This window comes from Silurus meridionalis, chromosome 5 (genome assembly GCF_014805685.1).
Source record: "Silurus meridionalis isolate SWU-2019-XX chromosome 5, ASM1480568v1, whole genome shotgun sequence".
In the NCBI taxonomy this organism is placed as follows: Eukaryota; Metazoa; Chordata; class Actinopteri; order Siluriformes; family Siluridae; genus Silurus; species Silurus meridionalis.
Window position 1 is genome coordinate 19,883,642 of NC_060888.1, and position 72,089 is coordinate 19,955,730.

General features: G+C 36.8%; 3 protein-coding genes across 3 annotated transcripts; 2 read left to right on the plus strand and 1 right to left on the minus strand.

Moving 5' to 3' along the window:
- Positions 1-790: 790 nt before the first annotated feature.
- Positions 791-3,635, minus strand: gm2a (GM2 ganglioside activator). The gene is made up of 4 exons (XM_046848794.1): positions 3,399-3,635; positions 3,138-3,290; positions 2,003-2,185; positions 791-1,506 (listed from the first exon to the last, which is right to left on the minus strand). Exons 1-4 carry the CDS (start codon positions 3,501-3,503, stop codon positions 1,351-1,353), a joined length of 597 nt encoding a protein of 198 aa, XP_046704750.1. The 5' UTR covers positions 3,504-3,635; the 3' UTR covers positions 791-1,350.
- A 19,286-nt stretch (positions 3,636-22,921) lies between these two features.
- Positions 22,922-60,544, plus strand: fat2 (FAT atypical cadherin 2). The gene is made up of 24 exons (XM_046849354.1): positions 22,922-23,125; positions 25,667-28,960; positions 29,824-30,135; positions 31,845-31,903; positions 33,703-34,014; positions 34,170-34,380; positions 36,724-36,863; positions 37,615-37,890; positions 38,624-38,834; positions 39,333-43,379; positions 44,104-44,300; positions 44,393-44,546; positions 44,992-45,225; positions 45,799-46,188; positions 48,795-49,006; positions 49,893-50,030; positions 50,234-50,377; positions 51,654-51,851; positions 51,931-52,720; positions 53,463-53,617; positions 56,002-56,419; positions 56,943-57,093; positions 57,288-57,805; positions 57,964-60,544. The coding sequence occupies exons 2-24, from the start codon at positions 25,696-25,698 to the stop codon at positions 58,437-58,439; spliced, it is 13,008 nt and encodes a 4,335-aa protein (XP_046705310.1). The 5' UTR covers positions 22,922-23,125; positions 25,667-25,695; the 3' UTR covers positions 58,440-60,544.
- Positions 60,545-63,425: 2,881 nt separating this feature from the next.
- mtnr1al (melatonin receptor type 1A like) lies at positions 63,426-68,592 on the plus strand. The gene is made up of 2 exons (XM_046849765.1): positions 63,426-64,043; positions 67,566-68,592. The coding sequence occupies exons 1-2, from the start codon at positions 63,791-63,793 to the stop codon at positions 68,333-68,335; spliced, it is 1,023 nt and encodes a 340-aa protein (XP_046705721.1). The 5' UTR covers positions 63,426-63,790; the 3' UTR covers positions 68,336-68,592.
- The last annotated feature ends 3,497 nt before the right edge of the window (positions 68,593-72,089 follow it).

Here is a 72,089-nt window from a genome sequence, read left to right on the forward strand (position 1 = left end):
GGAGTGCATTTGTATAGATCCTGTTCATTTTTTTGACCAATTTGTTATTACGTTTTATCATTTTGCTATTTTTTCTACCCAGGAATTTACATTATTGTGGTTTTGGATGTAGAAATATTATAATGAATTCTATAGTCAGCTAAAAGAAACGACATTCCCTTCATTCAAATCAAACTGCCAACTGACACAGGTGTCTCAGTAGCTCTGGTATACAGTAACTACTAGACTGTGTGTTGAGGCTGAGAGACAGTGAATGCATATATAATAAGTGTTTTTGTCACCACCAAGTGTTCAAAGTGTGGAATTAGCACCTCAGTGTAACAGCTGCTCATTTTTCCAAATCCTAAATTTCCTAAAGGTGATAATTCGCCAGAACTCGTGGGAACAACTACAATCTTATTTATATTATTTGTATATTATAATAAAACATTTAACAGTTGCCTAATACCATCATATTGCTACAGTGGTACAGGTTACTTTCAGCAACCATTAAGGTAATTCTATTAATTATTGAGTTCTTTTAGTGCATTTATAACTTGTTTTACTGGATGCTTAAATTTTTTGGGTCCCATCCAATCCCCAGTAACTAAAAACAGCCAGATCTACAGTATAAATAAATTCAGCTTGAAACTAATTGCAATTTTAACAAAAAGTGTTCTGTAAGCAAAAATGATTAAACATGTTTAAATAATATGTGAATAGCTTTTTAAAATAAATCTTCCATTCAATCTAATTTACAGCTAAACAATGTGGAAATGGATGAAAATATTTAAAAGAAAACTCTTAGAGATTTAACTAACATAATTTTAATGAAACTGGCAAATGACAAAGGGTTATAAATGAAATGTTTCATCTATATTCATATTTTAAAAAGTATTTTTAGGCAAAAGCCCAGACTTGAGCAACACTGATATTATCAGAATGTTCCTCGTCACAAGATTTACATCATGCAATTAAAAAAAACCCTTTTTTCTCCCACGGTGACAGTAAATAGGAAATATAAACCATACAAACAAGTAGTCTTCACAAAACAAATTCAAAACATATGAGATGACATTTTGCCCTGAAAGACACAATAGCAAATGCTAAAAATGATTGTTTCATTCATTCAATTAAAATTAAATCTCAATTAATGTTAACTACCAAATCATTTTTAAAGTGCACAACCTTTTCACTGTTCCAATATTTATGTATTAAAAACATTTTAGATCAAAAACAGGCTCAGAACTGCACCAATTAAAACCGGGCTACTTGTGTTATTTCTACTGATCACAATGAAAAAGCATGTATTCCTATTAGTAAATCCACAATTCAGCATGATTCCAAATTGCCACCTCTCGGCTTGGTTAGTTAATCTGAGTGTAGAGTGAGGGTAACTTTAAGGCATCCAAGCTCTTTGTCCAAGTTTCCCAGCACTCCCTGGACACGGTACTGGCCATTGGTCAGCCAGAAAGGCAGCTCCACTTTTGGCAGAGAGAAAACAGACTGAGGTAGAGAGTAGTCACCCTTGAGAAAAAAAAGCACATGTTTGCAGTTTAAAATATGGCTAAAATGTAAAACTCAACAGTGAAAAAAAAAAGATACATTAACCAACTAAAGCTTTTATAACCTATTTTATAAGCCATTTTAATGATCCTTGTTCCTGTATAGATCATGATCATTGCTGGCTACTTGTGATTTCCACACTTTGTTCCAATGATACATGATGTGTTGACTTAACACTATGTAGGACTCTGTTTGTAATACTGATCTATGTCACAATGTCTGCCTGTGTCACAGTTGGAAAGGAACTTTGTGCAATTCTACCGCTTTTTGTGTAACTTTACTTCCTATATACTTAATTTTATATACAAAAGTAAGACAAAAGCATGTCGTTTTTAGAACTTAGTTTAATAAAAAGTCTACATGATAGGTTTCAATCTAACCTAAAGAAATGTCTGTGTGAGAATCTCTCCAGTTGACTGCACGTTTGCTTAATGTGTGTGGAAGTGTCGACACTCACTGCTTTAAAGGGGCAGTGGCAGGGAAGGCCGTACGTGTGTAAAGGCTCAGGACAGTCCTGACCCGGAGGAATGAGCTGGTCCAATATATCACAGGCATCCGGATAGTGGCAGCTCCCAAGCTCCTCCAAACATGGAACCTTGACCCAGAAACCAGCCACCTCTTTCTCCAGAGTAACATTTAGCTGCGATAACAGACAATCAATGTGTTGATAACATTTTTTTATAAACTCAGATGAATCCGCAATTTGTCCTCACAAAGCCTTAACGAGATGTTGACATAAAATCTGCTTGTTCCATCAGTTCTATGGAGGCATGTGATAGTCACAAGTGAGAATAAATAAACACAAGGCAATACAACCAAGGAGGGGAAAAACAATCTAGTCCCATATTGGCTTACTTAGAAATAAACAAGGTCAGGCATATCAATTTACAGCTGAGTCAAGATAAAGTGTGTAACGCTGCCTGTGTCATGAAATATAATATAATATAAATACATGGCATTATAATTTATGCTCTTTTGCATTTTTGACTAATCCTGTGGTTAAATATTCAGACCCAACAGTAATAAATTATGCAAAAAAATCATTTTTGTATTGCCAACTGGTCTGAACAATATATAACTAATGAAATAGATATAGTACACCATTTGAAATACTAGCGATACTTTCTATTTACTGTAGTTAACAGTTAAAAACAGGCAGAAACTAATAAAGACACCTGAAGTAAGGGGCTAGATTGTATCATTAGACTTGATGCTTGTAACAGAAACATGAAACTTAATTTAAACTAAACTAAACTAAACTAACAACTAATATGTGGCAAGATTAATACACACCCAAAAAAGCAGAAGCATGCAGTCTATTTCTTTGTTCCCACTTCCTGCATTTGTTGTGATCTAAGACCCATGTGATTAACACCAAACAGGGTGTGAAAGAACAAAGACATATGTAGAATAACTGAACTTCACAAGTGCACTGAAGTGAGGGGTGCCCAAGTTTTGGCTACATTTTGCACAGGATCTCTACCGCAAACATAAAAATATCCCAATCATTATCCTCATTAAAGAAGCACATCCTGCAGAAACACCTCAGCATGTTCACCTGGGTTCAGTGTGAAAGGGTGTAGAGGGCTTACAGAGACAGGAGACACCAGGGCCACTGAGGTCGTCCCAGCTGCACTTGCTGTCAAATCTCCGGGAATGTTAATGGGATCTGGAGACAAACTGAGACTCTTCATAACAGCTGGATCATCCGCCTTCCCACAGTTCTCCCAGGAGAAGCCTACAACCTGACACGCATACATCTTGCTGCATTAACACTTCCGATCTCAGCTTCCCATGTCATTCCTGCAATCATGTTCATTAACTGATGTCTAATACACACGCTTCATTCTCACCTTGGCTATTCTCAGCGGTCTTCTGATCTGCACAGCACATGTTCCTTGCTCAAAAAAGCCACCAGCCATCCATAAAGCAATAAACAGTGGAATAGAGGAGAGCATTGTATTACCGAGATTTATATGCAGTCTTTATATATCAAATGTGTCATGTAAAAACAAACAGTGTACAGCAGAGACGTGATGAACGCTTCGCACCCAGTGCTGCACATTCACACAATGGAAATCCCACAATATTTACTCCACTTAATTCTCGGCTTCTTCCGCGTTCTGCTATAATTTAGCGCCCCCTGCAGGCCGGTAGAGACCTTCACTTATAAAATTGCAGTGCAGCGCTTTATCAACACGAAGCAGCCGAAGCTAGAGGTTGTGTTTATTCTGCGTTACCACTAGATGACGCCCTTGTACAGATTCTAGGTGGGGAGAATAACCCGGTTATCAAGAATTTAAATTATTCATATACAGCAATACGTTTTTTAACCTGGGAAGGGTAAAACTTTTTCTTTTATAAAACTCTTCTAATTGTTTTCCAGTAAAATATCTTACAAAAATAAAGCAACAATTGAGTTATCCGTTCTTCAAATAATGGGAACTTTGTTTCTGAGTAAATCAGAATATATAGATATAGATATATATTCGAGGGATAGTAAGATTTAATCTGTGTATTGGCATAAAAGTTAACATTGATGCATCAGTGATGTACAAGATGGCATTGGTATCATGATGTATCATTTTAACATATTTGCATTGGCAAAAAACAATGTATTTATATATAATTATTAGTAAATGTGCTATACTTATAATTATTAAAAAAGTGACTAAAATTTTTAACCAATAAAGTATTTTATATGTAGATTGATTTCTCCTCGCTAAACTTTTAGCCGGTTCTCTCAGCCCCACTGCTGCTACGTGAATATGATATATCACAACACTACAGAGACCGAGGCACGTCCTGAGAGTCAAATAAAATATAGATTACCATGACAGAGGTAGAGTTGCATTTTTTTTTTTGCACTACAAAGGCCTGTTACAAATCAGGAGACACTTAAGTAAATTTATGATTTGCTGTCTGTCTGAACCAAAAAAATAAAACAAACTAACTGTACCATATTGAATTGCATTGAATCAAATTTTATCATTGCATTATATTGCATTAAATCGCATTGTGTTGCATCAAACCAAAACCGGAACGCACTGCATTGTAATGGGGTGAATCTTATGGCATTGGTAGCTGCTTTGTGTATCGCATTGTTCGCTATGCAAGATGTGAATCGCATAGGCCTCAGTTACCTGTTTCGTTGAGGCTGTACCTCTGGGATTAATTGGAATGCTGATTGCACACCGGGCCTCCTCACCCCACATCAGTACCTGACACCTTTGTGTCTGAATGAGCACAAATCTTAACAATGATACATGATATGGCATGTGACAGGTGGGTGGAGCTTTCAAATTAAATTTTATTTGTGGCAAAGTAGTTTTTATTATTGTGATTTATATGGAGGGTTAAGAAAAACCTGAAAAAAAACCTGACACAACCAAAAGTACCTACCGCTATTCCAGACCTGGGCATTTTATGGCCCTCGGGCCATATACAGCCCTTTGGGCATCCCTGTCCGGCCCGCTGTATGTCAGTCATAAACACAAATGAACAAGTATTTATGCTGTGCATGCAATACAACTGTGTTGCTTTTATTTTATTTACAGACTCATCAAATGCTTCTTACAAAACTTTGCAAATGATGATCACCTCTCAGCTGTACTTCGCATAGCTACCTCAGACCTCCAGACAGATTTCAGTGCACTTGTTCAAGCCCAAGACAGACTGGATTTTTTTACTGAACAAGTAAACTAAAATGAGAACATCAAAAGCACTTATTGCTTTTTGTCTAAAGTTGTTTAGTTGCTTATCTTTAACATACAGCAAAACACCTTTTTAGTATTTGTGAAGATTAATAAGTTAAAAATAAAATGAAACAGTGGTTTGTTTTAAATTGTTTATTACTTGCTTTAATAGCTTTAATACTTTACTTACTAGCAGCTTATCAAATATATATAATTTACTGCTTTTTACAATGGGAGAAAACTAATATTGTGCAGAATAAATTTTAAGTTATCATTGGTTCGGCCCTCCAACACAGCTCAGATTTTTCATGTGGCCTCCTATAGAAATTAATTGCCCAGCCCTGCCCTATTCTATAATGGTATTTGTTAACCAACCCTGTACAGCAAGTCTTTTCTTGTTCTAAGGCGGTATAACGGCCATATGATTGCACTGCATGTGCGCATGAGTCACGTTTAATCTCGCAGTGTGAGATCGCACAGGTAAATGCCAGGCCATATGTGCACAACAATCACCTCACATCTATTTCAAAGAGGAGCTGGTTACAATCCACAGAAGAAGACTGCCGGATACTTTCAAAGTGTAGAATTTCAGTTTTGTGATGTTAACAAAACTGGGGCATCAGGATATGATAAGATGTAGCTTCCTTTATGTGGTTTATGAGGAAGTAAATGTGAAAGAATGTAACTGAGGTTCTTCATTTGAATATCTACATTTGATAAGTCACAATCATAGTAATGGTTACTTTTGCAGAAGGAATTAGAAGGGCAATAAACTCTGCAAGTTTATGGTGTGTGTCTTTAATGTATTTCACCAAAATATTAATTTACAACCTCTTATTGCACAATAATTCTCATGTCTATTTGGCAAGTTAAGTATAATCTTATTTCAGGTGGAGCAGGAATGACAAGGAAAGGTTTTCCACTGACGGGGTTACACGGTGTTACGGATTGGGAAATGATGTTAAGCACAAACAAAACAGTGACGTTCATGACAACATGCAGGATCTTGGACAGTTGAAACAAAGCAAAATGTTCTAGACTGCAAGAGAGATGTAGTGAAGACTTTAATCTTAATAAGTTGGTAATAATAATAGTAGAAGTCATATAGTGGTTTCATTTAAGGTGAAACAAAACACAAGTGAGAGTTAATTAAACATATGACATGCTGGGAATGATGGGTAGTGTAGTTCTGTGCCTCTTTGGCACTGTACGGTGGCCGAGAAGTGCAAAACACATTAACAAATCGGAAAACAAAATAACAAATCGGAAAACACAATGACAAGCCAGACAAACCTGAAAAGGTAGGTATAGTTTTGAATGGAAACTTACCGATCATTGGACGAGACACCTGTCATTCAACTGTATATCTTGAATGACAGGTAGATCGTCCAATGATCTGTAAGTTTCTATTCACAATCTATACCTTCCTTTTCTGTTTTTGAATTTGTTCATTTGTTTTTGGATTTGTTATTTTGTTTTTGAATTTGTTAATTTGTTTTCAGATTTGTTATTTTGTTTTTGCATTTGTTATTTTGTTTTCGGATTTGTTAATGTGTTTTGCACTTCTCGGCCACCGTAGAAGAATAATTAATGAACATCTCAATTGATCAGCTTTAAATTTTAAAAGGATTTATTGCATTTTATTGTACAGATTACGCAGGGCCATTGTTTATTGATTTCAGAATGCGTACAAATTAAAAAACATTTTTTATAAAACCTGGCATTAGATATAAATGCTTTCAAAGAAATATTCAATATAGAAAATAAACACATGAGAACAAATCCATTTTAAGATAAAAAATGTTAAATTAAATAGAAACAGTAATGATATTACTGAAAGAATTTGAGCATGCTGCCGAGGGACAAGATGAAGGAAGGAAGAAAGAAGGAAGAAAGGAAAAGAAGGGTGGAGGCTGCTTTATAGGTCAGTTATGTTTACTACAGCATCTTCATTTATTTCAATGTTTTCTCAGTTTAGGTCTCTGGTATTGGTTTACTACACCATTATTGAACAACAGTTGAGAGCTTTGTAGTGTGTTTGAGATCACTACGGCTTCTGTGCTCATAAAGACTTCTTTGGAAGAAAAAAATGCATAGACACACTAAATATGAAAAGAACGACATCTGCACAGCAGTGTGGAATTTGTATTGTGGACATGTATTGTGCTTTTGATATGTCATATTAAAATATAAAAATTCGCTGGTGTTTCTTAAACCAGACTGACTTTCATAGAGAGCAGATGCTATGGCTTTATATGGTTTCTTTTTGTCCAATCTAAATGACAACTTTTTCACTGTCACTACTGCAACCTTAAGTGTGATAAAGAAGCTTTATAAATAGTATAACTTCTTGTTCCTTCATGTTATTGTAAATATAGTACTACTACTACTACTATTATAAGTAATACCACTACTACTTTTACTATACTACTTCTACCACTCCTATAACTATTAGTATTATAACTAACACTATATTGTTATTGTTATTATTATTATTATTATTATTATTATCATTAGTAGTAGTAGTTGTTGTTGTTGTTGTTGTATTACTGCAAAAGTAAAAAAAGGAAAAAAGTGTAGGTGTTTAGTATGGAAGTACCATAATTTTCGGACCATTAAGCGCACCCAAATATAAGCCGCACCCACTGAATTTGACAAAGATTTTTATTTTGAACATAAATACGCCGCACCTGTCTATAAGCCGCAGGTGTCTACACTGAAACTAATGAACTTTACACAGGCTTTAATGAAAGACAGTGTCTGTTACACGGCTTGTATCTAAACAGTAGCCTACCAAGAAAGTCATTGTTCACTGTCTTTCTCCTTCCTTTCACAACAATTTCTTTTGGCATCGTCGTGTGTTTAAAAATCACCATCGGTGAAGCTTTTCTCCCGATGCCGTGCAGCTCAGAACACAGGTGAAGTGCGTTTTTTCATGCCCGGTTGTTTTCAGCGTGATGAATGATTCGCATTTCCTGTAGACAGTCCGAGTGAGATGCAGGTCAAACGTCAGAGGAACCTCATCCATATTTATGATGTGGTGCGGCCCGATTTAGTGGGAGCGCATCAGATTTAATATAAAGAGTTTCATTGGTTCACCTGAACCCGTTCGGCAACTTCATTGGTCTGGAGAAAATTTAAATTCTGGAAAATGGAAACCCTGGAAAAATCCATAAATTAGCCGCTTCATTGTATAAGTCGCGGGGTTCAAAGCATGGAAAAAAAGTAGCGGCTTATAGTCCGAAAAATACGGTATAAAATTCCTCAGTGCCACCTAATGCGTTTGTAGCTGAGTAAATGACACTAAGACCACATACATAGTATGCTACCGCTTCCAGGAATGCTCTGGGATGTTCAAATAATGCAGAAGTTATTACCAAGTGCAACTCATTGAATATAAATTCATTGATGTATACATATTTAAGTAAACACAGACCTTTTTTTCTAATGTAATTTTCATTTACAACTGCTTGTTTAATGGATTAATCCATACATATAAATTCAGCAATTATTTTTGGACTAGCCATTATAAGGTCCCTATAGTCTGCCCCTAATTGCTTGCGCACCTGGTTATGGGTTAAAATGTGAAAAACATGCTACAGCCTCAGCTTAAAGTGATAAGTGATAAATCTTTCCATTATGTTGTGATTGAGCAAGAGCAAAAAATGTATGTGCCCACATAAGGATCCTGCAAATGGCTGGGGCCTTCATAGGGAGCTGAGAATGCATGTGAAAAATGAGAGGGGGTGAAGGAAGCCCTCACTTTGAGACACTGATCTATGCTTACATTCCATACTACCCTAAATCAGGGCGCTCATATATCAGATCTTATGTCAAGCTGTTGTGTTTACATTTACTGTGATTTTATCACACTGAGCGCAGAGTGAACACAATGAATGAATGTGTTGTACTGTGGTGACACTGACATCTTTGTAATTTGATGTGCATATAATCAGTAAAAAAGTGCACAGTAGGTGCCTTGAAAACTGAGTAAAAGTAAGGAAGCTTAACAGAATTCTCACATTTACAATGCTTTGTCAGGAAAACTTATTTAGAGTCGCACAATTTTCTAATGCTGATGTTACTGAGCAGATAAGGGTTGAGGGCCTTGGTCAAGAGCCCAACAGTGACAGCTTGTTGGTGCTGGGATTTGAACATACAACCTTTAGGTCCAAAGTCCAACATCTTAACCCCTGTTACAATTTCTGTTCTTGTATGTGCTGACATAAAATAGAATAGAATAGAATAGAATAGAATAGAATAGAATAGAATAGAATAGAATAGAATAGAATATTGCCAGCTGCACTTTGTACAGTATGAGCACAAAGGAATACAAGAGATGACTTTTACACATTTTTGTGTGCAACTTTGTAGAAATGTATTGATAGCAATCAGCATGCCACTGCTGTATCTCTCCTACAAAAGATACTTCTGTTTCCTCCCTAAAGGGCATTGAGTATTTTCGTTCAGACCTTTAACTCTAGATATGTGTGTGTAAGCAGATTATGTATGAATGTTGATTCCAGGCGTATTTTTCACGGCCACGGGCATTTCCAAAGACATCTGCCCTGCCGTGTGCATTCTTCCTTATCTAGCTGGTTGACCCCAATTCATTTTTTTTTGCCACTATCAGGAAACTTCTACACAGAGCTTCTTTATTTTAAATGTTAACACTAGCACTTAATCTTATCTAAACCTTACACAAGTCACACTCTGGACACCTGCCTCTGCTACAATTCCACTACCAGGCGAAAGCAATGTCTAGGACCAAGGTTGTTCATGATTTTTCCTGTTCAGATGTCCTTTTCAATATGACACAAATCAAGTGCTTACATATTGCTAACACTGAGAAACGTTTGGAAGAAGTACTTTATTCTGAACACAAACAAAAGACGAGAGAGTACATAAGTAACGTTATGTGATTCATTTTTTTGAGTAACATGATATTGTTAGTGGTTTAATGAACAGTAAAATACTGTATAACATAAAAAATAGGACTAATTTATTAAGCTGGATATGGATCGATTAATGCATAGTTGGTTTGTATGAGTGTTCGCAAAGGAGATTTGGTTATCAGAAATATTTGTTGTACTCCTGCTAGTGACTGTGGAAATGTACCGATAAGACAAACTGATGTAAATCTCTGTAGATCAGCATTCAGCAGGATAAGTGCATTGATGTTTCTGTTAAACACACATCCTCATGTCAGACAGCTAGAATAGTGATATCAAAACCAAGTGAAAACAAGCAGTTTTTATTATTGGTATCAGTTAAAATATATAAACACAAATACGAACTGAAAAAAAAAAAAAGTTCAGTTATACCAAAACCAATGCTGGTTTGTCTGTACAATACTACAATGACTGAGCTGACAGAAGAGTTACTGCTCACTTCTTATTGGTCATCAATTTTCTTTTCTTTTCTTTGTATAGTAGACAATCAAAATCATTTGCACTTCTGCTTTTTAGGCCTTTATTTTGATTATTTGATTAAAAAAATAAATAAATAAAAAAAGGTTTTGTGGAGTTTTGCGTTTATCACTACATGTAAATGATCCGTGTCTGAACATCCTTTGAGCTGTGTTGGGAACACCCTCTGAACATTGCGACATACGCAAGTGAATACAAAGAAAATCAGCCTTTCTGAAACTGTCATAAAGCTGGTGGTAGACAGTTCGTGTAGACTTACACAAACAACACAACAGTGTTTATTTAGATACAACTTTAATATAAATGAGGCCTATTGTTAATCCAAAGTATAAAAAGTCACCTTGGGTTAAAAGGCAGTCAAAGGGCAAAACAGATTGTAATCTGTTTTGCCTTTATACAGTAAAGTACAATACAGGAAATCATTCTTGAAAATAGGAATCAATTATCAACAATGAAATACGTTGGCTTATCAACGTGTAATGCAAATCCAGAAAGTAGAAGTTCCTGCCTAAACCAGTTTTCAGCACTCACAACAAACATTAGGGCCTAAACGAAATGGCTGCATGCAGCCATAAAACACACCTGTGCACTAGCACATATTCTGATTATAATCCATTATTAAAAGACTGCACCTGATAAAGGTACTTGCTGTACTCAGACACATGCTCTTTTACTTTGTATAACATAATATTCAAACAGATGATGGAAATCACAGTCACAAGAGCGCAATTCAATGAGCACCTACAGTAGATGTCGATGTCAAAGGCAGTGAACTCCGTTAAAACACCTGACCAACTGATAGAATATGGTGTTTGTGCCTCTAGGACAGCTGCAGAGACCATTCCAGAGTAATGCTAAACAATGCCTCTGTGGCTCTGTGGCAGCTTTCTTAGACACTTTGTGTTATTTATTTTTTTCTTTAATTTGTATTTTTTTATTTTTATTTATTCATTTGGTCCACAAATTAAATATATGACTTCAAAGTGCTGAGAGCTTCCCTGGTGATCAACAACATGTTCATCGAGAAACATGTGGCAATTTTCCATATGCTAACATAGCAATCCCAATGATCTGTAAGCAATTCATATAGGGAAAGAAGGAAAAGAAATGTGTGTGTGTGTGTGTGTGTGTGTGTGAGAGAGAGAGAGAGAGAGAGAGAGAGAGAGAGAGAGAAAGAGGAGAACGAGAGAGAGCAGGCTGTAGTGTGTGTAAGGACCAGCAGGTCTGCTGGGAGTTTGATTGTGTTTCCTGTGCATGCGGTGTTGGGCCGATTCCCGTCCCCTCTCCCCCTACCTTTCTCCATCTGCCTTTCCTTCACTCCCTTTTCCTCCTGTTCCCTCTTTCACCCTCATGCTGGCCTACACCCAGCACAGAGGAGCCTCCCACTCATTTTGGCTTGCCCAAGCCAGGAGCAGGTGATAGTATTGTCACGTCAGGCTTGGTGCTGTGTTCTGCCCTTCCCCCTTCCCCAGTGTGTTTCTCTGGCCGTTGGAGTGTTGAATGATGGAAAAAATGAAAAGCTGGATGGGGTTCACATGTCAAGCAAACGAACATAAAACAAACTGCATGCTCACTGATTACCACTAAGACATGCGGATATAGTAAAAAAACAACAACATATAACACAAAACAGTGCTTCCAGCTATTTGATAGAAGCAGTTATGTCTCATTATATTGCCTGTAAATGAATCATTGAATCACTATTTAAAAATACATTAACACATTTTCAGACATCTTTTATTTAGAAGTAGCAAATACAAAAAACCTACTTAATTATTATTAATGATTTTATTATATCATATTAATCATATTATCATGTTGTTCACATTATTAATCATTATAATTATATCATTATTTACATTACTTTATGTGTGCATACATTTGAAAAGATCCTACAAGGCAAAACTATAACAGTATCTTTGAAAAGACGGAAATATGAAGAAAGAATGAGAAAATGTTTCCTCATCATTTTCAACAAAATTCAGAAGATCTTTGCTTCGATGTTTTGAGACGTAACTGAAACGTATAGTTTTTCATAACTTATAATGGATAACTCACTGAAAAGAAAGTTTCAAGCTGCATCTTTTACTTTATATTTAGATACATATTTGTAAATTTACCAGCAGTAGAAGTATTGGCAAATATCAGCTGAAGTAAAAAAAAAAAAAGAACTCTCTTAATCACTATCGTAAGCTTGAACATTAAGCTTACATAGTCTTTCTCCTCCACCTTGCTGGAACACATTTGTAATTATGGGCTTTAGTGCTGCATGAATAAGCAGTGCTCCTGAAGACCTGGTTGGTGGAAAGCAAGACAGGATCATAGAAAGCAAGCAAGGATAAAATGGGGATTAGGGAATTCAGTCTTGATGCTCTTTGGTTTTATCCTAATGGGAGTTTTGGTGAATGAGATTCAGACTCACATCCAGTAATTATATCTTATTCAATTTGCTGCACAGTGCACGTGCGGAAAGGTCTATGTATTTTGTTGAGGCAGAGATTTTGCCTTCCCATACACTAATCTGATGAAACATGAAATGAATTTCTCTGTCAACAAAGAGTAAATATTGTGTATTACAGTTTGCAAAGGCAAACTTTGCTGATTGGGCATTTTGTTAAAAACAAGATTGTTCTAAACCGCATGGTTAGTCTTTCTCATGTCATTTCCATGTCTAGTAATATAAATAATTTGGCAAGGATTTTAGAGAATAATCTTTTGAATGTTTAATTGTGTAAAAGTCAGAAAATTACACTGCAGCTCTTTTATAAATGAAAGTACAGAAATTTAAAGTGTGTTTTGTAAAGGCTTGGCTGACAATTGTTCTCTGAAGTTTTATCAACAGGCTTAACTCTGGTGAAGTTTCATATTTCGACTTTAGCAGTTCAGCTCAATCAGCCAACCACAATCAAAACAACAATATATGCCTTGAGGAGTGTTGAAAAATATGTTCCCATTTTGCTGAATTTCTTTCTGCCCCACTATTTTATGTGTTGGCAAACACATGTCACAGTGTTTAACAATAAAAGAGCTCAATCTATTCCTGGCACTGTGACAGACAAAAGTCCTTTTCATAGAAAATTGCTCTCAGCTTAGATAGAAAAGATTGTCTCGCAGCATTCTGGGGAATGGGAATTGCTTCAGGTGTTCTGTTTCACAGGTTAATCTTCAGTCCCTACACTTTCCCACTTCTTTGAAACTAAATGTTCAAGAAAACTGTTTCCTCCCCTTAAAGTCTTAAAGTTTGCAGCAGTGCTGATGCATTCTTGATTCTTCACAATCTATAACAAGAGGTCAGTTGTTCTAAATCATTATTGTTTGTATGGTAAGAAGGTGCATTAGGACTTGTATGGTGGAGGCTCAACATAAATGAATTCAAGATGTGCAATTGTAAATATGCTGGAATCTTCTATGAAAAGACTTCAGTGTCAGGGTTAGTGTCAGAGTTTTGCAAAAGTCTAAGGTTTAGCTTTATTGTAGCTAAACCTTAGACATAAAGCTTTATGTATTCCAAAACAGAAGATGTTGTGAATGGAGCTCCTAATCAACATTTAGCATCTTTAATCTTTTCTCAGTACACTTATCTGCAAGGTATGTAGTAAGCAAAAGAAATACATGATGACCTTATGTTGCATTTTATTCTTATTTTTACATTATACTGTAACCATACAAAATTAATTGTGACAGTGGATCAATTAGTGACAATCTGACAGTGGATCATTCGGCACAGTGGGACATTAAGACAGTTACCATGTTCTTAGTATTATTCAACATTGACACACACTAAAGTCAAACTGGAAGCAATGTTGTCAATCAATCAAGTTGTTCAAGAAATGTTATAAAATCCTTAACATATTAATCATATTAGCAATAGGACCTTAAGGACACCTAGTATTTGGATTCTAATTTGGAGTCTCCCTCAAACACAGAGAAAACTTTACATTAATTAATTAATTTTGCAAGGTGGAAGGAAATCCAAAGGAGAACTCTAAGGAATCCCACTTTTATACGGGGAGATCATGACACTGCATAAACTTCAAATAGACAGTAACCTGATCTCAGGCTTGAACCAGGAACCCCTGGAGCTGTATAGGCCTATTCAGATGTACAATAACTACCAGAATAAAGTCATTTTTCATAACTCCCATATATAATTTATCACACATTCTGCCTCTGAATTTCATTTAAAAATTCACAATTTTAATAAATGGAACAAACACCACTTCATTTCTAACAAACATAAATATTATATGAGTCATATTTAGCTTGTTCTTCTACAGTCAGCTCAAACATCAATCTCAAATATTGTCTAGCTATGCATTTCTTACTTTTCACCATTATTCTTTTTCCTGCTTTAAACAATTTCTTACCATCTATTATGTCAAAATTACTTGAATACATAGCCCACAGATGCATTGAGACAGGGGCATTTTAAGGTAACAATTAAAGGCGATATTCATGAAGCCACAAAAAGCTGAAAGAAACTTATATACACTTCAAACACATAAACACTAAAATGTAGTATAAATAACAATTCATTTATAACTAATGTCATAATGCCTATTAGGTATAAGATGCAGTGTATGTTATTTTAGTTGTTCATGAATTTGTATTTTTACGTTAAATTTAAGAAATAAATAAGTAATAAATAGTCTTGTATAATTTGCTTATAATGACTAGTTTGATATTTATTGTTTAATGTCATCAGTGATTACAGATATTAAAATATGTGTAAAGTTTTCATTACTGTTAATACATTTTGTACCTTCATTATAATGATGATTATAAGTTTTGCAGGTATTCCACACTTTAGAAAATGATTTCAGTTATAGTAATCAAAGAAATTTAGGACATTATTACAGCTTCATGAAAGTGCTTACAAGGAATTATTTCCAACTTACAAAGAATTGTAAGCACATTTATTAAGTGCCATTTATGTCTGTCTTTTCTTGTTTAAATCAGTTTTGAATCAATCAGAGTTTTTTAATCAATCACCATAAGTATTCAGAAGTCAAATTGGAGGTTCTTGTTTGACTAACACTAGAATGACTGTGGCTCAGTACACCTATTTTATATCACTTTTTTATAATGGGATCATTGGGTAAAAAACACAGAATGAACACCTTAAAGGGTCTTCTAACTTAAACTCGCCTTATCAACATATAACGTTACATAATCATAATAGACATGGAGTTTCACTGCAATTCCTTAAGCGTAAATCTTGAGCTTGGGTTACTCTTATGGCGAAATTTCACATGTTCTCCTTGTGCCCACGGGTGTTTCCCCTCTAAAGTTTCCTCCCACTATCCAAAAACATGCCGTTCGGTCAACTGGACACTCCAAATTACCCCTAGATGTGAATGAATGTGTGTTTGCTCTGATCTGGTGTCTGATTCAGGGTGTGTCCCTGCCTTCAAGCCTAGTGTTTCCAGGTTAAGCACTGGATCCACTGTGACCCTGAAAAGTGATTACTGAAAAGAATTAATGAAAAGCATTTGACTGAAATATCCATAAAAATATGCTGAGAAGGTTAAACCTTAATGGCCCACGCTTTCTGTCCATTGTTTACATTCCTTTCCTATCTGGTTTTCTTTATTGCCTGAATGGTTTTACTATCTCTGACCCCTGTCCATAGGTGGAAAAAGAACTCAGGATTCATGGGTTTAAACCAAATGCTGCTATTTGAGCATATTTTTTTAGATACACGTTTTTGTTGTGGCATATACTCCTTGTTCCCTGTCCAAAGTGTGTGAAACTTAACACACACACACACACACACACACACACACGAAATATTTACCCATACACATGCATTCATACAGAAATTAATAGGAAATGAGTAGGAAGGAAGATTTTGATTCAGGTTTATTGTCAAGTCAAGTATTTATCCCTGATGATCAGCCATGGTGACTGTGGCAAGGAAAAACTCCCTTAGATATTATGAGCAAGAAACCTTGAGAGGAACCAGACTCAAAAGGGGAACCCATCCTCATTTGGGTGATATCAAGAGTGTGATTATAAATCCTTAAACAATACAAAACACTGGAGAGTGAGAACTAACATGAGCACCGGAATGTAGGATCATGAATAATGTCCTTTCTACAGTCTTATACAGTCATTTGAGGTTATGGAACCAGGAGCTACTGAGCAACTCATAAAATATCTTAACATTTGAGATCATCACAGATCCAACACCAGCTTCTCGATGCCAGAGCCTTTAAACACTCAAAGAGGTCCAAAGTCCAAACTCTACATGAAGTGGGATCCAAATGGCGCTGGTACGTCTCTAGATGGTTCGGGATGTTTGCTGGCTCGGCATCTACTGCTTTAAAGGTCCATAATCTCCATGAGGTGGGACGCGACTGGAGCTGGCGCAACCTCAGGATGCCTCGGGATGGGAAGAGAAAGAGAAGCAGTGGAGAGGAATTAGCGTAGCTGCTGTTTATAATATTAACTATTTATTATTAATTTACAATTTTAGTTTTTTGTCACATCAGTGTTTACACAGTTACAAAATCACAATTTATTTATTTAAGGATGCTGATGATTTAAGGTAGTGTCCAAACTTTCAACATGTGTTAGTTCCCAACAGCAGGTTTACATGTTTTTATTATCACCAGGTGCCTACTTTTGTAAAATCTTCTGAAACAGCTCAACAACTTCTTTCATTTTTCGTAAAAATGTCATTCAACAAGGCATGTCACACCGTCACCATAATGTGATTCTGACATGACAGAGGTGTGCTAAAATAAAAAGTCATAATCTGTTTTAATGCTTTGTGTTGTAGCAAATACTTGACTCAGGGTATGTCAATTTGACATACACAGCAAGTCTTTATGACACGTGGTGAAATGATCCTTCTTAAAACATTTTTTGAGGAGATTATTTAATTTAACGGATGAGTACAATACCAAATACTGTAGGTGTAATTATTTTACTCTTAAACGATATTTTATTTATATATAGTTTACAGTATTTTTAAGCAAAAAAAATTCTTCTTAGATAATATAAAAAAAAATGTAACCTTAAAATTGCATATTTTGATTAAATAATGCAAACAACAGCTGTACATATGAGAGATAATAAGATTTACTGATTTGCGTCGGTTAATAAAAATTAATGATGTGATGCATCAGACACAATTTGGCATTTGTACCATGATGCATCCTTTATAACATATGTGCATTGGTAAAAACGATTCATTCATATATAATTATTAGTAGATGCGCTATACTTTCATATATTTATGACCAATATTTAATATGTACATTAATTTCTCCTCGCTACATTGTTTCTTAAGAGCGGTCTTTTAGCACCACTGCTGAGATATAGATATATACCATATATATTATATATATATATATATATATATATATATATATATATATATATATATATATATATATATATATATATATACTTGCAGTAAGATTGTTGTTTCTCATCTGTTGATCCTACTCCCCCCATGTTGACACACACACACTCTACCCAGTTTGCGATTTGAATATTACAAGGGAGGAAGTGAAAAAAACAACTTCCAGGAGAGACACACTCCAGTAGGCAAATAATTACTTTTTAGATGCTGACTTTTCATTTTAAAATGTTATTAACATTTACAGTGTTTAAATGTTAATTCCGATTAAATTTTTCCAATTTAACAGTGATACATTTTTTTTTAACACTATCAAGTATTAATGGAATGTAAACAAACATAACATAAAAGCAAAATGAATACGATTCTGAATGCTTGTTTTATGTCTTATGTAGAGCTTTATTTAAGGAAGAAGGATCATATGAGATTTAAGGATAAATTGTTACAGTGAATAGCATTTAAAAAGGTGCACTACAACTGTAAACACTACACTACTAGTCAAAATCTCTCTACATAAAATCAATTTACTCATTTATATCATCTCTTCTGTAGTTATCTCTGTCTTCAAATGTAATTTCTTTGGAAAAAAAAAAAAACATTCTTATTTACAAGTCACTTTGCATTCAAATGAGTGAGCAAGAAGGTGTTTATGCCTCTAGTAGTTTATTTCTTATGGGTGTGAATCTGACTAGACAGTTGGTGGTCTAGTGGCAAAATATCCCACACTCACCTCTGTAGCCTGAATTTGATTTCTGGGCAAGGAACCAGTCACCACTAAGCCTGTGCACTTTCAGTGCTAGTTTCAGTGCTACTTTCAGATTAAATGAAATAGTTGTGTCAGGAAGAGCATGGAATCTATGTCAGATCAAAAGATCAGTTCATAATATAAGCCACTGAAGAACAACAACCTTAATGAGTCAAAATCAATAGTTTTATTTAAATATTTTTGTTTTGGGTATAATACAAGCTTTTCTGGCAGAACAAGAAAGCAAACATCTAACTGTACTAGTTATGTACACTCACCAGTTAATGTCTAATGAGTGCTGGTGTCTGTTTTAAGTGTAAATAGAGACAGCAAAACAAGAAAAGCAAAAGAAGGTCAACACATTTCACTATCTTTGATCCAAAGTACAGTATATATTTTTTTCCAGGTTTGATGCATAATGAAAAAAATGTGCCATAAATTGATTAAATAATGCTTATTTTAAAACAAGCAAAGTAATGCCAAATCTTGTCGAATTGCATAGATTTGCCCTTCAGAGTGTACTGAAATTGTTCAAAATTCAATTCCTTGAGTCACAGTTTAACAGTGGGAATCTCACTTTTCTTCCAAAACAACAGTTTTATTGGCAGTAATGAAACCACATGCAAGAAGCTTGTGTTGTGCTGTGCTTAGTGTATGTAAGGAATCTGACACTGCTGCTATAATAAAAGTGGGGATCTGGCAACATTTGGAACAAATATTTACAAACTCATTTTAAAATATTTAATATGAATAACACTGTATTTGGAGAAATTAGGAAAAGGTTATGAAACAGATCAGCATCATGCAGCAAAGAGGAGAATAATCTGATAAAAGCTTGTGTATGTTTGTCTTTGAGTAGTGTACTTTGTGGATCATTTTAAAACTGAACAAATTATTGTGCAGTCTATTCTCTGAATAGCAATTGTCTTTTATTTTGACTTTCTCTTTCTTTTCCTGTTATCATTTCCTCTCCTACAATACAATCAGTCTGCCAGTGCAAGACCATGATTTTGATCAGTGCTAGGCATTTAAAATGTCTTGCAGTTTTATGGGTTTTGCAGAAGAAAAAACATCAGCTAAGGGAGAACTGAATGTTATTTGAGATTGTCTTGACACTTCAAAAACACTAGTAAGTGTTTAACTGTCAGGGGAGTGGGAATGACTTGCCTATAGCAGCCATGTGGTCACTGATTGCTGGACACTGTTTATTTTGGTGCAGACAGCTGTGACCATCAGTTACATCATCACTCTGACACCTGAATGCCTTCAACATGTATAACTAAAATGTATTGTTTATTTATATTATTGACTAAAAAATAAAGAGATTATTCTACAGAATGATCTCCCTGCATAATATGCAGCATGCACTTATCATGGTGTTTTCTTTTTTTTTTTTTTAATCTGATGGGCTTCGTTGTTTCTCAAATTGATGGCCATGAAGCATTGCAAGTGGGTCTGTAAAGTTTTTGTTACCTTAATGGAAATCGCAACCCATTATTTTAAAAATATGTCATACTCTTTTCATAGTTAATTAGCTACGTCTGACTACTTCTGATTACTTGAATTGAATAGGTTTTATTCATTCCTGAATAGGACTATAAATAATGTAGATTTGAATGTGGTGTGTGTGTCAGGTTCTTCCAGGTTTGCATGTTCCCCATCTTGAAGGTTTTCTCGCACCACCCGGTATTTCAGGACACAAAAGTTTTTGTTTGTGCTAATACCCTGTATTGCCCCGTATTGCCCTGTTCGCCAGCCTCTGTTTAATGAATTATATTTTTAGACTTGGTTTACCCTGCCCATTTCGCTCCTGCGCCAGTGTCTGTAAGTTTTCGGACAGGCGACATTTATTCCCTTTGTTTTTTAACATTCTCATTATACACTGTTTACTTCTGCCTGCGTCCTGCATTTTGGGTCCTTCCAGTCGCTCCCAGACAGAGTGAGTAAAAAGTTGATTTGCATAAAAAACTTGGCTTCAATGAATAGCCAGAATAATATTATTCATATTTAAATAATAAGCCTTGCTTTAGATATTTAATGCCTGTTTGTGTCAAAAAGTTATTATACCCACTATTCTCAATCAAAGCGGTTCTTCTTTTGTATGCAACTGTTGTGTTTTTTTATATGCTCATTAATCATGATAATCTAGGAGATGATCCTTTATGAACAAAAAGAACAAATACAGTATTATATTCACCTGATGATAAATGAATAGCATTAACCTACTTATTTGACAAATCTAATTCATGAGATACTTCTTAGAAGTGAAAAGGCATTATTTGTGGGAAGACATGTCAAGACATCAGGCAGAGAACGAATCATTCAAACAGTCAAAATTTTCTTTTTAATCCAGAGAATGGCTTCTTTTGATAGCTAACAATAGGCCTCTCAGTTATAAGGTTTATTAAAAATGACTTCTTGTCTAAATAGTGGGTTTATGATTCATGGCTTCAATCAACATTGGAGGCTTTGAACAAACAAGGTGATGCTTTAGGAGATCAAAACAATATGAGGCAGAGCTAAGATACTGCAGCACTGGTTTTGTACTGCACATGCACCAAAAAAACCAAAAGGCACTGATCCACTCCAAATATTTATTTCATTCAAAAGCATTGCATAAACTATGCAAGTGTCTTTCTCTCTCATTCTCAAAATTTTGCTAGCATGCCCTAAGGGATGCACATTTTTCACTCTGTCTTCAAAGTGCACTTTTGCTACGTCCACCTGCTGCCAGTGGCCTGATGCCCACCTTCTGTTGAGTCTTATTTGTGGGCCATGCGTGGTTGCTTGCTGGGTCCATGTGCTCAACCATTTTCACTTCCACCCCAAGGATCCACTCTGTTTTGTGCTTTAAATATCCATATCTATATCTGTATTCAGACTGAAACTCAAAAGAGAGCATAGCCCAAAGCAAAGGTGTTATTTTTATTTCTTTATTTATATTTGATTGCATTAGAACCTATTACTCGCAAGGCTTAGGTATCTGTGTTCATAATTATTTATATCTTGCTTTGCATGTATTATATTTTTTATTATAAACAATATTTTATAATAAAGTTAAATATTTTTCCAGTCCAGGGATGAATGAATTCACGGTAATGAACATGCCAGAATTTTCAAATCTGACTAAGAATGAATAGTAAAAAACTCTGGTTTACATCCAGTGAGATCCTAATCCTCTCTCAACCAAATGCGTATCATTATTACTTCATCTGAACATATTTGTTCATTCCAAATAATGCATTCATATTTGGTTTCATTTCTACTGAATTTATCATTGTACCTGGCTCATAATTATATCATCTGAGTTTAAATAGACAAATGGTTCTTAAAACCTAGACCACCCGATAGCAAGGCTCTGGCGTTGACTTGATTTTCCAGATTAAAATGTCTGGGAATGAAGGTAAAGGTAAAACAGATCCCATCAACAGATCATTCTCCATGGACCATTGTGACTTGAGATTTGGTAAACCTGCAGGTTTGCTTTATCTCTTAGAACCTTCCCAGGTCTCATACACCTCAATCGGCAACTAATCAAACCAGGAGTAGACGACTTTGTTTACATAACAATTAAATGAAGATATTTAGCTGTAGGGTGTAAGTGGTAGCAAACGACCCCAAAACCAGTCCACTTTCTAGTACCAGTTAAAAAATTTGTCTTTTTTAAAAATGCATTTTTAGACAATTCTGTATTGATATTCGATGCAAATAAAAAGACTTATCAGTTTAAAAAGATGTAAACATTCATTCAAAACCCTGAAGCTTCTGTTGGATCTAATTACACAGTCTCTTGCGTTTATGGAAATTTAAGGTCTCTGATTATAATCTTGAAGACAAGGAGTAAACTTTTTAAAGGTTTGCTTTAAAGCAATAAAAACCCCAAGAGCTTAATCCTTACTACCCGCACGGTTCTGTCCTAAAAAAGGTTTTGCGTCACACACACACATCCACCCATGGCCCAAAGCCCAAATGTAGGGAGGTACAGAGAGATAGAAAGAAACAGTGAAAAAGACAGACATGTGCCTGGGTGTCTGCCTGGGTGTTGAAGAGTGGAGGAGGGTGTGGGGTAAAGGGAGGGACAGATTGGGGAGGGATGAACGTCCTGAGGGAAGAAGGTGTCTCAGTAGAACGACGCTCTATACCACTTTTGCTTTGTGCAAAAACAGACCAGCCGGAGAGAGGAACCCAACTGTTGGAATAGTTGGGATTCTTTCTACTTTGTTTTAAACTACATTATGGAAAAAAGACAACAACTTATAACACCACACCGGAATCTGAAATTACCAAAGCTGTAGGGAGTTGCAGGAAAGATTCCATGAGGAGCTTCCATTCAGGACCTCAGGTATGTCTACTGTCACAGTCGGTGTGTGTGATCCAAGTGATTTTTGACCGCGTTTATATTTACTTAGGTTTGACTGATTTTAGGTTTGACTCTAAGCTTAAAACAGTAATGAAATAATTTATCTTGTCCATGGGTGGTCAAGAGAAACTTAGCAAAGCAGTTTTATTTTCAACAATTGGTGTGTAGGATGTAGATTGTGAAATTTTTGAATTTTGGAAGTTTTTAAATGGAGTCATACAAATTATACGTAACCGTAAATCCGTAAAATAGCAGCATTTCTTTTTACGTATTGTTCCATAACGCAATTTTGGTTACGTATTATGTGCAAAAAACGTTGTTTTAAAAGAATTTACCATGATAGTGATCACTCTATCACTGCAAACTGATCTATATGCAGGGTTGAGCTGACCTGAGATGCACATTGCAGATAGCAGCATTGCAATAGATGTCAACGTCTCACTTTTCTCCCCTTCCAGTCCAGATACATTGTTTATTTAAACAAGTATAGACACACAAAAAAAGTCAGCTCCTGAGTTAACAGCTCCTGAGTTAACCAAATACTTAAAAGGGTTTAACACAGTGCACTTCTGTATCGCATGTAATTCGTAAAAGTGATTCGTAGTGTTGAAGTAGCATTTGATTGTTTTCGTAACACCTCATTCACAAAAAACTGAATGAAATCCAATATCTCTCGTATTTATTTAATTTATAAATATTTTGTATGAAACACTAAATATGGTGTCATTTCTAAGTAAAATCATTGACTACCTTTTTCCTGATCAAACCGATTGCTGTAAGAATCCTTTCTGTGGCCTGTTCCTGATAACTTGGGTCATATTTTTGGAACTGGCTGTGGAGGAAGGTGCCAATCAAGTCACTATTTATATTGCTAATACTAGGTAAAAGCTTGTAATTTTGCTTTTTGCTACCTTCTTTTTATGATTTATTATCACAATCTGTCAGGTTGAAAATTCATGAAAATGATGAGCAAGAAGGTAGTAGAAGGTCTCAGCTGAAACCACATGGCCTTCTGTTTCTCTTGGAGAATTAGCATAATATAACCTGTGAGACCTATAATATTTATTATGCATATAATATACACTTCAAACCACAAACATTAAAATATTATACATATTATGAAGGCACAACTACTGCCTATTATCCCAGAGTTTCATAGATACCACTAGTGCTAGTACAAAATTACGGTTCTTAGCAAGATTTGCGCATATACACAATCTATACACATATGTAGGTGTGTTTAAAGGACATACATTTTTTAAATTATCTTTTTTTATAACATGAAGATATGGATTTAGCAAAAAAAAAATTAACAATGGCAATGGATACAATTATTAAGTAACAATATTAAGCACTAATACTAGTAAAAAATGCCTTGAATGATCACCATATTATGATCTTTTTCAATATGATAATAATAATAATAAGAAATATATACAAATATATTCTGCATAAACATTTATAGATTATCCTTTAGTGTGTCCGACATTATTTTAAATGTAAAAATGTATTTTGAGGCTCAGCCTTATTCCTTTTACACAGAAAAGCTTCACATTGTATTAAGGTGAATGAGCAGAGCCTTGATCACTCTGATTTTTTTTTATTTCTTTTATTTTTTTAATATCTGCATCCATAGTGAAACTCGATCTGTGGGTTTAAAAGCTGGTCTGAGCATGCAGCTACAGGTATCTGATACTGTAGACTGTGACTTGGTGCAAGAACACGACACATCCTGTTACTAACAGATATGTTCGGTTGCTTACTCACTCGCTCTCCCACTTTTCTAACCTGAATTTGCCCCGGGGGGTTCACAGTTTCGCAATTACAACCCACAGTTTATATTCCAATTATACAGGCAGAAGTAAGGAGAAAACACTTGAGTTAACAAGAACATATTCAGCTTGAAATGTATTTTCAATCCGAGTTGAAAACAAAGATGATGTAGGATATAGGTTGAGTAAAGTGTATTGTTTGACATACTTTCTATCATTAAAAAAAGAAAAATGGAGAGAAAATAATAGTGTGAATTAATAATAGTAAGGATTTAAAAATTATTATTGGGGGTTTTGTTGGTTGTACGAGGAAGATCCCTACGAAACAATATGTGCACATACTTTTGAAGGACACAGTGAACGAAAGAGAGCAGACCTGCTTAACACTCACACAATAAAATGTTGCGTTTGTCAAGGCATGTTAGAACAGGAGTGTGAATACCTGCCTGTGGCTTTCACTTGGTGTTTGTGTGTGTTTGTGTGTGTGTGTGTGTGTGTGTGTGTGTGGTACATGTGCTGTAAGATAATTATTTAATATTGAATATGAATTTAATGATTATTTCACGAGTGCATTTATACCTAATAGCAATCTAATATCAAGTCTATAAGCATTTGTGACCCTGACCACAAACTCATGCATCTCAGACACACATACACACACACACACACACACACACACACACACACACACACACACACACATGTGCGTGCGCACATACAAATTCACATTCACTTTTCTTGTCTTTTTTAGGTGTGAGGGTCAATGTGGAGCCACTAAGAATGGCCTTGAAAGACAGGGCTAAATTGCTCAGCCTTCTAGCAGTCCTACTGCACATATCCAGAGGTCAGGGGGGCCTTATAAAGGACAACTCTCCTCTGAGGTTCACCCATCACTTATATAATGCCAGCATTAATGAGAACTCTGCCCCCCGGACCTATGTGGAGAGCCCAGTACGAATGGGCATTCTAGTTTCTGATCCGTTATGGAACATCAAGTACAGAATTGTCGCTGGCGATGAAGATGGCCTTTTCAAAGCAGAGGAGCTAACCGTAGGAGATTTCAGCTTTTTGAGAATAGCCACTGGCAGCAGCAGTTCTCTCTCTCCTGTAATGCTCAACCGAGAAGTACGAGATGCCTACACTCTGACTGTTGAAGCTACAGAAAGCACCTATGAGTACCAATCCTTAACAAAAGTACTGATCCAAGTCCTGGATAGAAATGACCTAAAACCTCTTTTCTACCCTGCTTCTTACAATGTGGTGATCAGAGAGGACACTCCAGTGAAGTCGAGCGTGGTGAGAGTAAGTGCAACAGATGCTGATATTGGTAGCAATGCTGAGTTTTATTACTCCTTCACCACAAGATCACATCCATTTGCTGTGGATCCTTTCACGGGGACTGTCACTCTGGTTAAAAGGCTGAATGCCAGTCTGAGAGACAAGTATGATCTTACAATTTTGGCTGAGGACAGGACAAAGAAAATCTCTGGCGTCCAGAAGTTTGGAAATGTTGCGACAGTGGTCGTGAATGTTGAAAAGGTCTTTGACAATTTTACTCTTATCGCCCCGCTCACTTCAGAGGCTCCTCAAGCGGATGCTGAAAGTATATGTGTGAATGTCAAACTAGAGCCCCATGTGAAGGCACGAGATGCTTCTCTGAATATAGTTGCAGGAGATTCAGAGAAGGATTTTGAGATTATTCCATTTGCCTTCCAGGGTAATGATTTTCAAGTGGTCTCAATAAAATGGATTAACTGGGCAGAAAACACACTCGGATTAAATTTATCCCTTCAGGCAAAAGACAGAAGTAATCCTCCTTTGCTAACACCAATTAAGCAAATTCATATTCCTTCCCCCCAAATTACCTCACTGACATTTGAGCAGAGAACATATCAAGTGACCGTTAGTGAATTCTCCCCACCAAAAACGCATGTACTTAAAGTGTCCGTCCAGGCACCTTTAGCAAATGTCACCTACCGTATCAAAAACAGCCCAGACAGCCACAAATTCAAAATTAATCCCAAAACTGGTGTAATTGTCACTTCTGAGCATCTTGACTTTGAAAAGAAAAATCATTATGAGTTTGATGTCACAGTCAGTCCTGGTGAAACTGAAGCTCATGTCATAGTTGACGTAATCGATGAGAATGACAATGCTCCCACATTTACCTCAGCCTCTTACCAGGCCACTGTGCAAGAAAGTGTTCCAATAGGAACTAGTGTCTTAAGCCTCACTGCTTTCGACCTGGACAGGGACAAAAATGGTTTTGTCACCTACGCAATTGCAAACACAGCTCCACTACCATTTGTCATAGATCCATTAACAGGTGTCATTTCTACCTCTGAAGAGCTTGACTATGAGTTAATGAAAAGGTGGTTCCATCTCAGGATCTGGGCTTCTGACAGTGGAAGTCCCTTTAGTCGTGTCAGCGAGTGTGCTGTGACCATTACCATGATAAACGTCAATGACAACCAACCGCTTTTTGAAAAAGTGGCATGTAATGTCTCCATACCACAAGATTTAAAAGTTGGAAAAAGCATTGTTGACATTTTTGCCATTGACAATGATGAGCTAGACCAAATTCATTACAGAATTCAATCAGGAAACGAGGAAAACCTTTTTGCAATTGATGCTGTTTCTGGCAACATCACGCTCGCTCAGCCTATCCCTAGTGAGATTCTAGTGACAAATCGTCCTCCATTTGCCCTAGACATAATAGCAACTGATGGAAAATATAGCACTGAGTCCACTACTGTCACCATACACATAACAGGCAAAGGAAAGGAAGTTACAAGGCACTGTCAGGAAACTGGTGTGTCCAGGCAGCTAACCGAGAAGCTCATTGAAACAATCAAGCCTGTCCTTACGGCCCAAGAGGAAGAGACCTTCTCTGATGTCCATATAATCAATCATCACTCTCCAAAGTTTGCTCCTGGCATTCCAAGCTCCATTGATGTCAGAGAAGACTTGGCTTTAAATGTGTCTATAGTAGACTTTAAGGCCACTGATAATGACAGTGGCTTTAATGGCAGACTTGTTTATGCAATTTCCAGTGGGAATGAAAATGGATGTTTCAGAATTGACATGAACACAGGAGAACTGAAAATCATCTGTCCATTAGACAGAGAAACAAAACAATTCTACATTTTGAACATAACCGCATATGACTTAGGTACTCCGCAAATATCAGCCTGGAAATTGCTTGCCGTCAATGTCCTGGATGTAAATGATAACCCACCTCAATTTTCTCAACCAAGATATGTTGTGAGCATCCCTGAAAACACAGAGATTGAGAAAAGCATTTTTAAAGTGCATGCAGAGGATCCTGACCAAGATGCCAATGGAGTGGTCAAATATTCCTTGTTAACATTTACCAACTTTTTCGCAGTTGATGAAATCTCTGGGGACGTGAGTGTAAAAGGAAATTTGGACAGAGAGTCCATGCCTAGATATGACTTAAAGATTGAAGCTAGGGATGAAGCCAAAGAGGACCCTCAGCTTATCTCAATAGCAGATTTAGTGGTTGTCCTTGAAGATATCAATGATAATCCTCCTGTGTTTATACCTAAAGTTTACAGGATTAAAGTTCCTGAAGATGCCCCTCCAGGCACAGTGCTTTTATGGGTTGAAAGCTATGACTTAGATTTGGGCAGTGGAGGCACTGTAAGCTATAATCTGAAGAACAGCGAAGGGGGCACCTTTGTTTTGGACATATCCTCAGGCTTACTCACGCTTGAGAAAGAACTGGACTTTGAGAAAAAACAGTTTTATAATCTAACAGTTCGCGCTGTGGACCATGGAAAACCCAGGTCCTTGTCCTCCTCATGTTTCATCGAAGTTGAAGTGCTGGATGTCAATGAAAACCTGAACAACCCAGTTTTTAGATCATTTGTACACAATGCTACAGTTATGGAGGATGCCATAATAGGTACTTCAGTCCTGACTGTGACAGCAGTGGATAAAGATCTGGGCAAAGATGGAGTCATTAGATATCACATTCAGGACGGAACAGGACTTGGAGTCTTTATCATTGACGAAGAAACAGGTACACTAGATCAAGGCATAATGCTTCATTCTTTATGATCTACACTCAGCTGATATATTTTATTGTATTTCTTTTATATTAATGGAATTTGCCAATGATTACAGTTATTCAGTTGATAAATTAATGTTGCATATTTTAACGATGTATTGTTTATTATATTGTGGAATGTCCACAAGACAAGTCAGTTCCTGTTAGCTGTGTTCCTGAGAAATTTGCAAAGCAACAAGTTGTCTGTCCTGAAGACTTCCCTAGACACTCTATTCACATTACTGTTTAATGTTAAATAAAAACACAACCAAGCTTTACCATATCAATGATTGTAGGTTTTTCAGTTAGCTGTTATTATGGAGACAATAATGTATTAAAATGAGCCTATTTAAAAAACCTTGTGATTTGAATGAGACAACATTATTGTCAGTACAGAAAATGAATAATTAACATACTAACTAATCAGATTAAAACAAATTATTTTGATTAAAACCTGAAGGTCCCCTGGTGGTCTAGTGCTTAGGATGCGGTGCTCTCACCGCTGCGGGCCGGGTTCGATCCCCGGTCAGGGAACCAACCCCAGCCATTAGGGTTGCACAAGCCTTAGTGCCGGTCCCAAGCCCGGATAAATGGGGAGGGTTGCGTTAGAAAGGGCATCCAGCGTAAAAACGTGCCAAATCAAACATGCGGATAATCCGCTGTGGCCACGCCTAATAGGCGAAGCCGAAAGAAAGTTATTTTGATTAAAACCTGATAATAGGAGGCAAAAACAATGGTTCAATAATGATCAGAGGTTTTACAGAGAACATGACACTACATAAATTGTTTGTAATTAAACACAATTCAGTAATTGAAACAATACAATTCTGTTGCAGGAGTAATAACATTGGCAGACACAGTGGACAGGGAGGCTGTAACACACTACTGGTTGACTGTGTATGCCACTGATCTGGGCACTGTTCCCCTGACGGCCTGGACTGAAGTCTACATTGAAGTTTTGGATATCAATGACAATCCTCCTGAGCTGTCCCAACCTATCTACTTTGCTTCAATTCAAGAAAATTTGTCCAAAGACAAATTTGTGTTGAAAGTGACTGCTACAGATGTAGACAAGTCATCTGAGGGGAAGATAACATTCCAAATTCCGGATTCTCAGCGAACATATTTTGACATCAGTTCAAAGACAGGTACTAGATGATTTTTTTTTTTATCCCTTAGAAGACATTTTACAGATATGCAATGATGTAGTAGTAGTGCAGAAGATGCAATGTTGCCGGTTCGGAGACAATATATTTTATCAGATTTTTTAAAAAACTATTTGTGTAGAAAAATAACCCACAGCATCTGATTGTTCAAACAAGTTCAGGCACAAGCTAGGTGTAACTAAGGTGTGCTGTAAGAAAAACATAGACTTAATAACAAATAGGTATAGTGTAAAACTATTATTCTATAGAAAACCTTAATGCAAGACCCTGGAGCAGAGTGAAAAGCTTCTTAAACATCTTATCTCTGGCCTTTGATTACAAGAGCTTAGTTCGGGACTTTGAAGTGTGTCTTGAAAATTAGAGCAACATTAACCAACATCACAAGCTTGTACTTGTCCGTTCACAGCTTCTTATTTTTTTGTTGCTCCACAAGCTCCACCCCGGGCTAAACAAGACCACGCACAGCTCACTCCATCCTGCAAAGAGGACGTTACAAAAGTCTATTGCACATAGAAGAGAAGCTCCAAATCACAGACTGCTGGTGCTGGTTTTTTTGTGGGCTGATAATTTTAAAGCAATCTGCATCACTGTACTTTGAAGCATTGTATAGCAGTCAGTGCTGTCATTGTCAAGTTTTGAAGTTTAAATGACTAAAGGAAGAGTCAGACAGTTGGCAAACACTGCACGCAAGACTAAAAGGATTGAGAATTATAAATGTCTAATGTAAAGATTAAACCAAAATGGCACAAAATAGCAAGATATTTAACTACTCTTTTGCTCAAATCCTTTTTTCTTCAAGCAACTGGGGCTTGATATATCAATATCTCATGTTAGAACAGGGCCCAATTACTCATATCCACAGAGACCAGCATGACGAAGCTAACCGCCTTAACAGCTTAGTGTAGCAAAATCTTCTCATTTAGGATAAGAATAATAAGTGGAATTGCCAAAGACAAAACAAATCTGGGGTGGATTGTGATTAAAGCCTCATCTTGTAACTGACTCAAGTAACATATTGTGTTGTAGTGTAACTAGTGAGATGTTTGATGTGTATTGATTGTATATCTGAATTTGCTTGCATTCCTATGTGGGAATTTTAGAACTTTTCCCAAATTCTACATGCAATGAAGTTGAAGTTGTGGTCCAGGTGGATAGTAATGCTAAAACCATACTTTCTAAAGTGACACCTGCCTAAATACAGGGTAGTGCAAAAGCCCAGCAGGGATTGTTTTGTGTGCTGTAAAAGCAGAAATTCCCTGCTGGTGTCTTCTCCTCGTTCTTGTAGAACTCACAGCTTGAGATGTTTACATATTGCAATGCTGATAAACCGTTGACTGTGAATTAAATTTTCTTTGCCAACAAGATTGAACACTGTGTATCTGTGTTCTCATTAAATTTCGTACATGAAAAAACATGCCAGTTTAGCCCGTGGCATTTGTTGAGACTCCTCCTTTGTATGTGGCTCTCTATTAGTTATACTTTCTTTATTGTCAAGGGAAAAACTTAGTTTTATCTTTTGACAACTGTTATAACTTTAAACAGCAGAGCTAGATAAACACTGAAAGCGTAAGTGCAGGAAGGGAGAGTGAGACCCTAATGTTGAGGTCTACAAACAGGTGTGTCTTCCATCTGAGTGCCATGCCATTGATTATTCTGTTTGCTTTTTTACCCTTCTGCCTGTGTTTGCTTAGGTGCGATCAGTACCGTCTCAGCCCTAGACCGTGAACAAAAAGCAGAGCACATTATTGAGGTGAGTTTGCCTGCTAATTTGTTCTGTCTTTATTTATTTATTATTAATTGGGTCACACATTATCATCATTTCTCTTGTTGTTCTTATTGTTTAGCTTCATGTATGTTTTACTGATTTAAGTACTTATTTAGAATTGGCAACTTAATCGGTAACTTAAACCCAAAGGTTTTATTAGTATTTCTGCTGGGAATGTTTTATTATTCGAACTTAAGTCTAGTACAAGATTTATACATTTATATATATATATATATATATATATATATATATATATATATATATATATATATATATATATATATATATATATATATAACATTTATATTGTAACCTATATAATCCTAGTTCTCATCATTACATGAATTATGATAATTTTGGTTAAATTTAAGAATATGGCTCCCCCCTAATGTTAAGGATCTTAAAATCTTAAATAGCACTTCACGCATGGCACATTAGTGATTTACATTTTATGTTTTGCATGTACAGTATCTTACAAAAGTGAGTACACCCCTCACATTTCAGCAACCATTTTAGTATATCATCTTAAGGACTATAGAAATCAAACTTGGATATATTTTAAAGTTTTCAATGTGCAGCTTGTATAGCATTATCAATTTAGTGTCTTCTAAAAATAAGACAACACACATGGTTTGAGCACTGACCAAGTGGACCTTCTGCTTCTGCAACTTCTAAAGCAATGCTGGCAGCACTCATGTGTCCGTTATTATCTTGACCTGATGCACAGCACTAGGTCTTCTTTGATCGACCCTTGTGAGGCCTGTTCAGAATGGAACCTGTCTTGGAAAACCTGGCTAGTGTACCTTAACACAGTTTAAAGGTTTTACTGATCTTCTTATAGCCTCGGCCATCTTTGTGGAGAGAAACAATTCTAATTCTCAAATCCTCAGAGGGTTCATGTGGCTTTGCATGGTTAAGTGACATACAGCTGTTATCACTTAGGGTGTACTCACTACGCTATTTGACAAATAATGGCTGTATGTTGAGTTATTTTTGGATGACTGTAAATCTGTACTGCTATACAACCTGGAAATTGACTAATCTAAAATAATTTTAAGTTTTATTTCTATAGTATTGTCCCTTGACTAATATACTAAAATGGTTGCGGAAATGTGAGGGAAATGTGAGGGGTGTACTCACTTTTCTGAGATACTGGACTTCTTTTCTGTGCATGTATTGGCAACAAAATGTACATGTGTTATAGAAGCTATTTTATAATCTATTTGGTATTTGAGTTCTCAAATTAATAAAACAGTACAGGTTTTTGTTAATTTGATGCACTATAAGCTGACCAGGTAATCATCTGTGCTTACGCTAAACAATATAGAGGCTGTTTCTCTGACTGTGATTAATTCAATAAAATTTATGAAAGTCATTAATCGTTACAAATGTATTTATTCCATATTGGCCTCATATTATTATTATTATTATTATTATTATTATTATTATTATTATTATTATTATTATTTTTATTATTATTATTATACATTTTTTTATTTGTATTCCCTGCTCTAAGCAATAATGTGTGAGAAACTCCTCCCAATGCAAACAAATCCTTTACAAGTGCCTAAATAGTGCTTAAGTCAATAATAATGTCTGGGATACCATTTTAAACACATAATTAACTATTAAACACATAATTAACTCAACTATGAGTATAACTTTCAAGAATGAACTTAGAAGCTAATGAAACCTAAGTGGATTGTAGATTTCAGGTACATTACACATATGAAATAGACTTACTTCTCCTTAACATAATCACTGATGTATTCTTCTTTGTATAGGTGATTGCATCAGATAATGGAGATCCTCCACTGCGCTCCACAGCCACAGTGGTCATTCAGGTGCTGGATGAGAATGATAATAGCCCTCAGTTCAGTCACAAACTCTTCCAGGTTAAACTACCTGAATGTCAGAACAATTCAATGTCCCAGGAAGTCTACAGGATGATTGCATGTGATAAAGATGAGGGGTCCAACAGCCAGATCACCTATAGCCTGGAAGATAGCACTGACGGGAAATTTTCAATCCACCCCACCACAGGGGTGGTGACTGCTAAAGGAGCATTTACACGAACAAACTACAACATCCTAACGGTAAATTATATTTACAAATAATACTAATGTTAAGACGGATGCAATACTTAAAACTCACAGTGTATTATACTTGCATATTATATAATGTGATATATGAAACAATTCATAAAAAGTAACTTCAACTAACTCAACTTACCCCATATCTCTTGTGTCAGATAAAAGCCACAGATCATGGCAGTCCTGCAAGAATGTCCAAGTCACGTTTGGATGTTGAATGGCTGCCACAACCAGAACCCAGTCCAGAGTCTCTTGCTTTTGACGAGGCCCACTTTACCTTCGCTGTCATGGAGTCTGATGCTGTCAGTCAAATGGTTGGAATCATCAGCACAGAGATCACACAGAGCCTCCTCTGCTTCGACATTGTCGGTAAGTACTCTGATATCAACTAAGCAAACAAGACAACTTGGTGAGAACACAGTCTGCTGTTTGTGTCAACACAATCCTGAGTCTATGACAGCTGCCAGAGATGCCGAAGCTAAAACAAAAGACAATAATGTAGGAGCATTTGGTTCTTTAATAAGAAGAGAGTAATGCTTGATCAAGATTAGAGCAAACCATATGGGTGTAATCAAAAGACTTATTCACAGTACTTTTGTTGTGTTTTGCATTACACACTTCACCAGTGCTAATTACTGACAATAATCATGCATTTATAATGGGTTTCATGTTTCACTGTAAAATCAGTTTTTGTGAATCACACATTTGTTGAATTGAAATTGTTTTCCCTAATGTCTGTATGCGTTTCCTCTACCTCACACAAACAGCCTGGTAGATCTAAATCTCCTACTAGTTGTGAAAGTGTTTGTGTGCACATTCGCTTATAATGGACTGGTGCCACATCCTGGGTATTTTTCTACCTAGGAACCAGTGTTCCACTAACACACCACAGATCCATTGCAAACATGACCTGGCTTCAATAACTATTGAAGATTTCTGATTAAACTGAGATAGGAACTGAAAACCCAGCAACTCTAAATCTACATTAGGATTAAATAATATTATTTATTGTTATTATATTGTTAGTGAATGAAGCATTTTTATGAACTGTGCTAAATTGGTCATTGGCAACATCAGAATCTGCCCTGCAGAGTATTGGATTATTTTAAACTGCACCTGGTGTTTTTGAAATGAGCATAGCTGCAGTTTTCTAGTTTTTTTTATTTTGTAATCTAAATAATAGCTAAGCAAATTTTTAAGGCTCATAATATAGTCTCATGATATTAATTTCAGCTGCTCAATGTGTGCGTTCCCTAAACACTTGTGGATTTTGTATTACGTGCATTATAGCAAGGGCTACTGGCCACATGCAGTTGAGTGTTTAGCTGTAAGTATCCAAACCTGGAGCTAAACTATGCCATATTTTCTAAGTTTGCAAGCCAAAGCCCACAGTCCCTTGGTGGCCTCTAAATGCCAGAGATCAGTGTATGATCAGCTTCCAACCACCTGCAACTCCTTAGATTGAGCCAGAAAGACGAGAGTCAGGAAGATACTCAGCAGCAGGGGAAAAAAACACCAGGGACAATGCGTATTTTTTGTGTAATGGTTCTATGATAAATGAAAAAAAAAATCACAAAATTCGATCTACTGAATAAGAAATTTTATAAAAATCCTGATGTAATATTTGTAGAATGTTACACAGTGAGACCATGCTGTGAATAGGATATTACCATTTTGTTTTCCAAAACAGCAAAAACTGCTGTTTTCTCTATTTATATACCACAGTTTAATAGAAAAACACTGGACTACACTACTCGAATTTACATAAAGTGTGTGCTTTCATTGTGTCACCATTTGCCCATGCCTGGAGAAGACCTATTTATTGATTAGAAACAGAGACAATTAAAAAAAATCACTCGTTCCTTTAAAATTCCACTTAAAGCCACCATCAAAATGAGTCAGCTCAGAATTAAATGCAATTTGTCACGGCCACTGGATAGGTAACAGGGAATGCATGCTACAGAAATCCAATCAGAGTTAATGAAATAGTGTGAAATAAATGAAAGGCCCATACTTCAACCTCTCTAAAATAAGACCCATGATCTTCATAAGATGGCTTTTTTTTATAAACACCATCTGCCAAAGCAGGCATGAGTTAACTCCTACTGATTAAGACAACTGGCCGGAGTGCTTGTGTGCCAATATTTTTTTCATGAATCAATTGTTTTTCTTTTGCATACTTTGAATCTCAGGGTGTTTTATATGACATCTTTTTTTATAATGTAGATGACAGAAGTGATAGTGCTAAATGTCATCTAATAATAGTGAGTTGAGTTGGACATTCATGAAGAAGCAGTGGAAAGCCTGGTTCATACATGTAGCTGGAATATGCTTTTTAGTGAGGATTGTTGAGGTCTTCTATGCTAGAGTGGATGTCCATTAAAGAGGTTGATTTTGGACAAAGAGTACACCTGTCACACCATTAAATTGGTTTTGTTGAACTTAATATGTATTATTTAATTCATTCCATTCCATACAAGAGTACACCTGTCACACCATTAAATTGGTTTTGTTGAACTGAATATATTTTATTTAATTTATTCCATTCCATCACATGTACTATTATTGTAATAATATTTTGCACTTTTCACTCAGCCATACATTACAGTACATGGGCCAGACAGAACCCCGCTGAGAGATAATGATACTTGACCTTCATTTGACTCCTTTGGTAGGTTTAGGCACTAACAGATATCTGGTTTCATCTATTAGGTGGTGATGAAGATCATGACTTTTACATTGAGAGGAACACCGGGAGCATCGTGATAGCTAGGCAACTGGATGCTGGCAAAAGATCTAATTACAACCTTACCATCAGCGTTACAGATGGCTTTCAGACCATAACAACTCAGGTAAGATCATGTGTAGATTTAGTATGAAGACAGTGTGAACACTGTAAGTATCACCTTCACAAAACAGGGAGTCTTTATTGCCTCTGGCTAAAAATCTGATCTGACACAAACACACATAAATTTTTACCAGTGTTTATACAGACTGATGCGTATGTCACTGCAGGCAGTAGTCACAAAAGTAGTGGGACAAAAAAGATAGCTACATTTCAATATGGGGGAATGTGACACATTTTAGTAAAACTGTACAGATAATTAGACCTTGATGAAAATATAATATACAGTAGGAATGGTGATACTGTACGGGAAGTCTGTCAGCAATTTACTCAAACATCACATATGTGCATTTGTCTACTTTTTTATAGACATGAGATTTTTTTTCTTTAATTTGCAGAGAAACCTAACCAGAAGAAGAGATAATTTTATAAAAATGTATAGTATCCTGACTCATATTGAAGAAATTACTATCAAATAAAACACTGGCTATCTGGCTAGCTGGCCTACAGAGAGCCAACAAACATAGAAGATGTTTACACTTTTTGAACCCTTGTATATTATTTGATCTAAAGTCCGATGAAGTGAAATAAAAAGGGCTATGGGAATTTTACATTAGAAAACCTGTGTTTTTCTTTAAGTAAAATAAAAAAAAGGACACAAAATCTAATAAAACGCTTCCCATACATTAATGAATTATGTTAGAAATTATTAGAAAAAAATCTTACAAGTATTCCCTTGCCTATTTTAACAAACACAGGCATACATCCGAGTGCTTGACATGAATGAGCATCGACCCATGTTCCTGAAGAGTATATATGAGGTGAGCATTCCAGAGGACACAGCTCCATGGAAGGAGATCCTACAGATCAGTGCCCAGGATGCAGACATCAACAGCAGGATCATTTACTCCATCCACAGCAGTCTTAACCCAGACAGCCTTAAACATTTTCACCTGGATCCAAAGAGTGGAGTTCTTGTCCTAACAGAGGAGCTGGATTATGAAGACATATCTACACACAGCCTTCTAGTTATGGTAAAATGGTCTGAAAACATGTTAGAACAAAGCGAACAGCACATTTGTCTAAGATCTATTAGTTGATAATTGAGTAATTATAATTTAGGAATTTGGGCAGTGTCAAGTTTTGGGTCTGAGCCCAGGCATAGGAAATATGGCTTATGATTGGTGTGTGCAAACAAAAAAAATTGTTAGATCCAGCTAGAACCAACTATTAGGATTATTTTATGAATAATTTGGAATCTACCCACAATTCAAACTCTTGCCTCTGCCTGCTGTACTTGATTATCTGCTCAGGTTCATGCATGCCCATCTGTAATGGAGATATAAAATGTAATCTGCTATTTATATAGAACTTTGGGCAGCTCTAAAAGATACCTTGCTGTTCAGTGATAGAATTTTACACATGCAATTACAATTAATTTAGATAGAACTAGGACTATGACCTTTCTAAATCAGTAGAATTCGAAAAAATAGTAGTATAAATATTTAATCTAACAAATATACAAATATAGATTAGGAAATAAACAGATATAAATATATATACAGTTTTATATTTTTCTTGATGTACTAAATTCCCAAAGAGTCTGTAAAGAAGTCATTCTTATTGAACCACAATACACAAAATATGCTGGAATTTTATGAAATTTTAGCTATTGCATAACTTTTAAAGGGTGCCCCAAAAGAGCTTTTGTGACGAGTCCAGAGACAAAAAAAACCCTTTTTTCTACATGCTTATTTTTTTATTCAGGTTCGTGATCAAGAGATTCCTGTAAAGAGGAACTTCGTGAAAGCAGTAGTGCATGTGGAGGACTGTAATGACTACACACCTACATTTATGAGCTCCCATTATGAAGGAAGCATCAGTAACTTGGCTCCAACTGGAACAGAAGTGCTACGAGTCAAAGCTTTGGATAAAGACAAAGGCAGTAATGCAGAGATTGTCTACTCTATTCATTCAGGTAAGAACATTTGGTTTATATTATGGCTGTAGAAAAGGTAAAGCATGTAAAGCAATTAATATCCAAACACTATAATCTACAACTTGCCAGTAAGTAAAATATAATGATTGTACATATATTTCTATACATATATAGTAGCACAGATACACATCATATGCAATGGTGTGTGTACCTGAAGGCACATCTTTAGTCAGCTTTTGATGACAGTGATTGATTAAAGCTGTTCAAACATCTAAGGGAAATTAATTGGCACTTTATAAATTTAAAAATGCTTCTAAAAAAACTTTAACTGAAGTGCTCATTAAGTGTACATTAACATTTATTAACTACCTCATCAATTGCCTTAATATCTCCACAAATGAGTTTTGATTAAAAACTCCATCTCTATGTGAGAAAGAACTTGGCATTGACACACAGAAATGGAAAAAGAAATGATGCTCAGAAATGATGCTTGTATTAATTTTAGCAACAATGTGATAAATCAATTATTTTCTCCAGGAGGGAATGCAGAAGGAGCTTTTGACATCGATCAGGAGACAGGAAGCATTCGTGTGGCTAAGTCATTAGACATGCTCTCCCAAAAACATTACCAGCTTTTGGTGAAGGCCACTGACCAGGGCTTTCCCCAACTCAGTGACCTCTGCCCTGTCAACATCCATCTTATGTTGTCTGAGCAGACAGCACCCAAGTTTAGCCAAGATGAGTATTTCAGTGAAATAAGTGAATCAAGTGCTTTGGGCTTTCCAGTGCTGGCTGTCTCAGCTAGCTGTCCTTCTGCTGTTAACTACAGGATAAAAGATGGTGACTCTGATGGAACTTTCCACATCAATTTAAACTCTGGACTGCTATCTGTGCAAAAAGCACTCAATTTTGAAGAGTGCATCTCTTACCATCTCAAAATTAGAGCCACAAATACAGAAGGGGTGTCATCAGATGCAGTAGTATATGTGTACATCATAGATGAAAACGACAATGCCCCTGTTTTTCTTCAGGGCAGTTACTATGGACAGATCAGTGAGTCTGCACCTATAAACAGCATGGTAATGGGAGAGAACAACACCCCTCTGGTCATCAAGGCCTCAGATGCGGACAAGGATTCTAATGCTCTGCTGATCTTCCAAATCCAAGAGCCCGAGGCAAAGAAAATATTTAAAATAGATCCAAGCATGGGCACAATCTCTCTGATATCTGCTCTTGACTTTGAGACTATGCCAGAATATAGTTTCACGGTTCAAGTTTCGGACTCAGGAGAGCCCTCTTTAAGTGCTGTCAAACCGTGCAAAGTCACCATTCGTGTTCTGGATTTTAATGACTGTCCTCCCAAGTTCACACTACCTGTCTATACAGCTTTTATCATGTCCCCTGTTTTTAAAGACATGAAAGTCACCCAAGTATTCGCCCATGATGCAGATTCATTGGTTTCGTACAGTATTACCAATCATAATAATACATTTAAAATACATGAATCAACTGGAGAACTTTCAGTGAATAATGGGTCTAACATTCAGTCTTATTATGAGCTCAATGTTATAGCTTCAGATGGTGTATACAAAGACACCACTTTAGTAAATGTCAATGTCACTGAAATGAAAAGGACAAGTCTAAAGTTTGAGGACAGGATCTATGTAGGCAATGTACTTGAAAACACAACATCTGTAAAAACTTTAACAGTACTCAGAGCCACGGGCATCTACCTTAATGAACCACTGATCTACTCAGTTCTGTACCCAGCCGATACATTTTCAGTGGTGCAATCTTCAGGTGTACTTCAGACAACTGGCATTGCCTTTGACCGAGAGGAACAGAATGAGTATGCTGTGGCTGTGGAGGTCCGAGACATGAGAGATCCACCACGTATAGATGTGACTTATGTCAAAATACAAGTAGATGATATCAATGACAACACACCGATCATATTGAACCTTCCTCATACCCTTATGATATCTGATGAGACAGAACCAGGAGATGTTCTCTTCCAAGTCTTGGCAACTGATTATGACGCTGGTGAAAATGCATCTATAATATTTACTCTAGAGGAGCATTTTAATCTCTTCAGGATTGATCCCTATCTTGGAGATGTTTCTCTTCAGCGACCTCTAGACTACGAGACATTGAACAAGTATGTGCTTACTGTCAGAGCTTCTGATGATGGAGAGCCTAGTCTGTCAACTGTAGCAGAGCTATATGTCCAAGTCCAAAACCGTTCCCATCCGATATTCCAAAGTCTGTTTTACCCTTTACGACTGCCCGAAAACGTTCCTCCCTTCACTAATATCTTGCATGTGCAAGCGAAAAACCCAGAGGGCTATCGCCTTATCTACAATCTTGAAGAAGCAGAAAATGCCACACGTTTTTTCCACATTGACTTTAAAACAGGCATGCTAAGTGTCATTGACTTTTTAGACTATGAGACTCAGACAAATTACCTATTGACCGTTCGGGCCACAGACTCTATAACTGGTGCTTTTAGTGAGTCCAAAGTACAGATAGATGTTGAGGACATCAATGATAATGCTCCTGTTTTTGAGAAGCTAACTTACAAAGCAGAATTGTTGGAAGGTCTTCCAGTCGGTTCATCTGTCATACAGGTCTCAGCTTTTGATAGAGACTCTGGTAAAAACAAAGACTTAACCTATAAAATAGTTGACACCGAAAAAAATGAAACCAAATTTTTAAAAATGGATCCATTCACTGGTATTTTGCTAACGACACAGGTCTTGGATTATGAGACGACACAAGAATTCCATCTGAAAGTCATAGTCACAGACAATGGTCACCCACCTCTCAGCAGTGAGGCTCAAATTATCGTGAATGTCATGGATGTCAATGACAACCCTCCAAACTTCAGTGAGTCTCAGTATCGAGCCGTACTGGATGAAACGGCCACCTGTGGACATGTTGTGATCAAAATCCAGGCCTCAGATCCTGACAGCACGGACGATCTCCAGTATAAAATTCTCTCTGGAAATGAAGAAAGGTACTTTGCTATGAATGAAACATCAGGTCTAATCTCATTTTCCAATGTTTGCAAGAGAAATGTGCATCCTTTCTACAATCTTACTGTTGCTGTGTCAGATGGTGTATTTCAAACGACTGCTCCAGTAAACATTGACATGACTAGCAGCAACAGGCATAGGCCATACTTCAGCCAGGATGTTTATGAAGCCGAACTGGCTGAGAACGCCGAAGCAGGAACACGTGTAATCCGCCTGGCTGCTATTGATCCTGACGATGGTCCGTATGGCAGCATCGATTACACTATAATCAACAAGCTAGCTGATGAAAAATTCAATATTGATGGTGATGGACAAATTGTGACCTCTCAACCTTTGGACAGAGAAAATTCTTCACAAAGAGTTATTGCCATCAAGGTCATGGCTAAAGATGGTGGGGGAAGAGTAGCTTTTTGCACTGTGAAGATTATTCTTACGGATGAGAATGACAATGCACCTCAGTTCAAAGCCACTCAGTACCAGGTGTCTATTAAGTCCACAATAAATAAAGGTTCTCCCGTTATTCAGATAATGGCTTATGATGCTGATGAAGGCAAGAATGCAGATGTTACGTACGCAGTGGATGAAGCTGAGGAAGTGACCGAGGATGTGATTGAGATTAATCCCTTTACTGGTATGGTTAGTGTCAAAGAGAGCCTGATTGGCATGGAAAATAAGATCTTTAACTTCAAAGTCCAAGCTCGAGATGGAGGAATACCATTTTACAACTCCACAGTGCCAGTCCAGGTTAAAGTAGTCCCTCCAGAGGTCCCATTGCCAAGGTTTGCAGAACCACTATACACATTTTCATTGTCTGAGGACTTCCCTATTGGCTATGAGATCGGTACAGTCAAAGCTGACGCTGACACACCACTCATATATAGCTTAGTAGATGGCAACACTGTTGAAAGCAACAGTGAGCAAGTGTTTGCTCTTGACAAAGACAGTGGAACCCTTGTGGTTCAGAAAAATATTGACTATGAGAGGACCAAGTGGTATCAGATTGATGTTATTGCTCAGGGTAATCACAATGGCACAGAAGTAGCCTCTCTAGTATCTGTTAACATCCAGGTTCAGGATGTGAATGACAACCAGCCCAACTTTGATGCTGAACTGTACAAAGCCATACTGGTTGAAAATATGTCTGCTGGCACTACAGTGATCCAGGTGACAGCTAACGATCCTGATAAAAATGCTAATGGAGAGGTGACATACACTCTGGAGCCAGACAAAGATGATATCAGCAAGATCTTCCACATTGACTCACAAGCTGGCTGGATCACCACCATGAAGGAGACAGACTGTGAATCCAAACAATTCTACAGGTTCTATGTGGTGGCCACTGATCATGGAGGCAGTGTCAGGCTTTCCTCATCGGCTCTTGTGGAAGTGACAATCACTGATGAAAATGATAATCCACCTCAGTTCACAGAGGAAGTCTACCGTGGGTCCATCATTGAGAACAGCAGGCCTGGGGACCTTATAGTCATTCTGACAACTACAGATAACGATGTCTCTCCTGACAACAGACAAGTCGCATGCTATATAACAGGTGAGTACCATTATGCTTTTAGCAAATAAGCAAAATAACTATCTTAGTTTATTAATCCAATTAATTCAATCCCCACAATGCTTAAACATGATCAAAGCTTTAGTTAATCTTTGCATTAAAAACCAGAATGTAGAAAAAATAATTAACACATATTAACACATTTGGATACTGGCTAGGTTTGAGTCTTTTAGAAATGACAGATCTGTGATTGGATTAACAAGCTGAACTCTGGCCATACTGGTTTAAGCTAACTATGCTATGGTAAAGCAAAAAACACTTTTTTCCTTATAGTGTGCAGAAAAGCATCTTTGGTGTGCAGGAAAGCACAGGATGATAAATGGACCATAGATGGACCATAAATTGAATTTTAACAAGCAAAAACAAGAATCTACGACTAGATGAAGGTGTTCCATAGGTTCTGAAATATTCAAACTAACCAGTTTGGCACCACGCTCATGGTCAAAATCAGGAGATGACACTTTTCCAACTGTGCTTTGACGTGAACATCAACTGAAGCTCTTGACCTGTATTTGTGGATGTTTATGCATTGTGCTCTTGACACATGATTGACTAATTGGATAATTGTGGGAATAACCAGGTGTTTCTAATAAACTTGTTGCTCTGTTAAATTTTGCAGTGCTCAAATATTAAAAAAGTATTTCAATATTTTAAGAACACATTTCGTATTCTAATTGTTCATATTTTTTCCCTAAATTCTTTAAAGATGGAGATCCCATGGGACAGTTCTCCATCACTGTTGTGGGAGAAGAGTGTAGACTTACTTCAAAAGGGTTACTGGATAGGGAAATGAGAGATAAACATACCCTAAAAGTAATAGCCACAGATGGAAAGTTTCAAACTGCTGCCAATGTAGAAGTCCATGTTCTTGACAGCAATGACAACAGTCCACTGTGTGAACAAGTAAGTCATGCAACAAAATATACTGATTATCGAACTGTTGTGTGCTGTTATTAGCTGAACCAGACTAACATAATGTAAAATAATTTTCCTAGTTGCTTTACACTGAAGCAGTTATGGAGAATTCTCCATCAGGACTCTTCATCCTGAAGATCTCTGCCTCTGATCCTGATATTGGCACAAACGGACAAGTCTCTTTTACTCTTCATGGGCCGAATGCAGACAAGTTTCATCTTCACCCCATAACTGGTAAAATGATTACTCTACATTGTCTGATTTCATTCTTGTGTACAACATATAAAATACAGAGAATTTTAAGACCATCACTTTTTAGAAACATAGCTATTTTCATCAGTTAGTGCATACCTTATCTTTATCTTACCTGACCGGTTTCAGTGTTTCCTGTTTAAGCCCTTTATCTTCTTAGAATAGCATATCAGGTTCCCAAGATCACATCTAAATAGCCTGGAATTATGCTAAAGGTTGGCATGGGCATGAAGCTCTATTCACTGATGTAGATATAGTAAGAAGTGCATTGGGTGTCAAGAGAACCTTAAAAAAGCTGCATAGAAAAACCTTTTAAAAAAAAAAGGTTGCCATTTCCTTGCTACAATCTTTGAGGTGGTTATCTTGCGTGTTACTGCCTAACCATTTCAAGCAGGTCATGACAAAATAATGTTTTTCTCATAAACAGGCGAGCTGTTCACCCTAGCATTTTTGGACCGGGAGAAGGAAGCAGAGTATGACCTGGTCGTCAAGGCGACCGATGGAGGAGGACGTTCGTGTCAAGCAGACATTTTGCTTAAAGTGCAGGATATAAATGACAACCCGCCAAACTTCTCCAGTGAGCACTATGAGATAATGGTGTTCGACAACACCACTGTTAGAACACCTATCACAGTCCTTTATGCCAAAGACCCAGACACAGGTAGGTACACTACTACTACTACTACTACTACTACTACTACTACTACTACTACTACTACAAACTACTCAATAGCACATGTGTTTTGGAAAAACAGCTATAGAGTTAGCTATAGAACAATTCAGGTATACAATATTTGTCTCATCACACATATTCACGTATCCAAGGGTTTTATAGGCATCAGCAAAACGGAATAGGAAGTTTATAGAAAGATATTGCTGAATGCTTTTATTTGATGGCTTCATGACAGAGCAGAATAAACCAAAATGAAGGTGTGCTGTGTTTGATCTGGGATTGAGAGTTGTACAGAGAACACAAAGGGAGTGTCAGGACACACCTTGTGATGTGTGGGAACATGAATAGATACAGGATCTACTGTAGCTCCTTGCCCTGGGCTCCTATTTGTTTGTGAACTACATTGACCTTATTTGCATTAAAAAATATTTTTCCCCTTTATAATTAAACATTTTCAGATTTTCTTTGACATTTTTAAAGATTAAAATTTATTTATTCATTTGTATTTTTGGTTCATGGAAGAAATGTTATCTAAGCTGTCCTCTTCACACTCTTTTCCAGGAATAAACTCAGAAGTTAGGTATTCATTGCAAGGAGCAGACAGTGGTTTCTTCTCTCTGGATGAGACTTCTGGAATTTTGCGTCTGGAGCGTTCTTTGGCCGACGAGGCTCCAACCACCTTTGAGCTGAGAGTCAAAGCCACGGACAGAGGTCTTCCTAATCACCTCTTCTCCTTAGCCAGGGTCACTGTGCACGTAGTCGATCTGAATGACTACCAGCCTGTCTTCTTGAACTCTGAGTACATAGCTGAAATCCCAGAATCCTTGCCTATTGGGTCAGAGGTAATTAGTGTTTCAGCCCAAACAAGAGATGGCACTGGCAGTGAGCCTGTCCGATACTCCATCATCTCCGGCAACGAGGATAGACGGTTCCAGATTAACTCTGAGACAGGTGAGGCTACTTTATTAATATTTAATATTTGACTAATATTAATCTTAATGGGCTGGTCAGCATAATATGAGAGATTTCCTCCTGAGCGACTACATATATTAACCAAAGGCTATCTGATATTAGAAATGCATGAGAATGATTTATTTGTTTATTTATGACTATATAAAATTTAATTGCAATATAATATGTTACAAATTTTCTGCTATATGGGAATTTTGTAAAATCCTTTATTTGTTCCTATAACCTGCAACCATTAAATATTCATATTAATTAAGAAAAGATATCTAGCAATAATTGAATTCTATTTCATTAGATTTATTGACACATATTCTACATTGTTTAGATTTTTTTTATATTTCTGTATCATGTATAACCAGAAACAAAATATCATCTTTATTGCTAGTAAATAATAATCCACAATTCAGTTGCAGGACTTTTTGACCTTTGTTCAAAAAGTAATTCATAAACAGCAGCCAAGAAAGGTTTAGAAATAGGGAGCGTAGACTCTTTTGTCTACTTTTGCCCTCACAGGTAAGTAACGCTGCACTTATAAAGCCTGCCAAGCTTCTTGAGGATTAGTAAGGGCAGAGCTGGAGAGCCTGTGCTAACATGCTTTTAAACTCTTTGGCTGCTCTTTCATTTAATGTTCTTTCTGTACCACCTCTCACCTACCAGCTCCAAATCTGCTTTTACTTATTTCTTCTTTTTTTGCAGTTTTTGAGACATGGCTTTTCCTTTTTGATTTAGACAATCTCTTTCTGACATTTTTTAATTCAGACTTGTAAAATGATCTACATTTTTCCTAGTCTAGACCTAAAAACCCCAAACAATATTGCTGATTAGTTACAGTTTAATAGATTTGCTGCTGTTTAAAAAGCATCTGTGGGTTTTGGGGGTTAAAAATTTTTTTTTTTTTAAAGGCAACTGATAAATGATAGATTGTAATCATCCTTCCTTTTTTTTTACAGTACATAATACCTAATTTATTCTTTAATATAAATGTACTGTATATAATTAGCATATTAGTATATAATTATTTTTTGGTAGGTTACAGACAAATGTTGCTCAGCAGTCACATGATAAATAAATCTAATAAAAATCAAATAATAAAAAAAGATTTAATTAACTTATGCGCTTATGTTGTAAATTAACATCAGCCAGTAGATGTCACAGTTCTACATTGTATCTTTGTACATTTGACTTCTTATAATGTACACAGATGATGATTATGGGTGTGATTTCAACAATAGCATATGCCTTAAATGCGCATGAGACCAAACAGACCGAAACTTTATTTCTTTGTGTGGCTTTGATAATTTGCCTAGTACACTTATGGCTCATTTTTATGAGTCATTTGTTCTTGTTATGTATTCTGGATTGACAGTGCATTAATAATGTTTTCTAAACAACATGTACATTATTAATTGAAAGAATCAATAGTTTTTTTACATTAATTTTCTTTTCCATATTATTCCATAAGTATTTCAATACAGGAGATAGTGCTATTCTAAATCAGGATATACCCTGCTGTGCTGGTCATAATGAAAAGCAAGAAAGGAAAATATAAAGAAAGTTGCAGCTGCTGAAGCCTGACAGCATGTTGGATAAAAGCGTGCTAACTTACTAATAGACCTCTTCGAAATACATAATAAACAGTATCATAGTAAAAATCTGCCAAATCTTGCCATGGAATTTAATAAGAACCAGGGTTCAAAATCCATACACATATTGTAATAGAGGTGTATGCACACACACACACACACACACACACACACACACACACACACACACACACACACACACACTTTTAAAAAGAATGGACATGTACAGTACGTGTACAAGTACAGTATGTGTGACCCATTTCACTGCAGTGTTTAGTTATCCAGACATTAACAAACATCAAAACAGCCCTTGGCAAAAAAAAAAACAAAAAAAAAAACTAATCAACCATTCTGTGTAATTAATCAAATATTTAATTGCTAACTAAACTTAAATCGGTAAGCCAGTAACTACATGTATTTGATTAAGCCGTTGATCTGACATCACAGTTATTAATAAAAAGTGGTGTAGGTAAATTGTGGTATTAACTGTGCTCAGTTTATTCAAATTCCACCAATAATTCTAGTTTTGTAAATACATTGGTTTATATTTTTTTGAGGTGGCTTGCTTCTTGTATTAAATATTTTCGAAATATTTCGTTTTGAAAAATTGACCAATGACCAAGTGTAGAACAATGTCTTTGGTTAATAGTTAAGCTAGTTAAGTTAGCTACGAAATCTCCAATGATCATGTCCCTGTAGAACTGATATAATCAGGACAGTTGTGCTGACTTGCCCATCAAGACCTTTCACTGTGGCCATATCTGAAATCTAGATCTTGCATATTTGCATGCTTCTTTGAAAGCTAAGATCATCCATCACCCAGAAGTTATTCAAACAGAGAGCACTCCAACACTTAACTGGATGCAATGACTAGGAAATCGATAAATTCACTGTATTGTACACACTGTAATTTGTTCATCTGACATCTTTTCTTTTCTTTGATTTTGAAGCCATGCATCATGCTCTTTACTCCACTGGCAGTAATTTTATTATTCTGCTATGCAGGTGTGTTGTGGCTGCAGGCTCCACTGGACTTTGAGCTCCGTCGTGAGTATTACTTGTCAGTGGAGGGGGCACGAGGCAAAGCAGCTTTGACTGACATCGCTATGGTTATTGTCAACATCACTGACATAAACGATAACCCCCCAGTCTTCAGCCGTTCAGACTACAGTGTTGAAATCGCAGAGGATCTCCTGCCTGGAGACACAGTGATGCAGGTATCCTTGCTGGGCTCCCTCATCCCTGGTTGATAACGTTATCAAATGAGGCCATTATCAACTGCTCCAACTTGCCTTTCTCTCACGCCTGTGGATTTAGTGACAGTTACATTCACTTAAACATGCTCAACCAGTTAGTCTATCTCAACTTTTACATTTTTGTCAAAGCAGTTATTCGCCTTTTCCAAAAGTAAAAGTTACATTGTTCTGACTTAATGTTGCCATATAGTCATGTTGTAGTAATTTATTAAATCCCAGCAGGGAATGAGGTACATTGTTCCTGTACTTGGTTAAAAAATTGCTTGACTCCAGTAAAACTAAACATGCTCCATTTACACTTCTACTTGAGTGAAAGTACAAAAGTACTTGTTTTGAATGTACTTAACAATCAACAGTAAATTGGTCTATAAGAATTTCTTTTTTTCTATTTTCTTATATTTAAAAAAAGAATTGTTGTTAATTACGGCTGTTGCATTCTCCTGCATTGAGTATTCTATTGTTACAGACAGGCTCTTAGAGAATTGCTCAATAGCAACTCTTGTGAGAAGGGTTATGTGGGGTTACAGTCAAATTCTGTCTATTTAACAGAATTTTTATATTCACTTGCATGAATGACGTGGTAAAAAAGTTTCCCAAAAGTACATATACTTGAAAATGCATTTAAGTAAATAAACAAAGTAAAAAAAATTCTTTACGGTTTACTGAAAACGTGCTGATTGCATTAAAAGAACTATTGATTAGAAAGTAATAACGGTATTGCAAACTCCACTATAATGTAGCAGAGCTTTTACACAGCCATTTTTTTCAATCATGCTTGCTGACAGCAGTTCTATCAATTACCCTGACATTCTGTCTCTCTTTCTTTGCCTCATTTTCTGTCTCTCAGGTGACAGCGGACGACATTGATGGTCCACAGAGCAACCTCATCCACTATTCTATCGTGAGTGGTAACCCATGGCAGCAGTTCAGCATTGATCCTCGGACAGGACACATTAAAGTGCGTTCCATGCTGGACAGGGAAGAGGTAAGTTCATTCATGCTACAAGGAAATAAAAGAAGAAGTAATGAGAAACTTTCGACAGGTTGTATACCTTCATACCTCGACGAGAACAGACTTGTTTGCTTTGTTTTAGTTATTTTTTTTAGTTCTAATATTTTGCATATTATGCCAGCTCACTGTACACAGTACATTGTCACAAAGAGGCTGTGTTAATCTATGTTTTTCAGATCACGCACTACTCCTTGACTGTGCAGGCCGCTGATGAGGGGCAGCCTCCTCTCTCCTCGGCTGTCCAGGTGACAGTCACAGTGTCTGATGTCAATGACAACCCACCCGTTTTCTCTCAGACCAGCCACAACCTTGTACTGATGGTATAGTGGAAATTTCTCTTTATCTTGAAATAATACTGCTTCAAAGATTTGGACACAGTGGACTGCACAGCAGCCTGAGCAGACAACCAACCATGCCTAACAAAGCAACAGACCTGCTCGTGTCTGCAGTGATATTTGCTCTGGTTATTTACTCTCTTGGATGCAATCACATTCAGGCCATCTCGTTATAGGGACAACCTTGCTGACATGGAAACCCTTTTCACATCCATTTACCTCCACCCAAGGTGTCTTCTGTGTATTAAGATTATTTAGTGCAGTGGGGTCAATTAGATACTCCAGCTGTCTTATTTTGAGTAAAACAGGCAAAGTGCACATATTTAGGCTAAATAACAGCATGTTGAATGGCCAGTACTTTAAAATACTTTGATGTATTTTTCTTCTTATTTGCTTTTTTTAAATTTAGTGTACTATTTTTGTTTTTAAAGTATGCTAAAAACAAACAACAAATTGATCACTGTTCACGTTCTTTCAAGGAATCTTGCTGTTTATGATTGCTGGTTGTGGTATAAGCCACAGGTGTCAAACCAGATCACTATGTTTCACATAATCCAGGCAAATTTTATACAAATAATATTGAAACTGGCTCTAGCAGACACCACTTTATTTTTTTCTAGACTCACAGTAGACGTGTAGCCTAACAACCGGCTGAGTTCTGTTCTCACAGGACTGAAAAGTCTCAGGACTGATACTTGTGTTTAAGAAAATATCTGGAAAACATGTTAAATGCTTTTCTTAAGTGTAATTCAGTGTATCATTTCTCTAATAAAATATATTCTATAATAAATATGTTGAAAAAAAAAGAAACATTATAAAAAGGACATTCAGTTCCCAGCAAAGTCCAGTGAAGAGGTATTTCTTAAAATATAATATAATGTATAATATTACAATAATATATATATTTAAAAAAAGTTAGTTTAATATGTTATTGCCTAATCATAATAGTGAAAACATTTAAATAGATTATGTTAGTCCTTCTATTTCTTTTAGCAACATTATGTTCTACTTTCAGAGTCATTGCTTTTAGACTTAAATGATAGGACATGCTGTATGTTGAAAATAAATAGCTTTAGTATACTGCACATTATGGCCCTTTAGGGACTCACAAAAACACTAATTTTGACCAGGTCAAATGTAATCCAGTTAATAATAGATAATAAGAGGAGCTCTGCATGTAGAGGTAACAACAGAAAATTCAGGCACAATTCTGTTAGTTTTGCCATTTTTTTTTTTTTAATCATGTTTACTTGTGTTGCAGGAAGAGGAGACTGTAGGCAGTAGCATTCTGCAACTGTTGGTCAGCGACAGGGACACACCTCAGAATGGACCTCCATTTACTTTCCACATTGTCTCTGGAAATGAAGGCAGACACTTCCATATAGACCAGGGGGGTCTCCTGTCTCTGTCCTCCTCACTTAGTAAGAGAGGAAAATCTCAACATGTGCTCAAAATTCAGGTATCAAGGTGTTAATAATGATTTTGACGTATGCCATTAGAAAAAACTCTAATAGCTAATAGTTGGAATATCTTTGTAGGTCACAGACAGCGGCCACCCGCCTCTCTCCTCCATATGTGTTGTTAAAATAAACGTTACCGAAGAAAGCAAGTTTCCTCCTGCAGTGGCCCCACTGGATGTGTTCATCACAACCACTGAGCAAACTTTGTCCAGACGGGTTATTGGTAAGCTACACGCCTCAGATCAGGACCCCCAGGATGTTTTGACTTACCAGCTGGACACTACAAACAGTGGTCAGTTCTCTATGGATTCTTTGGATGGAAAGATTGTAGCAGAGAAGGCTCTTTGGCCGGGCGTTTATTTTCTCAATGTGAGTGTGACAGATGGCAAATTCACCACCCATTCTGGAGTGCGAGTACATGTATGGGCTGCATCTCAGCAGGAGCTTGATCAGGGCTTCACCCTGCATTTGGCAGACTTAAGTGCTGAGGAGTTTGTGTCTGAGTATTGGAGGATGTTCCAGCGCAAGCTGGACATACCCCATCTGGAGCTGCACATTGCCAGCTTGCAGCAGGAACAGCTGTCTCGCGGCCCGGAGGTACAGGTCCTGCTGGTATACAAGTCTCAGAACAACTCAGCTTACCCTGCGGATGCGCAGCACCTAATGCCTGTTCTTGAAAGCATTAACACCTCTCTGGGATTGAACATACTCAGAGTAAGCGGCAATGCCTGTGTGGGGGATGGCTGTCCTCAGCCGGGCTGCAGAAGTACCGTTCTGATGAATGAGGAGAGAGTGAGGCATTACAGCACAGCCCGGGCCAGCTTCTTCACTCCACATCACACCTGGGAGAGCGTGTGCAGCTGTAATGGTAGGAACAAACTTACTAGAATTTTCATGAGTTAAATTGATACAATATTTGTTAAAATATGGACAACTATTGGGACACCTGACTTTCTCCAGCCATATGTGTTTATTCCCCAATCTATTAGCAAAAATATGAAGGTCTTGTTTGTCTTGTGATATAGTAGCATAAAATGTTACCTTCTTTAGGAGACTCAAACCTATTCCAGCATGATAATGCCCCTGTGAACAAAGCCAGCTCTGTAAAGATATGTTTTATATGGTTTGAAGTAAAAAATCGTGAATAGCCTGCTACAGAGCTCTGATCTTAACTTTATTAAACACATTTGGGATAAATTGGAATGCTGACTGCACCTCAGACTTCCTCACCTTACATTAGTACCTGACTTTCCTAAAGCCCTTGTGGCTGAAAATCGAGTGGAACATTTTTCCAGAAGAGTGGAGTTTATTATAACAATAAATGGGGACTAATTGCAGAATGGAATGTTTAAAAATCATATACGAATTTTATGGTCTTATAATGTCCTCAAACTTTTCCCCATGTAGTGTATATAACCTTTGCCTTTTGTTGTATTTAGTCAGTATTATAGCCAACTATTAACATACAATATGATGATGAGACGCTTTTATTTTTTCCTCCTAATTTGTCATTTGAAGCATTTTATGTTTTGGAACCCTAGAGGCGAATACTCCAAACGTAATGCTCTATTTTTGGATTGTACTAACAATTTGCACTCTGTCAATTTCAGACTCAGCTATTAGATTTGATGGGAATGGTTATCTAAAATATCTTTATGAGACTGAGGAGGAAACACACAACTTCCACCTGTCTCTTCGGATCAAAACATCTGATACTGAAGGCACAGTGATGATGACTAATGCCTCTGACTGGGGAGCATTACAGGTATAACAGCTCACCATTAAAAGTAATCGCAATGCTCAAAGACATCTCGGATTAAAAGAAATTAATACAAACTAAAAATCAAAGCATAACAGGTGGTTTATTAGAGTCTGAGCATAGTCTTTATAATTTTTTTGTCCATCCTTGGAATGTTAATTTTCAGAAATATTTTTTAAAGGCTATTTTAAGGTGGTTATGTAAATCTGGATAAGAAAAGTCAGATGGAGATTTGCCTGAAGCTGATGTGGGCTCCATATCAGTCAATTCAACCTCCTGGTATTTCAGTTGATGAATCTATGTTATGGCTAAATTGTAATACAGTTTGCAGTCCACCATTCTACCCAGAGACACTTCCTTTATCTAGAGCATTTATCTTTTAGGTCAGACAGTGCTTAAAGATTGAATTACATGTAGGATGGTAAGAAAGATTCCCACAGCTATATGTGGGAGAAAAGATTATCAGTAACTGGAGCACTACTTGTTACAACTATAACCTTTACTTCAAAGTAATGTAACCTTACCCATAGGGGTCCTTCAGTTCAAGCACTGGCAGAGGGCTTAAGTTTTAAAATCCTAGCATGCTGCTTTATATGAGCTGGAGAGCAGAGAAATCTTTTTTCTAGGTTCATAATTAAAGAGACTTGTGATAAGTTTTATGTGTGTATTTTTGAAAAGAATTAGCAATTTACCAAAAAAGAATTTTAATGTCCAGTTAAAAAAAATTGCCGGTTAAATTAAAACCCATCCATAGTAGTAGGAAGAAAAGGTTACATCAGTTTTGTCTATAGAAACACACATACTTCTGAAGTTTTACACAACTAACTACATAAAACTTTAAGTTTGCATTTAAATTATTAAATCTTCAGAAAATAAGGTGAATGTGGTAATCCTGTGAACTTCTGCGGATCCTGGGTATATCAGCCTATGCTTGTACACTGGTCTTTTAAATAAAAAGAAGAGATTTTAAAGTCGAAATTTTGGTTAATTATCTCATTTCACTTGATCAGTAAGATGTAATAAGATTAAAATGTTCTCCTTTGTTAATTAATAAATCAGCTATGTATATCAAGTGAATTTAGAGTCGTTTGCATTAATCCGCACACAGATTTTTCTACTGCAACTTATAAAGCTTTTGCTGTGGGGTATTTTGCAGCCCATATGCCCAGGCCCAATATGCCTTGTACTGTTAATGCTGTTAATGCATAATCTAAAAATAAAAATTCAGTAGCACCTGATTCTCAAACCCTAAAATATGCACCTCCTTCATAAGGCCTCTCTGGAGCAAAAATACCTCATTTGACTTCACTTAGTCAAAATAGCACAGCAATACTGAAAGAAAGCGATCATCCCAATGAAAGCGAATGAAAGATAAATCCCAAATGGCTGAGTGCTCATAAATCAAAGCGCATTGCACTTTCAGTGAGGATTCTGCCACGGCAATTAAATATCTGGCACCAAGATGATCAGCCATTAATAATACATTGGCCGGCTTCGAAATCAGTGTTATGCTTACAAATGTAATGCATATTCGCATTTTTAATTAATGGCAAGAGAGCTGATGCTTGATAGGAAATGTATGCATTCAAACTTGGGTAACTCTGTGATTTGTTAGTGTGAAAGTGTAATGCTCTGTAATACCTGTCCTGGTTTCAGTATGACCTTGGGGTAACAATTTTACTTGGCTCCTGAACATAACAAAAGTGTTAAAATGGCTTAAATTCAGATATTTCATAGTGTAATTATTTAGCCAAAATGCAATAATGATATCTACTTTATCAAAACATAAAAACAATTTATTGAGCAATGTTAACCTTTTGTTTAATTGTAGTACAACTACTCAGCACTTTATTTAACTAGTAAATAAAGGAATGAGGTAAATATATTTATGGTTGATATGCTCTTTGGGAGCTAATGGCCTGAAAACCAGTAAATCACTTGCATCAGTTGAATCATTTAATCAATTTCACATTGAGAAGCACATGACGGCATATGACAGTTAGCTATTTAGCTGGTCCGGTTTTCTCTGAGCTCTGTCTGCATTTGCATCTGATTTCAAATATTGCTTTTTTTTGCATGGTAGAATGTGATATTGAATTAACAATCTTTACAACATTTACATTTTATAAATCTTAATGTCTTAGTGTTTCTCATAGCTTTAGATGGAGACACAGCTAATACTAAAAAAAAAACTCTCAACTATTTAGCTAGCGGGAAATTCACATATTTAAAGAGTTTCATTTAGTTTGTACAAGAATGCTTAAGCAAATTCTGCCATTTGAAAAACTTTATATGTGGAAAAACTTGAGGGAAATCTGTAAGTAGAAGCTTAGGATGGCTGTCAGTGTTTTACTAAATTGTATACATTTTTTAATGTAATCTCTGTGCAGCTGGTGGAGAAGAAGCTCCTGTTCAGGTACAGCTGTGGGAATCTGCATCCTGGTGTTCTGCACCTGGAGTCTCACTTGGTGGCTGATGGCGGATGGCATGATGTCTCCCTGGAGGTCAAAGGAACTAATTTGAGGCTCACTATAGACCACATACACTCCATCTCCAGAGACCTGCAGGAGCCTTGTAGACTGACTCAGGCCCATGGAGTCCTGCTTCTTGCCAATGCCAGCCCTAATGCCAACTCGCCAGGCTTTAAGGGCTGCCTGGAGCGACTGTACTTTAATGGGCAAACTGTGAGGACTGACAAGAGCTTGCAGAGAAACCGACTCTTCGGAAAGCACCAATGCTGCAAAGAGGAATTCTGTGCCAGTAACCCTTGTGAAAATGGAGGAACTTGTCTGGAAAAGTTAAACGAAGGTAAGGATTACACTCAGAACATGAATACAGTTATTGTGTAATACTATAGGCTTTAGTTGCCACTGTACTAGCTACAGTGCTCATACTTGAACAAACCTATTGCGGTGGTCAGCCATGTTACACATCCATGTTGACTGGTAAAAAGCTTTCAGAAGATCTGTTTGCAAATTCTCTGCTGTGTTCTGCTTCACTTGTATTTGACTTGAGATAGAATAATCTGACAATTAATAAATATAAATATAAATGAAGCCTGTATGTCGGTCTGTATGCAAATTAAATAAGCTATTTTCCTTTACTTTGGGGTTTTTTTTTTTCAAATTTGAGAAGATTCTTTAATTTGCACTATTCTCTACTACACTAATATGGAAATAAAGCTCAGGATTTACTGTAATAACCCCTAACCTATTTCCAATTAAAAACAAAGTACATCAGGCTCAGCGATTTACTCCCGCCATTTTTGTTTTTAAGCAAGATAACTTTTTGAAGAAGTGTGGATGATTGTGTGGGTATGTTTTGTTCGCAGGGTTCAGCTGTAACTGTCCACCACTGCACATGGGCACGCGCTGTGAGCTGAGAAATCCTTGCGCATCTCAGCCTTGTGGTCATGGCAGAATGTGTGTGCCAAATTCTGAAAGTTACAAGTGTAACTGCTCTGACCAAACTCCTGGAAACAGGTATGATGTGCTTTGTATTCTGTGTACACACTTGTTTAGTCATATACATAGTAAGTGTGGTATATAGAAAAGATCATTGATTTTTTATAACTTTTATAAATATTTTAAAATTACTTTTTCATATAAGTTAGCTTTTAGACATTTTTATATTGTAAAACTACATGGCTCTAATGAATCTCTGTGTTTATGTACAGTTGTGAGTTGCTGAAGGAGGAATGCTCTTCAGACTCCTGTCTCAGTGGATATAGCTGTATAAAGGAAGACGGCTCCATCCATTGTAAATCTCTGCCTTTGGTATCAAGAGATATTGGATATGCCGAGATTGCTGAGATTTGTGCAGGTGTGCTCAGCCTCATCGTTCTCGTTGGTGCTTTTGTTTGCATTCGGAAACGCTATGTTTCCTACAAGAAGCACAAGCCAGTTTGCGTGCAAGACTCAAACGGTTACTTCCCCACGGGCCTGACCAAATCCATGCTGCGTGACGGAGGAGACACACTTCCTATGGAGATGAACACACTGATTGGTAGGAACGACCTGGACCACAACCTGCTCCGTTCTTTAAAGTCACATGAGCAGAGAGAGGTGAACGCCCGGGGCCACAAGGCTCAAGGCCCTGTAGTGTGCAGTGTAGCTCCTAATCTTCCTCATCCCCCCTCATCCAACTCAGATAATGACTCCATCAGAAAAAACAACTGGGATCCAAGCTATGAAGGTGAGTAATTACCTGAATTACCAGAGTAAAGCTCTGGTAATTTAGATGGTGGGCAAGATAGTAAAAGTATTTTTTTCTTCACAATGAACAGGCTGAATTAATTTAATGTGTTTGAGTTTTAAAGCATTCTTTGTTCTTATTCTCTTCCCTGTTCTCAGTGTACCCAGCTGATCCAGACTATTTTGGACGACCCACAGTGCAGGAGTTCCCACAGTTTGACATTGTAGAGAGCACATACCCCACTCTGCCCTCTACAGACTCTCGGCGGAACTCTCGTTTTGGCGGTTTCCCTTTTCCATTGGACCGCACTGAGCGCCGTGCCCCGTTGCCACCCTGCTACAGCCACCAAAACCTGGATGACTTCCTGGGACCAGATGGTCTGCCACTGCCCAGCTCTCAGTGTCCTAATGAGTACACTGCTATCAGTTATTACCCCACGCAACACACACGCAGCATGGACAATGTTTCAGCTGGGTATAAAAGGCTGAGTGTGCGGCTCAGCGTGGCCCAGCCCTCATATGCAGACTGTGGCTCCTCCACACGCTCTGCTATAGCCACTCACTCGTCTCGAGGCTGTGCTGACTCCGACATGGTGGAGAGTGACTATGGTAGCTGCGAAGAGGTCATGTTCTAGCGATCACATCCTTTAGGACTGAGATGATGTGTGAATTGCAGGGAGATTCATGGTAGAGAGAAATGAATGAGTTATTTCCTGTCTAAAGCAATACATATATAAAGGCAATTCCAAATGGTACATTTCGTGCACGAGGTTACACGATGTTTATATGTATGCCTATGATTTGTAAATTTATATTTCACACAATACTTTATGTCTACTTTATGGTTGATGCGTTGCAACGTGAATTCAGAGTTCGATTGGACAAATGATCCTCAGAGTTACAATCACATCAGGAGATTTTTCTGACTGACATTTGATTCATGAAACCTATTAATTATCAATCACATCGTGGTATTTAATAGTCTTGGTATTAACTCTTTTTTTTTTGATAGGAAATAACTGCTGAAAACTATTACCAAGGCACTAGGTCTCCCTGTACTGAACAGTATTATAATTTTTAAAAGTAAATTAAATGACTATCACTTGTAAATGGTTGACCATGAACAGCAAACATTGCTCATTTGTGCTGTTTAGGGAAGATGGCAGTTATGCCGCTCTGCACAGGTTCCATCTCTTTGCTTCATCATGGTTGATGTTTACAGTTTAATTCATATACTGAAATGTAATATATGTTGCATGACTTTATATAGAAGTCATAAATGAGGTTTCAAGCGGCATCTTCTAGTGGTTGAGCTGATAAACAATCCTCCTGTGTGTTGTTGTTGTTCCAATTCTCTATTTAGCACCAGAAAGAGAGCACTCGCTTATTATATTCAAAACTGGAAATCATGCTTCTTGTCTAGTTATAAATTGCATCTAAAAGCATGTTTGGCTTCACGTGTGCTTGGACTAAACACATTTTTAAGTAATTTGCAAAAAGGTTATTAAGACATTATATTGAAAGAATTGCAAATATGTACAGATACAGATTATATTGCTTAAAATGAGCTTGGGGGATAATCCTTGCTATTTTCATATTACTAGTCATTCAGTTGGTATGAATATTTCCTGGACTTAAAGCCATATAACTAGTGCTTGACTGCATTATACATTTTCATCCTCAGCATGTTGAAGCACTTGAGATATGATATTGCTGTGTAATTGGTGAATTGAAAAAAGTGCACGACTCGTCAGGCATTAGTTCGCTTTTACCTGAAAAGAGCCACACCTGCTAAATTGACTACAAATGATAAGAATTTTCTTTTTTTTTGTAAAAAACAGATTACATTTATTCAGACTGAAGCTGAGGCTGGTCCTTGGATATTCATATCGTAGAAATATGCTATATATCAGAATAGATTCCAAATGCTGAGTCTATAAGTGACCGATATACATTCTTGGCATTCTTCACGAGCATAGAAGAAGTGTTTTGTGAATAGATAGCAGTTTTGATGCAGTATTTTTGAATGTGAAAATGTGCACTGTTCCCTGTAATGTTGCCAATGTGGAGAGACTTGTGATCATTTAGAAATCCAATTACAACCATAGTATAGATAATTAATATTCAGTCTATTAGAGCAACAATGCATTTGTTTCTCTCCTAACATATTGTTGGAGTGTGAAAGTGTATAATATTGACCCTGCAAAACTGGTATTTCACAATTCTGTTACTTCTTGTCAATCTTGTCACTGCTGTGTTGTGTTGTTTATGGTCCTGTATTTGCCAGCTTGTTTACATGTGAAATGTTATCAGTGAGGATTTGTAGTCCAGTACAGGATCACTGGGTTTAGACTTGTGATTGTGGACTCATGGGAATCGTATGAATGCTGTACACACACATACACAGCTACACGATTGCATGTCCTTGTCATCTCTCCTACTGATCGCTACGTCATTGTGATGGATCGTGCTTAGTGTTTGGACAGATATAAAATGTTCTAGTCCCATTGATTATGGCAGCTCAGTTCAGTTGGCCACAAAGCCATTGTTGTACATACAGTGAGTGCAGTGGTTCAGTGAGTTCAGAAATGAATGTATGCTTTTGTATTTTTTCAAAATTTAATGTGGGACAAATCCCATGTTTTACATCTGTTCCTCTGTGAGAGAATAATTTCCTTTTACTTTTCATCATCACTGGAAATGAATTAGTGCTCTGTGAATAAATGTCCATGATTAATAATTGTGTTGTCAAAAGGTGCCTTTGATTCTACTGACAGCAGAAACAAGCAACAATTCAATAAAGGAAATTCAGAAAATGGGGCAGATTACAAAACACATCAAAAAATAAGACAAGCCAATTTTCTTTCTTTCTTTCTTTCTTTCTTTCTTTCTTTCTTTCTTTCTTTCTTTCTTTCTTTCTTTCTTTCTTTCTTTCTTTCTTCACAAATTCTTTCAAGTCTTTTAGTCTAAAAAACTCACATTTGTGTCTCATCAGTGTCTTTATTTCTTCATTCATCATGTTACTGCATTGACCACTTGTCCTGATCATTGTTTTTTGTTTTCACCTACATACCTGTTTGTATCTACTCTATATTTTTACAACAAAGCTTTGCTATAACCTTCAAGTTACACTAAATTACAGTCATCTGTTAATGTGTATGTAGTGTATAGTATGATTCCCATGGTAGGTTTACAAATCTGTTGCGTTTTAGAAATATGGCTCAGAACCTTAGCGTAGTTCACCAAACTGGTATGCTATATATATATACACACACACACACACACACACACACACATATATATATATATATATATATATATATATATAAAATCAAACTGATACATGATCACTTTGTACTTGTGAAGGTGTTACAGGTAATGTTCCCTGGCTTGTGTTTTATTTTATTCGTTTTTTAATCATCAGAAACACACAGCAGGTGAGAGGTTTTGCTCAGTCTTGTAAGATTTATTGAATTAAATTCCTGGTTAAGAAAGAAGTTGACATTGAATTTTTTTCCAATTGTAGAAAAGTTTCTGCTTTAATACAATCGACATTTGTGAGAGTAAAAAAATTATGGAGAAAAGTTATATTGGTACCATCAATTCTCTCTAAGATCTTGTGAGTTTTGATCTATTGTATTAAACGTTAGCTATATTACCACGCAAAATCACACTTCAAATAGCATAACAATTTAGATCCTGCAACTTATTTCAGATAGAGGGAGATGGCAGGTCATTGGTTAAGGCATTAGACTGATCGGAAGGTCAAAAGTTCACAGAACTTCCTAATAAAGTGGTGGTCCATCATCCAGCCACTGCAGCCTCAGCTTTCTGTTCTTGGCTGACAGAAATGGTCTACCACTTTTGTAACAAATCTGTCTCAAATTTTGGTGTGTATACTGGGATGCTTTTCAGCTCACCATGCCACTGCAGTGGTAATCTGAGTTACTGTAGCCTTCCTGGCAGCTCAAACCACTCTGTCCATTGACCTCTTTCAACAATAAAGTTTTTTTTTTGTCCCCAAATTTTTTTTTCTTAACCAAAGTAATGATAGTAACCTTAAGTAGAACCAGTTCTTTCTGGTTAATTCAGGGTGATATATTATAAAGTACTCTGTGTATTAAAAGGATGGCCAGAACAAACACAAGACAGTCTTTATAAATAAAGCAGCATTTTCTTTTTTTGAAATTTTTTATAGCATCCTAATTAGATCATCTATGAAAGAATGGATTTTTTAAATAAAGGTTTATTTTTAATTCATGCATTCATAAGGGATTATCCATAGAAACAGAAAGTAAGACAAAAATAGACCATAAGGTTGAATAAGAAATACACAACTAACAATTTTTTCCCCATTTACTCCTTGCGAAAGTCATTGCCAATTACCACCCATGAGCTATTTCTCCTCTTCTGCACAAAATCTACTAACATAAGGGATTTAGAGATAGCATATGTTTTCTAAAAGACAAAGCCTGCAACATTGTTCCATCAAACAGCTGATCGAGAACACCATTTCTTTTATTTACGTTTCAACTCCATTCCATTTATTTATTAATTTATTTATTTTCTGTCTGTACAGACATACAGTAGTTGTTGCAGTCAATTGTGCACAGTGTGGCTCAATAAGTACTCAGGCTCAGTGACCTATGGCTTAATCATCACTCACTGCAAGGTCATATGCTGCATTAAAGCACAACATCGTTCTCCAGGGCTTGACTTGTCACTCAGGGCATTATAATCAACTCTTTACAGCCTATCACAGTAAATAGAACAGCTTCTGAGACTGAAAAAGGGCTAATCTATATGGGATTCATTAATAAAGCAAAATTATAAAACAATTACATGATCAAACTTTATCAAACATAAATCTATTCATAAATCAATGAAAACAAATTGATCATTTTGACTGTTAATATATACTATATAAACAAATATTGTTTCTAGGGGTATATAACACTCATTTGTGTGGCTCATTTCTTTTTGCATTTCAGTAAAATCCGATATCTCTGACCTCTCACTCTCTCTCCTGCCATTTACACCTGCAATCTTTCATATGGATTCCCAGTGCAAGTTGTTTGCTTTGTGCATTGCTTTGCCTTCATTAGCATTCTGTTTAAACAAGTGTCCATGGTTATTAATGCAATTCTGACCTGAGATCGTGACAGAATGCACAGTGGAATCAAGTCTGAATAAATTACACTGCAGTAATTGACCGCTCTGAGACGTCTCTGAAATCCTTGTTATACAAATGGCACGTAAACCTATACCTCCACTTACCAAAGTACGATTTAATCAGTTCATTATTTCGTGCAAAACAGCTGTTGCCAAATGCACACTCCATGCCAAACCACTAGGTGTTTATCCAGTGGTTTATCCATTGTACATAGCATAGTAGATATGGAACGGTCGGTGTGTTTTTCCGTGCTAAAAACTGCTTACTTAGGGTAATGTAGGCTGGCGTTGCGAGCACGTGCACTGTAGGAAGAGTGTTAGTCAGGGAAACAGGGAGGCTGAGCAGCGAGAGCGCGAGAACACAAAAGGCAACTTAGCGCGCGCAACATCAGCACCAACTGCAGCATCAGCATCATCAGCGCGAGAGGCACGCGCAAGAAGAAGACGTGCAGAAATCATGGCATCTTTTGCTTTTTTCTGATTCGGATATCAAATGCACAAAAAGACTTACCCAAGAACCTGCCAGGACACAAGATTCGTGGTCTTCTAGTACACGCACTCTAATTCCTCCTAACTGTTTGAAAAGCAGTTTTGAACTTGCTTGAGAGTTAAACAGGTGTTTGGTGTCGCTCTTGCAGCAGAGAACTCTGTGAATTACTTTTCCCCCATGTAGTGACATGACACGCGTGGCTTCATGGCGTCAGTGTTCCGGGGCTGTTGGGGCTGCGCGCCGCGGCCGCTTTCTGGAGTGCAGTGAGCGCGCGCGCGCACGCGCCGAGGCCGGACACCGAGCAGCGCCGCGAGCTCGCCCTGAATGTGCTGCTGGCGTGGAGGGTTGTGGCGCGTGCCGCCGTCCGAGCGGCTGCAGCATGAAGTGAGGATGGTGGAGGAGACGGCCGCCCCTCTCAGAAACGCTTCATCCTCCCGCGGAAACGACGAGACTCTCTCGTTCCCTTGGAAGCTCACTCTGCTGGCAGGCGTGCTTATCACCACTATAGTGGTGGACGTGCTGGGCAACCTGTTGGTCATCGTGTCGGTATTCAGAAACAGGAAACTCAGGAAAACAGGTAGGCGACAATGTGGTTTAATTCCACGTCCTTTTTATTCCATGTTCATACTGCATATTAGATTTGAAAGGCAGCATTCAGACTGTTAGTTTTTGAGAAACCATGCTTCCATGATGTACCACAAATGCCAAACTGGTATTGGAGAACTCACTTGTGTAATTCTTGACTTGAATTGGGTGTGTTAGAGATGAGACATCACTAAGACATGCAGGAAGTCCAGGACCAACGTTGAGAACTAGTGCACTATTTCATCTTTAAATTGAATCTATTTAAATTTGTGATAAACAGTGAAATTATTTATGATTTATTTTTGGGTCCATTCAGTTATGGACCCTATTATCACAGTGAAACAGTACCTAACATATAAACTGTTTATATAACACATTTTTCCCACAGTATACATTTGGAAAATTTCTTTCTATATTTTGTTTGATCTTTTTTTTTTTTTTTTTTTTTTTTACAAAACGATGCTCCTTTTTTTTTAGGAGTTCAAGCATCAAAAGTGTCAAACTTTATTGTAATTTCTTTCTTTCTTTCTTTCTTTCTTTCTTTCTTTCTTTCTTTCTTTCTTTCTTTCTTTCTTTCTTTCTTTTGCTCTTTCTTTCTTTAGCTCTTTCTTTTGCTCTTTCTTTCACTCTTTCTTTCTTTCGCTCTTTCTTTTGCTCTTTCTTTCACTCTTTCTTTTTTTCGCTCTTTCTTTGGCACTAACCTTTCAGATTTTTGTTAAGTTGAACTAGTCCTAATGCTTTGGCCCAATCTGTACAATCATTATTGTAAAATACTCAGAAGACCGTGACCCTGAAAGGCATATGCAGAACATGTGAGGTGATATGTACATTCTGGGGTGTTGTTGGTATATATGTAGGGCGCCGGATGGTCAAGTTGCTTTTGAACACAACGGACATTGTGCAAACATTATAAAACTTTCTATGTTCATGCGTGCTCCACACAGGGGGCGTTATTTGTGCTTGTACACTGCAGACTGACAATATTTGTGAGATTAGTTCCAAAGCTGATCTTGAATGATGTCAGCAAGTCCTGTGATGTTAGTAACCACCAATACTACAAAGACTAGGTCTATAAAGTGATAAGAATTACAGAAGGTGCTGTGAACAGCACTGTCAGTACTTCCTGATATTCAGACACGGTCCTACAATCAATACAGTAATCCAAGTTGACCTTTAAAATTGGGTGGAAGTACAGTTAAAAGCCATGGACATAAACAAGTATGTCAACTTTGGATTTTTGCTCCTTGAATGGATTGTCCAGATACTGCAAATATTTCAGAAAAAATACATTTAAAGGTCATTTTAATTTGTACAGCAAGAAACCTGATATAATGTGTCCAAACCTCTCTATCAATTTTCACCAATTATGTAAATATAAACCAGATCACTGCACTGCCTCTTCATATCGCATTCAAAACCTCGGAGATTCTTTCAGTCGTTATTCATTTTGTACATACGTTGACTTTTGCACATACTGAAACAAAAAGGTCTATAAGTGAGTGTACTGTTGTATCTATTAAAGTGGCCAGTGAGTCTTGCATTAACTGCCTTGCATTGAATTTTCACTTTGCTTTTTAATTTTCCAAGAAATTGCCATGTCAGATTCCCTGAAACTAAAATTTGAAAAAATAATTAAAATTCAAATGCCCATGACCAAACCATGAAAGAGACTGGACATGCCTCATGATTCACTTTCAGATGAAAAAAGCCTATTCCATTGCTAATATACTCATGGGACATGAATTTTTCAGCCTGCATTTCAGACCTGATTTACAACACTCGCAAAATTGATTTGTGTTCTTGCGTCTACAAAAGGCAGTTGTAAACATTTGTGCTTTCTTGCTGAAACTAGAAACAGCATATCCACCCTGACCTGTGCAACGTTTCAACATTGATCCTGCTCATTAACTCACTATGTTGACCACAGGCAGTGCCATAACTCAGTAAAAAATTCATACCGTTGCTTACAGGTTTTCCCCAAGATGACATGCCTTGCATTTCATTTGAATGCTGCAGCACCTTCTAATACCCGATTCTCCACATTTACGACGTCAATAATTATATATGCATAGCTGTTTTTAGCTCTTTAAGCTAATAGTCATATCGTTAACATGCTAAAGACACTCAGTTATGTCAGAGACTGAACCGTTTAGACGGCTATACCTTGAAATGTACTTTCCTAGGACACAACCTGTTCTGTTTCACATTTCTATAAATGTAGGAATGTCGTCTTGCAGGATGATTATAATGTTAGTGATTTAGTCAGCGTAGCATGATCCATGGAAGGGGCAAGTGTGAAATATATACTCATCAATTTCAAAAATTCAAAGCCTGGCCTCCAGTGACACAAATGCAAGAAAAGTAAATCATGGCTATATTTTCTTATTAAGCAGGCAACAGGAGCGATACTAATCCAAGAATGACAAATAAATTTTTAATGGGAAAGGTTTAAAACCTAACTAGGTGAATAAGATTTTAATAAATAAAAATGTAATTTAAGAATATAAGGCAATCATTAGTGAGTCAGGGATGGTTGTGAGATCGTTTTATAATGGATTTTGCAGCATTTTTATTGCCTATTCCTTCCTGATTGCACATCTGAATGTGAAACTGGCCCAGTGCTGGGTGGGTAATGTGTTTCCTAAAGCACCCTAAGCTGATTTGTATGCTGTTTTTATTTCTCAAGACAGTTCAAAATGACCCAATAGCCGCATGTTTCCCTGGATCCTCCTGCAGGCAATTTTTATTTGTTTGTGAAGCATTAACATTTTTTTACTCATAAATATTAACACTGCAATTAAGCATAAATGTTTTTTCTAGGACATCAGAATTTTGTGGGCATAGGTGCAACTGAAGGTTTGCTGAGGGGTATACATGATCATGTTTGGTGCCCCCCTTCCCCAAAAAGAATACAAGAATAAATACACTACATGCAATGGCACCCCCCATATGTGGCCCCTCTATGCATTACATATATCGCATACCCTATTTTTACACCTCTGGTTGGGGGTAAGGCTGTATAGCATTTTCAAATTTCTAGGTGGATTGTAGGGCCTAGACTTAAAGTTCCATTGTCAGTGATCTACAAAATGACAAGCACTATGGTACATATAGTGATGTTAGCATAAAAACAAATCACCTTGGGAATCAGATTTTTTCTTCGAGCAGAATGCATAGATGAGCTGAACAGACTCATGGATTAAAGCACTGTTGCATTATGCATCCATCTCAGCAAGGGCTAATTTCTAGTGGTGGTGTTATTCGCTGGTAGTCAAGCATCATTGTGGGTAAAATAGGGAACCTACAGCGGAGAAAATGAATGAAAGATGTTTGAACAAAAATAAGCCAAACTGAAATTTCATTACACCATGAATCTTAGGTACAACTGAAGAGTGCGTGTTAATTCTAAGTATTATTATGCAAAGTGATCAAAGTAAGGACTGTGTTTTTTTTATTATTCCAGTCACAGAAGGTATGATGAAATAACCACAATTTCCTTTATCCTATTCCCTAGGAAATGCCTTTGTGGTGAGTTTGGCTGTAGCAGATCTTGTAATTGCCATCTATCCTTACCCGATGGTCTTAACTGCTATCTTCAACAACGGCTGGATCGCAGGAAACATCCACTGCCAAATCAGTGGCTTTGTGATGGGGCTCAGTGTCATCGGCTCCATCTTTAACATAACAGGCATCGCCATCAACCGCTACTGTTACATTTGCCACAGCCTTAACTATGACAAGATCTTCTCCAGATGGAACACTGTGTGCTATGTGGTGCTCGTGTGGGTCCTCACCATCATAGCCATCACGCCCAACTGGTTCGTAGAATCTTTGCGATATGACGCACGTGTTTTTTCATGCACGTTTGCCCAGTCAGTCAGCTCACTCTACACTATCATGGTGGTGGTGGTGCATTTCATCCTTCCTATCAGCATTGTCACCTACTGCTACCTGCGCATCTGGATCCTTGTCATCCAGGTGCGAAAACGCGTCAAACCAGACAACCGGCTCAAAATCACGCCACATGACCTTCGTAACTTTCTCACCATGTTTGTGGTGTTTGTGCTGTTTGCTGTGTGCTGGGCGCCGCTGAACTTAATTGGCCTGGCAGTGGCCATCCAGCCTACTCTAGGCCAGCACATTCCTGTGTGGCTCTTTACAGCCAGTTACTTTATGGCTTATTTCAACAGCTGCTTGAATGCTGTTATCTACGGCGTACTCAACAACAATTTTCGAAAAGAGTACAAAAGAATTGTGCTCTGTCTTTTTAAGTTCCATTGTTAATTTTGTTTTTTTTCCACAAAGAGGAGACGTGCACTGTGAATTTTACTAGCATACAAATTACCCCGAATTCACTGTTTGTTTTGCATCATTCATGGCATCTCATGTTTTTTACTGTATTTCTTTATAAAACTTAATGGACAGGGACATATTGTGTACATTGAAATATTTTATACAGTATGCTTAGGTTTGTGTATCAATGTGTGATCTGAATGTACAACATACCTTTACAACATACTATAATTAAAGGACAGAATATCCCATTATCCCAAAATTATGGTGTTATCTGTGAGAAAATGGCAACCGCATCTACCAACAAAAGCTTTATTAAGCATAATGTCTTAGTTAATCTCGATTTCAGTAATTAACCGCTAGAACACTGGGATTCATCAGTGAAGTGAGTGTTGAGTAGAAACACATTTCCAGGTCTGAAAAGGTATGAAATGTTTCATACAGTCACAAAATAAGCATTCAAATAATTTTTGAAGAATCCAAAAATAATGTACCAGTGCCAACATTTTTATTTGATGATAAAGATTACATTTTTCATTGATGCAAAAAAACAAACAAAAAGAATAAGCAGATTCGAAATTCTTGGTTTTCAGAAGGCTTTATTCTCAAAATGAACAAACAAATCCTCTCAGGATTTTTTCACATAAGCAAAAAATGAAGTATTGAGGAATCTATTTTATCCCACACCCACCAGATTCTGCAGAAAATGTGTTCCATGCTGGACTTTCCTGCAATATTTGATCTAACTTTATTAGCTCTATCTCACTAACCCTGACCAAAATAAAGCATCTATTATAGGAGTGCATCACAAACACCCTGCAACATCCAATACACTATGGACATTAATGATATGGTAATACATTTCCTTATTATCCAAACCCTTTCTTTGTTTCTCCAACTTTATATCTTATGTTCCTAAGACCTGAGTCACACATTTAGCTTTTTGCCTTTCATACAGAGACCATACTGTATTTCATAATAAATCAAACTCAACATATAATAAAGTATTATTGTACATCTCTGATCAAACCCATCAATTTCCGAGAACGAGACTATTAGCAGGTCTTTAAGACCAAAGTCATATAATTATTACAGCCACTATTACGCAGGCATAAAGAACACAATTAATCAGAATTAAAATCTACATACGCAAATAGTGTATCAGACAGGAGAGAAAGTTAAGACTTGAATCTGATGAAACGATATGTTTCTAAAACAATGAGAATGGCAAATATTATAGGAATTGAATATTAACCCAAACACTTTGTTAAAGGAAATTTTAAGATTTTTTTCAATCCTTAATGTAATATAGAATTGTATGGTTTTAATCAAATTTGCATTTCAGAATTTTGTGTTTTCTCCACAAGAAAACCAAATATTTTGTGTTTTGAAATGCAGAAGCAATTTGCCTAGTCTTTTTCTAACTAAATGGACACTGTGTACACTGTGGTGTGTGTGGGTGTGTGAGAGAGAGAGAGAGAAAGAGAGAGGGAAGGAGAGATTGATGCAGTTATAGAAAATTACAAAGCACTCCCTATCCTTTGCACATGTCTTTATATTGAAGTGTTCTGAGGTACTGAGAATATTGGAATGCAGTAATATTTTTACTGGATATGTCTGGAATGTTCTTGACATAACTATCACTGTGCAATGTAATAATATGCATATTACGTTCTTTTTTTTTACAGTTGTAATTAATAGCTGTTTTTTAACCTAAACCCTAGTTATTATTTATTTTGGCTTGAGAACAAACTACTGAGTAAAAAAAAACAACAACAAACATCATCTGCTTGTTCTGACAGGATTCAAAAGGCATTTCTATGTCGGGGGCTTTCTGTCATCAAGTGCTTCAGGCCAATTCTATTCTTTCAGAACAGGTGTAGCACAGTGAAACAAGCAAATCTTTGACTTGACATCTCATGTCAGTGGAGGATCTGTTGGGTGACAAATTTATGCCTCAGGAAAAGTGGAAAAAATTCAGAAGCCATGAGAAAGCTGTAGATCAAATACACTGCTAAGACAGCTTACACACTTAACCCCAAGAGTAAAGAGGCATATCTTGCAAGTTGGGCAATTGAATTCTTAAAGGCATTATGGTGGATAGTCTAGAGGATCACTAGGTGATTTGTGTGTCAACCATAATACTATGATTATTTCACTTCAAAGGTTTTTGATGAAATTAGCATTCACACCAAGCAAAAGATTTTTTTGAACAACAAATAGAAAGAAATTAAAAACGTTTTTAGAGTCAAATTATTTATTATTTATTTATAAGATGGATGCATGCCGTTACGAACACTATTTCACTTATACCACAGCAATCTGCCAATCTTCACAAATGTGAATTTATTCATGAAAAAGTAATAAATGGTTTGATATGCGCATTAAGGGTTCAATAGTCAATAAGCTATGGCTACTGTAAACATGAATCCCTCATCCTGTCTTGAAGTTAAACTAACAATTTACAGTAATGTTGAACATCTTGCACCACGATTTATTTTTTGATGTTTGTTAAATACTTTGATATCTTCACAAAAATTAAGTCAGACATACTGACTTTAAAGAAAAAAGCATTTTCAGTGAAAAGAAAAAAAAACGTTGATTGTTGAGATGAATGAAAAAATAAATAAATAAAAGAAAATGTTAATTGTATTCCTATCAGCAGGCCACATCAAGGGTGGGTTCGGTCAGTTGCAGTTTACTTTCTATTGTTTTAGTGTCCAATAAGGGTGAAAAAAAGATGATGAAATTTCTCAGGTATGTTTTTATAAATGTATGTATAGTTACCATGAACAGTGTTTGCATTGGATACCGCAGTGGTGCTGATATCTGTAATTAAACTGGTGTAATTGACAATATATAGAACCTAGGACCATGCTCTTTAATCAAAATGTTCAGTACTTACATTTAAGCATAGAGGTGTTGTATATTTGTATTGCTTTACCAGCAGATAAAACAATAAAATATTATGAATCAAATTCAACAGTTGATCATTTTTTTTTTTTATTATTACCCAACTATTTTACCAAAAAATTTATTCAGAGGGTTTCTTGTCTAAGAGAGGAACAGCACAAGGACAAACAGGACCAGGACCAAAGGGACTAATTGTCTCCTATCTACCATTGTTTATCCAGCAACCATCTATTAATCCTCTTAAATTGTTGCTGATAAAAGATGCTTTACTACTTCTGTACACCTAAAAACTGCTTTGTCTCACAGGTCCTACTCTGAAGACTGTGGAAAGGATGCTACTTATAGTTGGATCTATGGCCTGAAGGACCTATTTGGGTTTCCTCTGCGTTAGGAGACTTTGTATGTGTTTGTAGATCTTTTTGTTAATGTGTGACTCACAACATGTGTTTAATACACTCATTGAAATGTAGCATGACTCTGTAGTCCCCCAATCTTTTTTTTTTTATGCAAAACCCTAACCTTAACATGAAACATTTAAAGTGTTACAACTTTGGGCAAGTTGCATTTAAATGTGCTATATAAATAAATAGAAGTTGAAAGACATAAATGTAAAACCAGCGGTGGTCAGGCGATGAACAAACAACCAAGGCAAACAAGGGCGTGAATGTCAAAAGCAAAACAGTTTCAAAAAACAGGAGATCAAACATATTTAAAAATGTAAATCTGTAAGTTTATACCTTGGATAACGACCACTGTTTTTCCTGCCTACAACTAGCCACCATCAGTTTCTAGCATAAGCATGACATGGGAGGCCTTCAGAAAAAGCTTGGTT

What these genes read in the sequence shown, in the direction of transcription:
- gm2a (XM_046848794.1), bottom strand. Translation starts at nt 3,503, where the DNA reads ATGCTCTCCTCTATTCCACTGTTTATTGCTTTATGGATGGCTGGTGGC. An exon ending in GACCGCTGAGAATAGCCAAG is followed by an intron (nt 3,291 to 3,398) that starts GTGAGAATGAAG and finishes TATGCGTGTCAG; the next exon opens with GTTGTAGGCTTCTCCTGGGA. An exon ending in CCCTGGTGTCTCCTGTCTCT is followed by an intron (nt 2,186 to 3,137) that starts GTAAGCCCTCTA and finishes CTGTTATCGCAG; the next exon opens with CTAAATGTTACTCTGGAGAA.
- fat2 (XM_046849354.1), top strand. Translation starts at nt 25,696, where the DNA reads ATGGCCTTGAAAGACAGGGCTAAATTGCTCAGCCTTCTAGCAGTCCTA. An exon ending in AAGCAGAGCACATTATTGAG is followed by an intron (nt 31,904 to 33,702) that starts GTGAGTTTGCCT and finishes TTCTTTGTATAG; the next exon opens with GTGATTGCATCAGATAATGG. An exon ending in TGTCTACTCTATTCATTCAG is followed by an intron (nt 38,835 to 39,332) that starts GTAAGAACATTT and finishes TATTTTCTCCAG; the next exon opens with GAGGGAATGCAGAAGGAGCT.
- mtnr1al (XM_046849765.1), top strand. Translation starts at nt 63,791, where the DNA reads ATGTGCTGCTGGCGTGGAGGGTTGTGGCGCGTGCCGCCGTCCGAGCGG. An exon ending in CAGGAAACTCAGGAAAACAG is followed by an intron (nt 64,044 to 67,565) that starts GTAGGCGACAAT and finishes CCTATTCCCTAG; the next exon opens with GAAATGCCTTTGTGGTGAGT.